Source organism: Varroa jacobsoni, unplaced genomic scaffold, assembly GCF_002532875.2.
Source record: "Varroa jacobsoni isolate VJ856 unplaced genomic scaffold, vjacob_1.0 contig00491, whole genome shotgun sequence".
Lineage (NCBI taxonomy): Eukaryota > Metazoa > Arthropoda > Arachnida > Mesostigmata > Varroidae > Varroa > Varroa jacobsoni.
In genome coordinates this window covers 1-72,089 of record NW_019214475.1, presented here as the reverse complement: position 1 = coordinate 72,089, position 72,089 = coordinate 1, and the positions used below count along the sequence as shown (strand labels likewise).

Here is a 72,089-nt window from a genome sequence, read left to right as displayed (position 1 = left end):
AAATAAACAGAAGAACTGAATTTGTCACAAGACAGAGGTGTATTAAACATAGGCCTATAATCTTGATATATAAATTACAACTTTCCACATATTTAAAACAGAAAAAGGCACTAAAACCCAAAACGGTGAGAACTGCATAAACCTTGCCCTGCTCACACGTGCTATGGACAAAATAGTGTATGTTTAAAAGATTACGTAGGCTCTAAAATACGAACAGGCAGAATCCGTTAATAGAAATTCTCTCAAATATAGGAAAGAAGACTGCATCGTTGCAAATGCTAGATCAACATATGTCTGTGGTGAAAATAATAAATATACTTGAAGCTTTTACATTCAATGTATGTAACTTTGTGCTAGAGTCGCAGTAAAGACATAAACCTGTAAGTTTCCTCTGCAAATGCAGGTTATATATACAGCACTGAAATATACTGTTATACACAGTAAAATACAACCCCTAAATGTACAGCAAACTATTTCGAAATCTACGCCTACTTTCGCTCTCGCAATCGTTAACGATTGAGCTTAAATCACTGAGCCGAATTTTTTTTTTCGAGCAAATACTTAATCGCCTAAACTATTGCGCTGAAAGTATTCAATTTTTGTATTTGTTCATTCAGTATGAAACCTGACATAGTGTATTTTAACTTTTCCACAGTTGTAGTTCTTTTATATTCGATTAGAGCATGGACCTTTATTACTCATAACTTTCTGCCATTTGGGTGGCAACCTATTTGTTCGACAACTGTACGAGGGCCTGTGAAGTCGTGACATCATGTTCAGATTTGAATAGCCTTTGACCCAGTTGGTTTAGAACAATACAGAAAAAAAAAACACGAGATATTGTACCCATATAGATAGCGCCAGATGACATCAATGTTTGTCACGTCCTGTACTAAAACATTGAGTAAGTTCCTTTAGGAATGATTCAGCTATACGCATGTTGCAGTATTTGGATGTATTTCATAGTCTAGCAAATGTTGGCAACGCTAGAGCTTTGGACAAGGATCTTTTGAAAAGCACGACACCGAATGGCCGACATTAGGATTGTCCGTTATATTTTACTCCGACCTTTCCTCGGCACCCTCCATCCCCCGCGATCTATTACATTTACTACCGAAAGGCCTTATGTTGAAAAAGCTTACCACTTTATATGTGAGCCTGTAGAGCTATTTTCTGGTATACATATTGGAGTACGTCCAGTACCATATAGACCACGAGGTTTCTTGTGGAAGTCGACTGTTAAAAATAGGACTCGATATGAATGAACATCACTTGAGACATCGTTGGTCTAAATAGATTAGTCTATTCAACGAAGGGTAGGTCCTTGTAAATATTCTTCTGTTAGCGATACTCAAAGCTGAAATTCCACTTTATTGATTTTTTTTTATTATTCTCAACAAAATGCTTTTTTTCCGTGGATTTAATCTTTATTCGATAAAGCTCTACATATTCAGATGTGTCATGCTTTCGTTACCTATTGGCCAGGTGTCATTGAAAATGTGTAATTAACTTACGTATTTTAAGATGTATTCGGATAACTGATGACCATTTTCTCATGTTTGAAACTGTGCAATCATGTAGAAATTAGCTAATTTTTCGTATGCTTGATATCAGCGTCGTTTCTTTGAGCTAGCTTCAATCATGGACGTACTGCTCCCCTTCTCTGTCACTGTTTACCATCGTAGGCCATGTAAGTTGTGTGTGTGCGTGTTTGCTAATTCTTGACAAACTAGATTGACTCCATTAATGTTCTGTAGCCATCTAAGTGATGGATCATCCCATGGCCACTATCAGCGGATGCCAACAGAAAAAAACGATCAGAAAGCTACGTATCAACAACATTACCAATTACAGCTCGCTTAATGGGTCCCAGGGAAAAGATGACGAGAAAGCTGTTACTTTTCTGTGAGCAACAGCAAAGGCCAGTACACAAATGACTACCGCGCGTCTTTAGCGCTCGTCGAATCGCCGTAACAGAGAATACGCCGCCGTCGAGAATGATGCATAGTACAAAGGCGCCTTACAGTCGTACACCATCCTTTGACGTTGTCGTTGGCCGTAATAGACCGATAATATATTTAGGCTTTTCTTTCTATTCTTTGTCGCTGTCAAAGGTCAAAGATATATTAATTGATCTCCGACGTTAGACGAAAGCAAATCTCGGGCAGACTGGAAGTTGTCTTTTTGCAGTTCTTTCACTAACAATTTTTAACAGTCTAAATGGCTCAAAACCGGAAAATTTTATCTATCATTTTCAGCTATTTTTTTTAGATAGAAAGAGACAGGTAGAAAGGGACAAACTTTTGTGCTATTGATTTATTTTATTTGAACGAGCTCTACATCAGTCGTATAGATTATGCGATGTTTACGAAATTCAAGTCTATTCCTAGAGGAAATTCCAAGTGCACAAAAAGGTCTACATTCTGAAATCAAGAAATTACTAAACGTTTAGTACAAGTGTAAATAATTATTACACTTAGTAATGTAGAAGCAAAAAATGATTCTAATCGGTCATAACGTTTACAATTTGCCTGCGGTACGTATACTTGTAGTTCTCTAAGCTATTTTCAACATCATCAGTTACTTACTGGAACAAAAATTCTCAGAGTGACGAATATCCGGCAATAATTCCGTATTTTGAACGTAATTAGTGTTCAAATCGTCTTCGAATAATGATCATCACTGTAGGTACTGTTTCAATCACGCTCAACATGATGATATGCATAAAAAAATCTATTTTAAATAAACTTACTGAAACTTGAACTTCTCGATGGTAGAGATGCGCCTCAACTGTAAGTTAATTGTCTATTGTTTAAGTGTCAACCAACGTGAACTAAAGTTATATAAGCAAATTGAACTCATACGCGGTCATTTTCACAAAAAGTTCTGTTTGTCATATTCTATCGACGTTGTGCACTTCGCAATGGTTTTAGAAATAATAACATGTTCTAAAATGACGTTTGATGACATTACAGAAGGAAGTAACAACGCGTCCGCCACCTCCCCCCATTGGGCCCTTCGCTCCAGATGGGGATCCTTTGGCCTTCACAGCAAAACCACTTGAAGTGATCCAGCAGACATTTAGTCCTATTACTCCGAGTATACCTCAACAATTTCTGCAAAGCAAAGCCTCCAGCCAACAAAGCGCAACTACCCGTAGTTTCAGTTTTCTCGATACTAAAGGTACCGTCAAAAGTAATTTGTCCACATTGACAGGGAAAAGAAACACTAATTGATCGTTGAATTTCCTGCCAAAGCAGTTTCAATTCTCTAACGAAAACCAGTCATCACGAACCCAACCAATCAGCAGCTTCTTCACATCTTTATATTTGCGCATTTTTCAGGCAATGGCGCTAATTTTAAGTTAACAGTTCAACATCCTTCTCAAACTTCGACTCCAAGACCGGACCATGTAGGCCGAATCACAAACGATAACGCCCAAACACCTAAACCAAGTGCTAAACCGGGCTTGCCTACAGAGCAGCCAATAAACGAGCGGGTTCATGTTAACGGCATTTCAGGCGAAATCGCTCTGGTCGGCAACAGACCAGTCATTATCTCGAACCAGCACCAGCGCCTACCACGTAAGGAACTTGAACGAGAAGACGTTCCTGCGGTGCACCCACTAAACGACTTACGGCCTAGCTCACGCGTATCTAAACAGCAACAGGGCATTTTCTTTATCCCTCCCGTGAGCAGAAACGCCGCTACGAAGCTAAGCAGCTCCGAGATTGATTTTATTAATGCAATTCGACCCACAAATTCTGTAAGTGAGCGAAAAATCACAGAACCCGTTGGCCGCTCAGATGGGAACGTTCATGCGCGATCGGCAGTAAGAAATGCGATTCCGAGTAACAGACCGGAGACCCCACAATCTGGTCGTAACGGTCGAACTACGGCCCTGTTTCAGGATGTCAACACTGGAGAAGTAAGACAGCAACAGAACTCTATGTTTATTCCTGGTGTAACGGGGGCCGATGCTACTCGAGCCGGAAAAACCCCCGACCCTGATGAAACAATGTCCCGTATCGAGGGTGACTTCCACGCCGGTAAAATAACAACACTCTCTCAAGGTGTTCGAGACCCATCGTTCCTCAGACAAAATCCTAGCTCACCGACCCACATTCCCAACGAAAACTTTGACACACTGTTTAAAAAGCAGAAAGAAGAACTCGAACGGAAGTTTTCTGCTAAGGAGTTCGACCCGTCATCTCTATCGGTTACAGAATTTCCTAGCTTGCAGACTACTGCTCCGACCCAGTCACAGGTCTCAGCTCAGAGGACTCCTGCACGTCGACAAAGTCAAATTATTATGAAAAATCAAAATTTCCAAGAGGGGTTAACAGACACCGGTAAGACACGAACCATTGATTTCACCATAGAACGAACTCACCATACCGGTGGAGTGACCACTCAAACATTCAAGCAAATAGTTCCTATTCGTTCCGAGGTAGAAGAACCTGTTTTGCAGCAAGCAGCACAACCACCGACCAATGGGGTGAGACTACCGGCTCGCCCCGAAGACTCCCACCGAAATGAAGTACCTGAACCCGTTCAAATGCGATTGCTTTCACCACAGCCTCCAATTGACCGTGAGATAATCCTTCCTAGCCCTAAGGCTCCCGCACCCGTTGTACAGGTGTTTGATCGTAACGCCCTTGAAGAAGAAAGACGATACCGCGAGGAACAAAGAATTTTCCGCGAAGATCAGCGTCGTTACCGGGAGCAGCAAAGGAAGTTTGCAGAAGACCGGCGTAGATTTGAGGAAAGCCGCCGGAGATTCGAGGAGGATCAACGACGATTTGAGGAACAGCGTCGAAAGTATGAACAAGATAAAAAACGTTTCGAAACCGAACAGCAAAATTTGCAACAACAACGGGTCCTTGACGAGCGGATAGGCCAACAATTTACTCGGGTCCAACAGCAGCAGGAACAACAACGGCAGTTACCAGGGCAGTCATCCTTAGACTCAGCAAAATCCCAGCAGCCTGACATCAAAAAACAACCCAATTCTGAGATACCTAACGAGCAAGTGTTTCACATAGACCACACCCAAATAACGCAACAGTTATCTAAGTCCACTGAGCCTTTCACCGAACGAGATGTTGGGTTCCAGTCCCCACTTAGTCAACGACGTCAGGACCAACCTGAGCAGCGCGTTCGACAAATAGAACGACATCCTGAACAGCAGCAACAGCTGTCGCCGCTAGCAAAAACTCATGTTCCATCGGAAACCCTGCACTTCACAATCGATCATACTACTAGCACACACAGCCAAACAACTACTCCAGCGAAGAAAGATGTGCAAATGGTTGATGTACAGGTAGATATACCTCTAACGCCGAGAGACCAAGCACGCGAACAAGAGGGCCCTCAATTCGATCAAGTGGTCACAGAAGTACGTGACCCATTCTTCCCTGTCGCGCTGCCAAGCTTAACGCAAGCTCCAAGTACAATGCCCCTATCGCCCTCAACCCCTCAAAGCCAATCCCAAAGTCCCATCGGCCGACGTGATCCCTCAAAAAAAGGATTTAATTTCTCGCCTGGCACGATTTACTCCGAAGATGATCAGACTCAGGTTATCGAACAAAGGTAAAGTGTATGTTATTTATTTTATTGATATATAAAAGTTAATTGGTTAATTCAACTTCGCACTAACATAACCTAGATTGAATAAACCGCTTTTATTATCAGTAAATTCGCAGACACCTTTTATATTTCCAGTCATTACTTTACGTAGCTGCTTGCCGTTCGTGGAATAGCGCGCTGCGGTTTGAAAATAGAATGCCAGTTCCGTTCTACATTAATTCGAAGGTATTAACCCTGTAGTGTGACTGCTATCTCAAGCTTAAGGTGGCACTACGTTGACATTCGAGATCAACGAGTGTTCTTAAAAAAAAGAACTCATCTATGTACCACTTAAGGCACGTGCGACTATTGTGTCCTGACTTTACTTTTAATTCCACTGTCATCTGTCACTGTAACAGTAGCTTGTGACTCGTGTGCACCCTTTCTTTTCGCTGAGCGGAGCATGCTCTAAACAGAGAGAAACGACCGTGGCTATACGCTCTGCTACTGCCGTCGCTAATGCTCCCTTTACAGTTCGATGAAGAAGCTACTCAGGATTAATCCAATCGAGAATGCAATATTCTATACGCAATATTGAATTACTGACGTGTATAATGAACAATACGAAAGGGTGTTACCGACTTATTTTCGATGTGTCCTTCAGTGTTATATATAGCGCCCAAGAAGGTCATAATAATTATAATCGTATCGACGATATAACTGGTGAAACTCTAGAAGTTGTAGGCACGAACAGGATCTTTCTTCGTTTATTCTATTTGATTGTCATTTCTGTCTTAGCGGTTGCCTTTAGTGGCAAAGTTCGCTGCATCTTGTGTTCCCCCCTCTTTTCGATCCGACCCGGTACCGATGTTCTAGCAAACATGGCTCCTCTCCCTAATATCTGTTGTTTTTTCGGCGTTGTTTTTCTTTCCGCTCTTTTTGTTCTGGTTTATATTGTCTCTCATGCGTTGCCATTTGGCCACTAGCAACGGTGCTGCTATAATGGCCGTAAAGCAGTCGTTATAGTGCCTGCTGCAGGAGATCAGAAGGGCCCTTTGCTGTCGCTCGTTGTCTTGGCTCTTCTTGTCAGTGTCTGAAAGCTTCCTAGACACGATTGAAATACTTATATATTGGCCTGATTAGAGAGGAGTCAGTTCCCTGTCGCGCTCTATTTTCGACTGTTCGGAACGAACTAAGGAAAGAGACGGACTTTCGACTTTTTGTCCGACCGCCAGCTACGGCTGTGGCCGCGTTACTGAACTTGGAAGAAAAATCACGTTTGATCGTCAGACGCGAAAAACGTTTACTCTATCCATCTAATCATTCGACGAACAGTACAAATCATTCGACATAGCTGAAGAACATCGGTTAGTAAGAAAGTACTTAAAAAAGAGACTACCAGCACCAGATGCTAGTCAGGTGTTATCGGTCCTCTATATACCCGATAAAGCCAACAGGATTAATTGACTCCTGATTTTACTAATGAGCGCAAATGAACAAAAATTTAATAGGCTTGAATGGAGGACCAGAGAAACGTATGGCTTAGCATGACGGACAGGGGACGAAGGGGCCAAAGTCACTGAAAGCTCACAGCGAAGTAAAGAAGCAGACAACAAACAATCGAATATTTGTGCCGTATCAGCATAAAATTCAAGGACAACAACAACCACCAAAATCCATCCTCATACCGTTGAAGGTCAGGCTAGATATGCTCTTTTGAGGTTTGTCATGCGTGGCAAGTGTGTACAAGCAAGAATTTACCCCTGCTCTTATCTCTTCTTTTTAGTAACAAGCTAATCTATGTAAGAGTAGTCTGCTTGAATTTAGTTGAGCTGCATTCGTCGAAAATTAACTATGACGTCAGTTCGAGTCTAGTTTGTTGTATCTGATCGAACAGCGATATCGCAACGGACGTACGTGAGAACCTTCGGCTGCCAGATCTTAGTGGGATAATAACAATTTTCTGTGAAGACTAAAAGTCTACTGCAAAATACGCTGCAAAAAAACATTCTAAGAATATTTGTTTCCGCAGCCATCGCTAAAATGCAATCGGTTCACCATAAACCTTCTATTTTTGCCTAAAACAACCTGTTCCGCCTAGTTAACGAACCATTTGTGAATATAATGATGACTTCTAAATTGTCTAAACGTTTCAATTTTTGTGCGCAAGCCTCAATATTGAGTTTCTTCTGTGTGCTAACAGGCAAAACCTTTTACAGCGAGACGTCTTACTTATAAGAAAAAGAAACTAACAGCATTATCCAGTTGTGCTATCTATTTGCTGAGTCATTCGCAAACCCATTTCGATGGCGGCTTAGTTCCGAAATCAGCCTTCATCTTACGGCTCTATTGCAACTTAATTTCCTGTATCATATATACTCCTCTCGGCAACGATGAAATCTAAAAAAGACTTCAGCCGTATTATCGGCTTCTTTGCGACAGTACGATACCCGCACATAAATAAAAGTTCATCTGCGGTACATAGATCTACCAGCAACCAACTGAGATGGCAGTGCTACAGAGTTTCTAATTGAGAGAAAGTTCGATAAAGAAAGAAAAAGTAACTTCTATTAAATATAACTATCACCCCCTGAGCGTTCTATTACCACCGTCCGCGTTGCCGGATTATTGTCAAGTTCATTATCATGCTAAGTTAATTGCGTATCGCTCCAAAGCATCGCACTCTCACATACGGTTTGCTTTAAATAAAATGTACAGGAAAACAGCTGTGGCGAGAACTGTAATATGGTCTGTTGTTTCCATGTTCATGAATCATTGCTACATCGATTCGCGTTCATCGAAGTTCTCATTGTTTCCTATGAGTCGGTGGTTCTCCGTTTTCATCCACTTTTCCCATCGATAAACCGCCAGGCATGTAGCAATAGCAGATGACTAGAATACTCCGCAGCTCCCAGCGGTATTGGGATAAGCATGGCAGGAGTCTTCGATTATATGTATATGTATCATGAAGTCTAGTTATTTCACTTCGATGACCATCGACATATATATGTATACTCTTAATTCTCATAAGGTTGTTAGCATTGTGTCGCATACATTAGTCGTGCGTCAATTATACGAACGCTTATTCCATTCATGTAGTTAGTAAAATGTAAATGCTTGAATAAACCAAATGACAACACTTAATTCCAGTCCCCGATGTATCCATTTCACTACTAAACAATTATCCATACACTTCAATGATACTAAACGTACGTATAGACAGTTTTATGCATATGCCTACTAGGAAACTTCTTTAAAAGAAATTAGATTTCCTTTTTAACCCACAAGACGCCACTCAAGATCCTAATGCTACGTAATTTTACGAATCTTAAGATCTCCGGCGCGAACCCGAAACGCCACAGTTTCAAAGATTCCACAGAATGAACAGGTGTTTGTTCTGGGCAATTTTGGAAATACGGCTCGCAAAACCCAGCAACAGGGCGAACAAGCGTCAATTAGCAAGGCAAATCGTAACGTAAACGATGGTAGTGGGGATCTCCCTGGTACCCCCGGGGTGGATTACCCCAACTATGCTCAAGTGCCCGAAACGTCGTTCGACTGTAAAGTACAGGAGAGTGCGGGAATGTACGCTGATATTGAAACGCGTTGTCAGGTGAGATTCACTACTTACAGTAGAAAGCTAAATAGACACGGATGCTCCTAAAAATTCCCGGGGCTTAGGCGTGTAGAACGGGGTAAATCCAAAGCTCTGATTATTTTAATAATCTCCTCGTATAATTTATTAGCTTTCTTTATTATAAAGTGCTCCCGTATTTATTATCATGTCGTAACAGTTATAATGACTTTTGTAAATTATCCTGTAATGGCGACTTCTTATGTCATAATTGCTGAAGCTCACGTACGAATTGTAGAATATTACTTGAAATGTTACAACAAATCTGAAGCCGAGAAACACTGTTAAATGTTTAGGTCTGTAAAAAAATATTGCCAATCACATAATTTGGACATTAGACTTGTGTTTATATATACATAAATATAAACAGAATGTGACGTTTGTGACATTTGTGTTTCTATTAAACCCAGTCTACGTCTACAGGCAAGACTAGATAGGTAGAGAAGGTAGTTAAATATATTAACACACTGATAGTCTAATACTGCATAGCCAATGGTCGGTCCCCGTGATAGCTTATTGGCAAACGTATTTGCATGCAAATCTCTGAGGCACGTTGTAATCTGGGCTTGAATCCGGGCCCTCATTTTGCTCTGTGCTGAATACCAGCCGTCTGATGGAGTGTCTAACGGCGATGCCGGACGCAAAACGTAAAGGTCTTTGTGAGGGCGCCCATTATGTATTACAGATCTATTATTTTAACTGTTATTTAATCTTCAACTAAACCCGGTACGCAAATTATTACAGTGGATATATTTGCCAGGAAATACGCTACTTAATTGGACAAAGTCTGCAATGGGATAACTGTAATTCTAATTTGTGGGATTCGCAAAGACGATCTTTCGATTGTCATGGCACAAATCTGCTTTTCTCAAAATACATACACGTGCAGAATTTTTGAAAAAATGTCACATTATGTAGATCGTAATTGGATTAGTACATTGAACAATATCTTCATTATATTCATTTAAAGTAGCAGCTACCAAATTTTATATTACAAAGCTATAAAAATTTCTAAAGAATCCATTGATACTTGAAAATAGGTTGTTTTTTAAATAAAATTGGTTAATCTCAGGCCGCGGAATTTCTTCAAAGACGCAGCGTGCTTCCAGTCAGTTTGGTACGAAACTATTACATTGCCTCGACAGTTGATTGAACAAGATATTACTTATTTTCCTTTTTAGAAAGACACTCATGCTACTAGTAAATATAACACGCGTATCTTCATGTAGCTCCATAAATCTGTTAAAATACAAATCGAGCGAGAGCACAATGCCAATAGCCCGATACTGTGATCTATTTAGAAAACAAAACACTATACACTATATGTACATATCTATATATGTACATATAGTGTAACGAACGCACAGCTTTCCATGGTCACTTTAGTGTCAGGAGCAGCGATTGTCCGCTAGCCACACAGTTTTTATCGCTAGTAGCTAGTGCTATATGACCCTAATTATACGATTGCCATTGTTTCCAGCATCAGAGCCTGGGCTCTATCATATAGAAAAGATAAAAGTCCCCAGCAATAAACTAGGCACTCTTTGTGCCGTCCGCATGTATTCGGTAACTTGGATGAACCAATAAAGATATACACTGACTATTCTCTATAACGAAACGAAAAATCGCTTCGGTGGACTCGAAATTCACTATAGACAATGTCTATTTCTAACTTACTGTCGGTCTGATAATAGCTAAATAACCCAATTCGATTCCTGTGAGACTATTTAAGAACGCTATCCTGTGTTATTATATTGTTCTAAAGTGCATAGCACCATAGTGTTCTTTGTATAGTCGAGTGAATAACAGCTACCCGTCACGATTAAACGGCGTAAGTTAAACTGTAAATGCAGTATATCAGGAGAGCCGATTAAATGTATGGATTCTTAACATGTTTTTCCCCTTGCATTGAAATTAGCTTCACTGTACGACAAGAAAGTCTTGGTTTTTCGAATTGGAGAAGTTCGCGCACGCTGGACGCGTAGATTAAGCATCGTATGGTGCGTGTGTCGACACAAGGCTTACTGCTATATTTCCAATAACTCTTATCTTATTTTTGGCTTTTTCGACCTCAGGCATTCCACAACTGCGATCCACTCGGTCACAAGATGAGCTTCCTTTGCCCGAATGGAACAGTGTTTAAACAGGAGCTATTCATCTGCGACTGGTGGTACAATGTTCAATGCACGGACTCCAACAGATTCTTCCATCTCAACACGAATAAGTACACCACTGCTCGTCCGAGACGTCGACGAAGACGCGGCGAAAAGAAACGTAAGGCGTCTGCTGCAGCAGCCGCCGCCGCCGCAGCTTAAGTAGCTCTCGACGTGGGGTACATTAAGCCCCCAGTAGCGGATTTTTGCCAAGTACAAATTCAGTGGATAATTCTATTAGGCGGTAGAGTAGTTTGGTCAGCGAACGACCAGCGCGTAGAAACTTGATAACGATGCGAAGACTGAGACCGCGAGAGGCACACGAAATTTTCAAAGGCTGCCGATACAAAGAACTTGTGTCTACTCGATTCTAGCCTCTGGAACATTCGCGACTAAACATGTTGAGGGGCTGTGTTAGTTATCAAATTTACAAGCTGTAATAGAGCTAGAAGCGGAGTAGATATTTTTTTATCAGCGGTCTTTTCTTGTCGGACGGTACCTATTGGATGTGCAGTTTTTGAAGATGTCGATTTTAATCTACAGAGAGAGGATCGTTGCGGCATCGGCCAGCTTGAGCGAGAAGTCGTGGCAATATAACAACCAACGCCAAATCATTTGAGTAACTCTGCCGAAGAAAGGAAAGACTCTCTATGCATGTACGGGCATCCAGAGTTGCCATTGGCAAAAATACAATAACGTATATAGTGGCGTAGAACGTGAAAGCACTTGGAAGAAAAGACGAGTCGAATCGCAATACCAGGTGATGGATCGTAAGCTGACGCCGTAGAAAACAACGATTACGTATAGGCAAGTCGTGTACAAAGTAATTCAACGCTGGTTACGGATCTGCAACGATCGCTTTAGAACGACAGTATAATTATTAGCCAAAAACGTTACGACAGTGCACGTACATTGTTGTCTACAATTTTGCTAGGTATTGTTTTTTGCGTTTAATTGATCTTCGTTCAGCTGAAACAAGTGTTCCGTATCTCTGGTTTTTGAATACGATACCGCAACAAATTAAAAAGAACTCGGAAATACTGGTCCAACTTATTATTACTAATGCGCTTTGAATATCACTCGTTTGCCCTCTCCAACACTGGCGGGAGGGCAACACACATATATTGCTGATTTTTTTATAGACAATCAAGTAAACAGTGGATGAAACACAACCCATTGCATAATCCAAATGGTGAGTTATTTATCTTGTATATATATTGCCATGTTCTCCCATGCTATTATCGTGAGCAGGCGCGCTAACGGCAACAGAGTCGGAGATAGAGGTAATGATCCAAAAGTTGTTGTTGTTGACAAGAAAGCAATAAACAGAGCTATTCAGCAAGAGGCCGTACACCGTGAACATCATTTATGTTCCTCTGAATGATTCTATTCGATAATAGTCCCAGAAAAAATGTGAAACTCGGGTGCGTATAAAGGCGGAAGAGGACCCCGCCCGTAAAACTAGGTGTTTATAGGGGCGGCTGTAGCAAATGCTACATACATGCATGAAATTAAACAGCAGCCACATTAGTCATCGTTCATGATCCAGACCTCCGCTGTCCTCGAGTAACTAGGTCGGAGCAGACTGAAGGTAATTAGATAAAGTCGGAAGTGCTTTTTAGGGATGTGTTAATTATTCTTAGCGAAGAGCCAAGTGCCCTCAGAGGCATACATTCAACCGCGCGACAGACAAATACAATATCGTGTTGGCTAATACTGTCGGGCATGCAAAGATATTCGCGATACGTCTATCAAATTCGCATCTCTAGCATAAACTTGGAGGATGTACGTGCACTTAAACAAGTTCTTAATTCTTCACGGCCTTCACATGATGTACACGCAATGTTATTTTTTTAATTATATTAATATATTTCATTAATAATTAATTAAAAATCAAAAATTGCTTACGGTCCGATTTGGGATCGGAATTTTGGAAACCAATGGAAGCCCTGTCACTGGAAAAGCTCTATTATGGTTTTTGCCTGTGCAAATGCATAGACAAATCTATATTAGCTTTATGTGGAATTCATATGCCTGCCTGTGTGGAGTCAATTAGACCATGTGATACATTCTACTTCATGTCAAACTTATTCATTCCTAATTGTTTTTTTTTTTTTGTTTTTCATTGACGAGCATCTTTGCGTACAGATAGGTATTGAATCCATTAAATGCTTGTCTAACGGATTAGACGGATAACGGATTAGATACCAGCTCGAATTCTCTGCAGAATCATTGGTTATCATCTCACATATGAAGTCTTATTAAACAAAATGATCTGCACAGAGCGATTTCTCAATATCCTTCGTTATTAAGAACTCATTAGCCACAAATATTATAGAAACTCCGTTAAATGATTGGGTACACACCAAAAATAGTTGTACACATTATTTGTTCGTTTGCCTGCAAGGCCTTTTTTAAATGATACATAGGTTATAAAGTTATGGGTATTTTATTTAACACAATATGGGCATGGTAATTCGTAACGAGCCCGCGATCGGATGCTCGAGCTTTTTGTGTTTGAGGTGCTCTGCATTCGGAGTTAAATTCAACTTCAGTGTCTCTTACCTTTCGATTCGCTCTAGCTTTTAACCTCGGGGGGGGGGGGGGGTCACAGCAGATTTACAGTGCGTCTCTTAGGTTAGGCTTACGTAGATCAATTCTAAATTCCAGCTTTGAGTGATTGAAAAAAAGTAAAGCCTGGAAAAAACACTTTTGAGCATACTGCGATGCGGAGTATATACATAACTCCCTTCATTGCCAACTAGGATGTAAAGGGACCGAAGAAATGGAAATTTATACGAGTACATGAACTTGCTATCTCCTCTGTTCGTGGAGTGAGAATTTCACGTAAGGGATACTTTGAAATATTCATGTAGGTCGCCGTGTTACTTACCGTGGTCATGTCTGACAAACTGTCGAAATCACATTATAAACAGAAGTCGAAATTCGAGCAGTAAAAGTTCATTATTGGCTAACCGGCGCCTGCGCAATGAAATCTAGAGCAATCGCTCGCATATTGAGCTGCGGGAAATAGCTTACGTAAGAGCGTGCAATGTCTATGTAGGACATAGGCATCTTTGGCCTGCTAGGGTGATACTGCCTGCCAGTGAGTATGCCAGTGTCGGTTACAGTAAGTATGATGAATCTATGGTTGACAGTACCGTTTTTCCGAGAATAAATTAGCTTCTTGTATCGGAGGTATATCAACTAATACCAATTGCTATAGAGACAGGTACCATAAAAGCCTAAGTCGACTGCGGAAACCGTAACTCCTTCCCGCAAAATGTTTGGTATCAAGACGGTAGTTGATCGTTAGCCATGACCCTTTGGAGAGTAGGAAGAGAGATCATCAAACTTTCTATGATGGAGCACCGACGACTTTGAAATTTAAGTTATTCTTTTCTAATGATACAGGGGTCTTATTTAATCGTAAAAATTTTACTAAGTCTCTGTCAGTATGAGCCTTAGCTTTTTTAATTTTTTTTAGCAAGCACCTTACGTTAATGTAGTTTATTGACTTTTGAAGTAAATACGACGCTCCTTAGAGGAAGTGATTACTTACACACCAATTTGTAATAATTCACTTTAATTGAATACTTTATGTACTTCTAGTCGTCGTCCTATCAACATCATTTGAAGATCATTCCACTCCCATTTTATTGAACACGGGTCTCGATAGAAAACCTATGGACACTTGAGAATTTATGGCATTCTCACACTGTGTTTTTCTTATCTGCGCTTATACGATACTTTCTCTTATGAAACTTCGTTCGAATTTAAATAAAGTCAACATTCGAAATCTAAACTTTCTAGTTAACTTTATAATGGTTAGTTTCCTGTTTCGAGATAGACGAACTAAACAGCTTTGTACAGTGGTAGATAACAAAGTGCTTAAAATGAGGAAATCATGATTGGTTGCATTGTATTATTATTATTATGATAACTTGCTTTAGATTTAACAATTTCTTATTGAAATTACCATGAAAAAATATGGACCAGTTAGTGCTAAAAATTGTTTTATTCTACGTATGAATTACGCTGAGCCAATCACAAAGGTTAAAGTAGCTTATTTCATTTTTTCTATACTATTTGAAACACATTACTCATGATTCTGATAGATTTATACGTTATACTACCGTCTCTTAAGAGCGATCTATTTATGTAACATATACGTTGATATATCATATGTAAGTTTTGCGGAAGCTAAACCTAACCTAAACAAGTTAGTGGTAGTAGACCGTTGTTTTTCGATCGTATAATAAACCCTAACAAGTAGAATTGTGTTTGTCTTGAGCTATCTGGTGCTTCGCTTGGCCAGTATTCGATTCCCTTCTACACTTAATTTGCCACATTCGCTATACTTATTCTGCAAGGGCAAACTGGCAAAAGGAACAACTGTAACTAAGGTAACTAACTTCGACCGGCAGAGGATTAATACAATTGTCTCTGAGCCGTACACGAATAGGTAACTTAATATAACGTAAACAGTTTTCGAGTTTCTTTTCGGAGACGTAAAACACTGTTGAATATGCTAACTGCACAGGTGCCAAAAAGCAAGAAAAAATTCGTGAGCTAACATGAATACAGAATTCGTCAATAAGTACGGATTCATGGATCCTAAAACTCATCGAGTTGACACGAAGTGTTACGTACACGGCAATTTGAGAGGTCCTTAAACTGCGCTATACTGCGGAGAGGCCCCGTGAAATTAAAAAATCAACAAATTTAGCATTTACTCGACATCTAGTAGGATAAAGCTCAACAAAAGAATCGGCCGAAAGTTGACCAAGCCAAGTTACGGGTATAGCTGGCCTACAACATCAACGAACGAGAACGCCAGGACACTTACAATTGATCGATTTAAACTCGCGCGCTGTTTACGGAGTAAACGTTTAATGGTGGGCCGATGGCAATATCGTGTATATGAGAGCCCACTATTGGATAGAACATGCAGCTTAGAAAAGCTTCAAATTAAATAGATACGTTGTTGCATCCTGAGCAGTAAAGCGAGCAACAATGAAATTATCTCAAAAAAAACTAGCGTAAAATATTTAAATTAATTGTTTATTTAACTGAAGTAGATTTGTGCCAGTAAAAGGCTTGCATTCATCATGGAAAGAAATCATTCGCCTAGTACCATCACATCCAATAATAATTATACATAAAATATTTTACAGTATCTAACATCTAGTTTTATATACAAAACAATAAATATACTTCGTTAGTAACAGTGCTGATCCTGTCATGCCTGATGCCAATATACATTGATTATTTGGCGCTCATTGCTTTCAGTTAAACTGTACCATAAAACCACGTTGGGCGTGCTTCCCCGAATTACCAAAGGCAACAAAGACATTGTCTGTGTTGTTATCATTTTATTGAGTCTAGAAAATGCGAGCTTTTTGCTAAACTAGATAAATTCAGAAAATTTCGGCAGCACTTGTCGAGCTAGCTTCACCAATTTCAGTGGGAACTTTAAAGTTACTAAGCAGGTATTATTGCTCAATTACTGGCAGGTCTTGCAGTTCGAAGAAAATACACAATAATATATTACTAATTCGCTAGTTCAAAGCAAAGGTCCTTTTTAATTAACCTATTACAAATCAATAGTTCAGACCTCTGTGTACTAATTTGATTTCGTCCCTATTTTTTTTTTTACCTTTACGATACGTAGTACAATGTGTCTTATGATATCCATTACTTTTTTCATTCACGCAGATTGTGGATTCAAAATATACATAAACGACGCTGTTACGAAACACAGAGTTTGTGTTTGTAAAATTATTAAATCTATCAGGCTGCTAAACACTGTAATTCTTAGTCTGTTATCCCGTTATACGTTCGTAGTAGGAACAGGACTCACAAAGGAATTAAAAGATTAACTGATATTAGAAACTGATAACACGAACGGATCAGCTTTTGAGTAGTGTTTACGAAGCTGAGCAGGCTCAAATATTACAGATTCAGAGTACCATACGCAATAAGGAAACGTTGTCGTTTCGGCATAGAAGCTGCTGATAACGCTTGAGCTGCAAACGATATCTACGATTTTGACAACAGAATTATGCTTAAAAATTAGTTATTTCGTTACGAAACTGTCCTCATTATAAATAAGTCTAAGCCGGGCGATTTGTCGACGGCCAGATTAGTTGTGCGATACACCCCGCAAGATTACGCTCGACCAAACTGAGCGCTTTATTTGGATTTGTGGCCTTACGAAGACTGAATAGAAGGAAAAGCGGCACTAGCACTTAAGCGTCTTAGTAAGGTATTAGGGACCTAAGAATTTTTAATTTCACTAGATCCAAAAATTGCCAGCAAACCTCATCATTTATCCAGTTGACCGTACGTTTACTATGTAGTAAAACAGGTTCCTGTACGATATCACAGAAATAATATTCATTACTATAGATAATGACAGTCTATTAAATGACGTTTACGTGGGCCGGGGAAGTATTTATATTCAGTCTGTACGGAAACGTCAGCACCATTGAAGTTTTATGCAGCTGGGCAAGTTTCGCTGACCCCAAACTAGAACTCCAGGATTCTACCTTTTTTGTAATAATTAAAAAAAAAAACAATAGAAACTGCTTCTAGCCACGTTAGTTGCTTTGTCTTAACAGTTATGTTTCATTCCTAGTGATGATGTTTGAGTCTGTTGGTAGGCCAACGGAGCTTATTGCTGTCACCTTTATTGTATGTCATATAAGCTACCCTCTTAACTTTTCAATGTAATGTCATCAAATCAAGGGCTAAACTGCTTGGATATATGCTGTCTTCTCGAAGTTCACCTGCCATCAGTGAGTCAACTCTTTTTCTCTTCGAATTAGACTGCACCTAAGCACGAGCATTTGACAGTTGTCTCGCCTCAACATAGCTTGCAAGTAGCTCAAGAAATTACGCGGAAACCTTTTCTCCAGCAAATGGAAACTAGCCATAAAAAAAATAAGAAACACTATCTCTCTCATCACCTATGCGGAACTAACTCTATTAGAACAACTAATGTGTTTGTATACATTAAGGTTGTTGTTTTTACATATGAACCAACAGATCGTTAAATTGTTCATATAACAACGTAGTTGAAAAAAAACCGTACTATAAAAACATGAAAAAATAGAAGCAGGGGCGATTTTTTTTTAATACACTCATAGTAGTTTGAAACAGTCGTATAGCAACAAGTGCATTTCCCTTTGCGAACGTTTCTTGGAAGTTGCCTATTAACTGCAGCCTGCAGTCGTTTAGCTTCCAATAAGCTAATGTTATCCGCATAGCCATTTGCTGTGCGAAGAGCTTGATTTTCAAATACGGTTTTTGATTACAGTTATGTAACTTATTAACGACCGATAGACATTTTTTCTATCGAGCCATCAACACACTTCATTGAAACAAATGTGTTTCTACTCGGTACTATGCTAGTGCACAGAAGCCGTCCGGCAGATGGCATGCTACGTAATTAATATGCAAAAAAACCAATGAAAATATACAACTTGTACGTGCTATTAGCTATAGCTAGATTGGCACCTTAGTTTAAAGCGCATATATTAGACTCAAAGCGCTCTCTTCAGTGGCCGCTTCTGATCCGATAGTTGTTGTTCGACGGACCCTTTATTTGCACGTTTTCCTTTTGTCGCATCCGTTTTCATGTCTTGTGTGCGTGTGATTCACGCTGATCAGTATTATAGTAGATCAAACGACCGGTATCCGTTTCGTTATTAGTTCTGACAGTAATTCATGGACGTAGGCCAACAGCGATTCAAACGGTATACTTACGAACAGTAGCTCGTGGCCATGTTTAATGCGTGAATCGACAAAACGCGCCGTGAATCGATCGACAAAGTTAAGCTTAGATTTACAAAGCCGATAAGTTACTGGTTTGACCTTTGGTGGAGTTAGTGTGATCATCGTACTACTGCAACGACCACTTACCTATCTAAATTGCTTTACGTTCATTTTCTATTCGGCCATTGTGTCGTTTCCTAGTAGCCATCGTCAGTTTAGGACACAAGGATCGCAGGGACAGATTTCGCACATGCGCGTTCCGTTCTGATTGTTCTTGATTTTAGGGTTTCGCATGAACTTCGAAGACTCATATTAAGAAACGCCATTTAACCTACGAGTTCTAGAGAAAAAGAAACATCATCGCATAGCCCAATTGAGACGTGATCCTATCAAAACGGTGGACATTAGTCAGATGTCACAATGAAACATGGTGCCAATTCCATACAATGGGTGTTGATAACTGTGTAGACAGTGGCCTCTAAGGCGAAGACATGGAAGGTTTGTTGTGCAGGCCGCTTCTATCTCGTCAAACGAGGTCATCATCATGTGGATTTCCGTTTATGTTGAAATTTACTGTTGGATATTTGGTGACCGTTAGATTACGTGCTAATTGCTCTATCCGTTGATACGTATGGTACGGACGAATTTGGGTGGGAAATAAGTGGGGCATCCCAGCAGGACGTCTAGTCTCAGTTTGATCTCTTTGAGCTCTATAATATGATACGGGCCAAATAGATCATTGGATAACGAATTAACCTACCTATGGTTGCGAGCTGTAGGATCAGTAACGGAGGTAGTGTATACATCTTGACTGATATTAAGCATCACTCATCACAATCAGACAAATTACGTTAGTAGCATCGATCACTAGGTTCAAAAAGAGATCTTTGAGTAAAAGGAGCATGTAATTTTGCGTGCGCTATACGTAAGTATTACAGCATATGATTTAGGGTTAATATCTCACAAAAAGCTGGGAGAACAAATGTGGACGACACACAAATAGCTGGAAAAAAAAAAGGTCAATATTTATTTTATTGAATCAAAGCTATAGTCGCCTGCGTAGGACTTCGTTCGTACCAACTTGTAAAACCGTCTTAGAAGGCGAAAGTACGATTTTTAAGTAAGTATTTAGGATTTCAAGTTGATTGTCGCTACAGTCATCGGTCTCAAGAGTAGCCTGCTCATTGAGGAGGCGTGTTTTTGTGTCTGTTGCCAAATAGACGTGCCGTAATATTGGTACGCAGGTAGTAACCTCCAAAATGACTTAATTTGCGAAGCACCCTAGGCCAAAAAGTGAGCTTTATTACTTTTAACCAAGTTGCGCAACACCTTTGTGGTGGGTCGACCGCATAAGCTCTGTTAAGCCTGGTACGCGCCGTTAATACCCAATATCATTTATTCGCTCGGCGAACGCTACCTAGACGGAATGCCCTTACTTGATGGCTGCCCTCTTCACACGTCTTGCACGGCTGTCGTACTGCATTATTGTCTGATTCCGGAAGCGATTTGTCCAGGCAGTTCAGGTTTGATGCCAAATTCTACTCATCATAAAACCCAATTGGTAAACAGTTTGAAAGGCCATGAGGTGACTTCAAAGGGTGAGCCTCACTCGTTTGGCCTACAAGAGCTGTTCAGGCGGCCTGAGCTTCTCTGCTCGAATACGGCCCGCAAGCTTGTCCTTTTATTACATCCACGTGTTAATTTCTGTTATCCCCTTGAGATCGTACCACACAGAGGCGGCCTTCCGAAACGGTTTCGTCTTTCCGCCATAGTTTCTCGACTGGCCGACGCTGGGCCGTATCGATCTAAATTCTCGAACTGCTAGAAGTCGAGTATGATGTCATCTATCCCCTTAGCACCGTCATCAAGTTTCCTTTCATCACCCATAGTCGAGCCATATCGAACCTTGTACTATGCTTCAAATACATGAGACTTACTCCGTTTTACTAGCTTTATCAATCCATAAAGATAATCAAAATGAGTTGCACTTTATCGGTGTAAAAAACGATCGCAGGCTGTGTAATTACCGGTCATAAAACTTACAGGCTGGCTCAACTTCGTATTTAAATGTTTTACGGTGATTGACCATGTACTTTACATAAACTAAAAGAATGTTACTTAATGGTCTCTCGATCGATCTTACAAGCTCACTGTTGGACGTGAGTGTTTAGGAAATCTGGCTAAATGTGCAATCGCTTTCATTGTATCATTTTGGATGTTGCTGATCATCGATTTCACAACAAAGTGTCTCCTGTTCTTAGTTGTGTTTTACTTCGATTCTATGTTAGACGCTTGAATAAAAGCTCGTCTTAGCGCCGCCGACACTCACGTATGCAGCTTAAATCACTGGGCTTTTGCGACAAATGAAAAAAAAAGTACTTTATATAACAAGGAGCTTTTATCATTTGACGCATATAATAATATCACACACTGTTCAAATGCGCCTACAACAAGTCATCTTCTAACCTAGCGTTTTTTTTCTCAAAACAGGTTTTTGGTTTTCTAGATAAACATATTTTGGACGTACCTCAGAGTGAGCAGGTCTCGATATTGCAGTTATATTGTTTAATCACTTTTTCTTTACTATACAACTTCTGAATTCTATCCGGCTGGACTGACGAACGTGTAAACCTGTTCTAGACATAACCACACTGTACCCACACCTGTTTTATGCCATCCATTTAATTTAACGTTACCGCTACCGATTTCAGGTTACGCCGTGTCGTTGTTGTGCGATACGCATGAATGGCTTAGGTGTTTAATCCTGGAATCTTAGAAAATTATGAAAGATAAGGCCCAGCAACTCGAAGCCTAGGGATAATAGGATCCTAAGTGATGCGTTGCACCAATGGTCTGGCTTTTTCTCAGTACTTTGCATTATATAGGATCCGGTGTTACTGAAAGTTAAGTATGAACCACTTAGTTGTATCACAGACATTTGGGACGCACGAATAAAATAAACGTTCAAAAACATCTGCTTCAAGCCGACCTAAGGCTGGCGTTTTCCTTTTGTGCAGAATACTTTTCAAATTCTTGATATTTGCTATGACTGATATTATTTCTGCTTACACTTGCGTAACACTATCCTATTTATAATTAAAAACGAACTTCAACCCAGTGTTCCCGCTATGTAATGTGGACATATGGAAATCTCTTCGTGTCTGTCATGTGCAAACAGCTTAGTTTGTTAGCTTACTTGTCCCGCAAGTGCGGTGAGGCGCAAGCCTTCCTGCTGGCCCCATCACCCTGCTTTGCATAGAAGCTTGACGTAGCATAAATTCTACAGATAGCTTTGCCAATGACTCTTGAACGTTGCAGAACCCTGGTTGAGTTCTGGTCTAAAACTCTACGATAAATTCAAGCTAACAGTAGTAACAGGGGGAATGGATAGCGAGCAATAACAAGTTATGGGTAATGTCATCATCATATACATCGTGTTAAGCTCGTCAAACTTTAATATCGTCCGTCTGTTGCTTCGTTCGTTGATCTTCAGTCAGGCTGTCATATTCAATCGATTCAGAAGTATTCCAGATCGATTTACTTTCAGCTGTTGGTACCATCGAAAAATTCAACGTCTCAATAATTAGTTTTCGTCATTTTTTCACCATGATCTTATGTGGATCTATTCTTCTAAAAAAATAGATAGATCTTAGAGCAAAATTTGTCCGAAAAGCAGCAGACAATAGGGGCAAACGTACATACATTCGCGAATGATGTAACGAGTTCAGCTTCAAATACACTAATACCTATTTCTCATGCGTTATTCTGGCTCGTTATATTTTTACCAAATTTCGAAGACAGCTTTCTGTTTCGAAGACAGCTTAATTTGACCAGTGGATATTTGATCAAATTTGACGAAATCACGGGTCTAAGACAGCGCCCGTCGGAGCAACAGGAACTGACGCGTATGATCTCGAGATAACAGGCCGAAGTCCTTGAACTTAGGGACTTGGGCTATGGACGTACAATGGCTAGCTCATTGTGTTGGCTAGCCGTATATACGACGATTTCTTAACGTAAATTTAGTCTATTCAATGACGTACATTTGCATGATTGTTATTTGCGCCGTAGTATCTTGCGCAAAACTAAGTATTAGCTATTGAAACATAGTCACGCAAATGGCAGCGCTGACGTAAGGTAATAGCAGACGTCGAATACCAATATATAAAAATATTTTGAAATTATATCATCACTGCCCTCGAAACCGAACGACGAGAACTTCCCAACAGATGAAACAAAATGAAAAATTTCTTAATTTTATATTAGGAAATATTGGGTTGGATTCTTATAACAAAGAAAAAGATGAAACTGATTTCGTGTACGAAGTGCATCTTTCAGATATACCTATATTTATGTGGAAAGGCCCTCATCTGCTTTATACCCGCACACGCCACAGGGTGAAAAGCCCGGGAAATCATTTATACATCGGATCTCTACATACAGTATGTCTGGGGTACATCGTTACAAGCAAATAACGAGAAAGAACACAAATTATGGAGGTCACGGCTCCTACATAAGACTTCATTTGGTGTCTACTTGGATTTTGTTGCGAATTCCTATATGTAACATGAATTAGTAAAACGCTGTTTTTTTATTAGTATAGTTCATGATTAAATTGCATCAGCTTTTAAAATGCATCGTCCAACAAAATAGACAAATAAACACACCCATTTTTTGTGATGAACCCACACAATCGGACGTTGAGGTGGAATCCCGTCACAAAAGGTCCGCGTTCTCTGCTCACGGCATATCATATATCGTGGTGTAAAATAAAGAAATGTTATACCATAAGTAGACGAGCACTGCCTCATCAATAGACATACAGACTACTAATTAGAAACCGCATATCTAAGCAGAGTGCCAACTACGGACTGGTTAAATAACAGTGGGCTTATAGTTTCAAGCCAGGTGGCCAGTAGGGACGCAACAATCGCCACTGCAAATACACCCCCACCATAACAAATTCTGCTCATGTGGCTAAAAATACCTTTGTTTAAATTTATTGGCAGAATTACCTGACGAATACGAAAGCAGTGACGAGACCAATAGTAAACGTGACCGGTCTCGTCGTAGAGCAAATCGGAGAGAATACCACTTTTAGATCGGCACGAGCGACGGATAGCGTCAAAAATCGTACCCGTACTAATAAGCCCGGGAGCAGTCACTGGGTTAACAGGAATACACGCTGAAGGCCCGAACCAGTTATTTTGTAACGTAAACATGTCTCAACAGGCCATATAAGCATCTTTCCTACCGAAGAGCTTTCTGCTGAGGGAAATTCTACGTTTGCGCCTACCCTTATAGCTCCAATCATTTTTTCAGATATTTTTGGTGTCTTGGAAGGCGAAAAGCCTAACGGCAGAACCATACGATGAAAACAGCGGATGAGACCCAGATTGAGATTTTTGATTAAAGCTATTTTTTCAAATAATTCCATGCTGAAACGTAGTTTATTCGCACCCTCGGATCATTGATACAGAAGTTGTTGTACGTACATATAGTAATACAGAGCAGAAAATATAAATGTCTGAGGTGTTTTCATATACATATATGGTTTGTTTTGTGTTACTGAATCAAAGGTCGAATGCGAAATAAGTTTAACACACATATCCTAGGCGTTTTATGGTTGTGGGCAATAATATTACGTGCGAACTGTGTCGTGTATTATTTACTTCTACTGCCCTAATTCGAAATAACTGTAGATGTAGGCGAACTTTTCCCATGAGAAAGTAAAACATGAGGCTTGTGCCCGACTGCAGTGTCTAATGAATTGCATCGGTGCGATTTCAAATGGCTGCAGGCCGCTATATATATATATATATATATATATATATACGTATATATATAACAGAAGCTGCACACATATAAATGCAAGTTTCTCACATTCGTTACAATTTAATCATAAGTAACGGCAGAAATACTGATAAGCGTGCTTAATGGTAACAATGATTTTACTTAATTTAAAATCTAGTATATTTAGGTTCGGGCAATGATAGCGTCGTGCACTCATGCTCACACACTTATATTTAGGAGTATATATAGGAGATGGAATAGCCGGCAACAGTAACTTGGAGCAACAGAACATGTTCTAAATAGTTTTAAAGTTAACGACTCTTCTCACTCATTTGATTCGTTCATCTGACTCGTGAAAGTATCGTTTATAAACTGTTATTAGTTTTTGAGCATATTCGAAGAGAGTTAGAGAAAGAGAAAAAAGGAACGGGACAACAGTTTCCAGTACAGCCTTAAGTTGCCATCGCAGAACGTGTACATACTGTCGACCCACGGTGAACTATACGTTTATTCCTATGCATATAAATCTTTGTGTACTTATATGGATAGGTACAGCTGGGATAGAAGTAAAGCTATTTATAGTAAACAGTTGAAAAAGGGTCCCTTTTTCATTAGGGTAAAACAGCTCTAATAAGTGCCTTCTCGCTAAAGGCTTATCATCTGCCACTTAGTCCCAATCATCAGCTACGCCTTGTCGGTCCCAAGCTATTAGAAGCTGAACGCGTGACGAGTAAACGCTAATGCGGTACACGATGTGAACATGCGTTACGCGTTGTAAATAGACTATACCTCAACGTCCTCATGCCTCCCAAAACGAAATATAGAATATCATTTTCAGTGGTTTCGGCAATCCTCTAACTAAAATATTAAACTGTGTTTCTGCAGCTTTTTTTTTACAATCCGTTACTATGACCCGCTTAATCGTCCAGGAAATTGTCTCACCAGCCAACAGCGTACGTACAATGTATGATACCTTAACTCTTCCTAGTGGGCCAAAATAAGAATTTTACATTCTCATTGGCTCGATAATTGAAATCTATTTTTCTGAGGTGAAATCCATGAAGTGCTCATTTGAATAACACCCGCCTCCAATTTACATCACAAATAACAGTACACTATTTTCCTCAAGTTCCAAACGTCTACACCGTTTGCGCGATTAAATTGTCACCAAGCTATTGTTCGTAAGTCTGTCGTACAATGTGGACGTTTCAGTGGTTTCTGCTCTGGAATCGCTCTAGTCTTCTGCTTTACCCCAAAATCTCCTGTTTGTCCTTTCGGTACTTCTGTCGTCGTTTTGTAGGCGGCAGGGTTTTTCCTTCGGAAAAGAGGACGCCAATGCAGGTAATGGTCTTCGTTCAAGTTGTAACGCTGTTCTTTGATCGGCGACAGCGGCAGTCGCCAACTCTGTTGACCGGCTGCACTTGTGTTGCCAGGCAAACGCGCTCTCGTCCATTGTGTTTCGCCTCGTGCTATTACTGTTTCTGTTACTTCTACCCACAGTAGCTGAGATGGATGCGTTGAATAACTCGTTCCGTAGAAGCAGCGGTAGTAGCTGTGGCTGCGACCGCAGCCTTGTTCTTGTCCTTTTCTGCCTTCGGAGTCGACACTGACGAGGTCGGCAGTATCTTGTAATACCCATTCAGTCTCCGTACTTCTTTCTGTCAGTCCAATACGTAACCTTATGATTGTGTTACTTCACGATCGAGCGGGACAAGAACACCCTATAGCCATTCCGTTGTGCTGCTTTGCTACCGTCTGGTCATGCCCCTGGGTCCCCATAATCTCTTTCGTCTAGCGAGACACCGTCTTGTATGCTGCCTGCTACGAGCAAGCTTAGAATAAACCCGCACGCAGTTGAGTCGACAGCCGTTTTCGAATGCGAAAAAAAGCCAGGGGCAGAGCGGGATTCTTTTCTAGCTATTCCTGTTTGCACGCGCCTCGCCATATGAGTGCCCAGCACTTGCTTCCGGTCGGCCTTTGGGTTTATAGCTATCACTGCTGCCGACAGTTGAGTGGTGACTGCCACCGCACCGAAAATAAAACAAGCCAAGGCAACTTGCCTTGGCCTAGCTGAGAAGACAGGGAGGCCCTACCGACCAGAAGATGGGGAATAGAAGAAAAAAGGTGGGAGCACTCTTTTTCTCGGCTTCTTTCAATTGCTAGACTGCTAAGGCGCATGCGAGGGCCATCAGAGTCATCATTTGTTTTAGCGGTGCGCAAACGTCGAACTAAGCGCTCTCGCGGAAATTCTTCTCTTGCTGCCTGTTGTAAGCCCCGTATCCGACCAGGACTGTCCCAAAGCGCGCTTCGAGAATGATTATGGCGAACATCCGTGAGACCGGTTTGAGCCGGCACTCGGCCTGCACCTTCACCAAACTGAACAGCTGACAGTCGTCAAACGGCCAGCAGCACTAATGCCCGGAATGCTGGCACTACAAAGAGCGAAAAGGGAAGACGCTTTCTGCGAGAAAAGTAAAAGGGACTGGGTGAATAGTATCGGTTGTGAGATGAGAAAATCGAGACTAGCGTAAAGGAGTTAAGGCAGGCGCATTTTGCTTCCTGCGCTGATTAAGCAGATCCCGAGACCGCTTCGATAGAAGAGGGTATGGAAAAGAACAGATTGCATTGCTTGTACAGAAGAAGTATTGTTTGGACTGACTATGAAGATCGTGTGCTGCTACGATGCATTGAATGGCCAGTGGCCGCTACGTACAGCGACGAGAATCAAGCGAATAGAAGGGGCGATATTTGCGCGTTCTGACAATAGACCGCACTCCCGAATCAGACAGGAACACGATTCGCTTGTAAGCAGCGGTCGGTCGACGAAAATCGAGATGAGAAAAAGGGAAGGGCTCAGGCAGGGATTTGGAACCTCCAAATGTAAAGGTGTGTTGACTAGAGGAACGGAGTTACATGGTTTAGTATTGCTTATTGTTCCCATGAGGACGTGTTTGTTTCACCGCTACAACGTGAGAGTCTGGTTAAACCAGCGTTCCAAGGGACGAAAAAAACGGAAGTGATTGGTACAGTGAAGAGGAAGCATTTGCATCGAAACAAAATCGCTTTGCTCTGAATGAGATGGTAACGGAATAAATGCCTCAGGCAATGACTGCTGGACAATTAAATTGGTTGCTCTGCCAGATCGTACATTTTACTGAGTCATGTATTTTCTAATAATGCAGAATTAACATGGTTTGATAGGGTTAGATCCATCTGAAAGTTCTCCATCTATTTCTTAAGCGGTAAGCCGTAACACGGTTTCAGTCACGTTGTCACAGTATTTTACAGATTGCGACCCGTATTTATGTGCATTCTAATTAGACTACACATTTCTATATGGCCTGAAGTAAACGAAGAAGGGGAATGACATTTATCTATGTTTGCATATACATTTATATATATTTGTCTAGGGGAAAAATTGTTTTCAATTAAGATAAGTTTGAATCCTTTAATTTTCTACATCACGCCCATATCCGCAACAGAAGTCCGCCATCGCACAGCAATGTAATTTCAAAACGAATTTCCAGCTAAGCTTCGTATTTCTAAATATAAAAAAAAATAAATCTCCTGAGATTAATAGGAGAAGTCAAAGGCATCTCTTCAACGTGTGATACATACCGCGCTACAGCTTAGAAAGGATAACGATAGAAAGAAAGAATGTCTATATTCTGAATTTTCCCCGGTCTATAAACTTCCGCATTTTGCACACCTACTTACTTCCATTGTTACACTTCACAAATGATCCTGATAATTGTCCGCTCTATCAGCTTTCTCAGCAAAAAGCAGATATTGTCGATGCTTCGTATACACTGTAGGAAATAAACTCTAACATAAATTCTATGTGACCTCTTGTCTGCCATATTTCTAATCATGAATGGCTGCAAGAGGTGGCAAAACAAACTGCGGTTCTCTGGCCTTTCTGCCGTTTGATTCGAGTTGTCATGTTATCTTTGAGCGCAGCTTGGAGGCACCCGTATCAAACGTAGGATGTCGGCATCTTTGTAGTAAGGTAGTCAGCTCGTAATCGTTTACTTATGCGGCCGACTTACCCCTATAGTCAACCTCAGAATACCCCTTTGCCTTACTGTGTTTATTGTGCGCCTGCCAACATGTGCCCAGAGTTAAAGAGAAGACAACTCTGGACTTTGATCACAAGGCTTAACTTATTTGTATTAGTTGCATTGCTCGAAACATTGCCAATTACTTGGGACACGGCTGGAGAGTGTTCCCGTTCCATAATTAGGGGTCAAGCAGCGGGCTACCAGCAGCAGCCTGGCAACCACCTCTTTGGTCCTAGGAAAGAAGCGACTTGACGGATAAGCATGCGAGGACGGCATTAAGTCGGCGCGAAAAGCCACACTAGTCGACCTATATTGCGGATCTTGCAGGCTCGAAGCCAGAACTGTATGCACGGCCGCTGTAAGCCCTACTACTGTACCATCTGACACCCCACAAGCTAGACCTACCAGAAAGGGAGCAGTCCTAGCAGCATTGCAGTAGTCTAAGGAGTTCGCTTTGATACGAGCTACGTATACATGCGATAACGAGTGAGCTTGCGAGAGCGGAAGGAGGAGACCCACCTTCCAAAGGGGTACCACCCCCTACAAGATCTTCCTTCCTTGTCAATTCTTGCCGTCGCCTAGTTATTACTGCCTACTGGTTCATACAACATCCACCGGTGTAATGTATTTGCACGTACGAAATGCTAGAGCGGATCGAAAGGCTTGCACACCTCGTTTAGTTGGTCATGTTGGGAAAGCAAGGACCAGCAAGTCAAAGCTTGCTGCCAATACCCTGTGAACAAGAACATTATATTCTTGCTGAAGGTTGAAGAAGTTGCCCGCCGCTGTTAGGCAGTAGTTGCTGTCGGGGCGTCTATGCTGCCGTCAAAAAGGTAGGCGGCGGGGCCATACATCTAGATGGCCCCTTTTGATGATATGGCATAAGATGGGGCCGAGAAAGCAGAGTAGTCTGCGGTATGTAACTAGACGGAGAAATCGACGAAAATTGTAGAGGAAATCAACAAACTTTCACTTTGGTTAAGAGTCGATAGATAGATAGATAGAGTAGAAGAGTCGATAGATGCAATTACCAACCTGGAAAGGGGACCGTACCTAGACCTATGTAGAGATCGGATTGACGAGATTTACCTTATATCTCGTTGCAGACCGGTAGCGGATAGTTGCTTGCAAACAATTAGCGAATATGTGTAATGATGAAGCAGTACCGCTGTAGCGACTCATACAGAACTTCGAGGCTTTCAATATTGTGTTAGATGGTAGTTTTTTGGAAACGATGACGGAGCAAAGAGCTCTTGGAAGAAAGTGGCCCGGGTTTCTTTGATCCAACATACTACTACTAATTGGATCTCGAATCTAAAGTAGAAATATCGAAATTTCCCGAATTACACAATTCACAATAGAGAGTTGCCTTTAACACTAGCAGGTGCTACGCAGGCATAGACTTTTCCAATTGAAGTGGTTTTTAGACCTCGACAGTGAGTCCAATGCCAGTATGGTTGGCCACTCATTTGTTTTCTGTTAATCAACCATGATGTCAAACGTTTATGTACCGCCTCGCATTTTTGTCATTATATTACTGTTGCTATTTCCATCGGCATATGAGATAATTATGTACATTGAAGCTACAATATCAAATAAGGTAGAATAAAAACATATGAGATATAAACGATTTATCTACTTTAGTTACTCTTCGCTCGTTTTTTAATATCGTCTGATTGAACCAGTATCTTTTATTTTATATAGCCTACAATCATACATTTGTACGATTTTTTTTTTATTTTTTCACAAATGTCGTTTAAAGATAAACACTCCAAAAGATAACCACGTGCAAAACTCGTCTCGTCATATATATTTGCAGATAGTACTTGGCATCAATAGGACCCCTTGCTCGATGCTCACTGAACCTGCAAACATAACCGAACATACATTGTCTTCTTTTTTTTTTTACGTACTGAATGCATACTCACTCACTCACTCAAGCTATGTAAACATTGGTGATATAAACGTCCATTCGAAGATGTGACTCAGATGCAAGGCATGATACAACTCCAGGCCGCTATAATGGTACCAAAAAAGTTTCATGTCCAATAGCATTGCTTCGAATCGGTGGCTTATGACATGAGATTAAGTGTATTTTTTTAACCTAGATTGCTTTACGTGACCCTAGGTTTAATAGCTAGCATTTAGCAGTGCACAGTCATAGAGACCCTGCCTAGGAAAATTTTGATTTGGTTCCATATTAGGCCCATACTGTGAGACAAATAGTGTCAATTAAATCCCACCTGAAGGTTAACGCGTAGTGCCGTATACATGAGTCTGTGAGTTTAGCTCATATCAGCCTATTAAGCGCGCTCCAGCCGCAGACTTCTATTTGCCGTTTCAATCCAATAAATAAGCTTAACTACTAAATCGATGGACGTTAATTTTTCGGACGACATTTCATGTTCAGTGCAAATCCTTTCGCGCAATAAATTTCCACCCTTACTAAGAGTTGGAACTACGTTTTTCTAAGTTATGGATTGCAAGGTTTTCTAAGTTATGCAATTGAAAAACGTTTTCTAGCTCGAATGTTCCGGGAAAGCTTTTGACTGTGACGCCATTTTCTTTCACACGTTTTCGGGGGCTAGTGATGCAAATAATCCACATTCGAGGTGACTCACCGCTTTTAGAAGGATCCTTACTGGGTACGTGCTAGTAGGTGGCGCTTTCGACTTCAGTTTTGATCGAGAGCACTGTCATCTATCTGCCAATCTAGCGGTAAATGAAAATAGAGAAAAACAGACATAACCGTCGACCCCTACAAGACATATTAATTCCACATATCTTTGTATACTATATGATAGTAAACTGTCCAGATTCATGAAAAATTTGGTAAATTACTATTGTATGTAATTATCCACTGAGAAGCATATAAGTTTCCTAGGATAAACCAATTGCCACCAATAGAGTAATTGGTGTAAGAGAAAACATAGTTTATGTGTAAGTCGCTATTGCTGTGTGATACCAAGATTGAACCTTAAATCAGAAAAAAGTTCGCTAAAATCATAATTCTAATGATAATTGTTATTATTATTATCGTTAGAATTATGACGACGCGTTTATCTTATTTCCTTACACTTTGGAGGATCAAATAAATAAACGGATGTATAAACAAACACATAATAATATACAAAAATAATACAATTAATATAATAGCTAGAATATATTTATACAACAGCTTGGATAAGGGTAAGCAGCAATAACTAGCCGTTTTTTTCCTACACCATTGACGGTGCCTGCATATTATGTCTTATCTTAATATTTTAGTGGTTGTCCTTGTGCACGTTTGCGCTTGGCGTGACGTCCTTTTTTTCAACCTAAACCATGACAATCTTATATAGTGTTTACGTAGGCGACCGTGTCTTCCTCTTTAATTCTGTGCTTCCACCCTCGTTTTTAGTTTTGGTACTCCAGTACAAAATCATTCCCTGGTGCTTTCTTATTTTAAATTTTGCTATTAGTTTCTTCTTATACCATCCCTTTTAGTCACTCACTTTCTAGTCTTGTCCTATCCGATGCCTTTGTTGTCCTTTCGGTCACCGAGAGCGCGACCGCCGATGTCTCTTTTGGTGGGAGAGTACCTGGACATTCATCCGAACGACCTTTGAGTTTCCAACGTGCCCAGCTGGTATCATCGTTGCGCAAGCGCTGACATGAGTCGTGACATAGCCACCGGCCGCGGCTGCAGCCGTCAACGGTGATGTGCTCCAGCCAGCTCCATTTTCGGTCGTGTTACTGCACAGCGTTCTAACTCCCAATCTTCGCGCGTCCTCCATGTAGCAACTCCCATAGCCATTGTTACCGCCACGGTTTCTTAATCACCTCTGCAGACGCTCGGCAACGGAAGATGACTACTTGCTTCACTTCTCTTCTTTCATCCTTAGCGGTGCATTGTTGCTCTCATACAGCCTGCGCTTCTCGAAATGCTATACAATGGTACTACTACAGACATCGGTATAATAGGGTATCTATGTATCGAAATATGTCCTTATCGTTTTTTCGCTTTCTGCGCGGTCCCACGATGAAACTCTATTTCTTTCCGTGAGCCTGGTATAAGACGCTACACAGCGACATGGCACGATGCTATGTGGCGGCGATATCTGCTGGACACATAGCCATCTAATCGGGCATCGGCCGGATATCCTCTGCTAATGTGCTTAAATAACGTCGTGACCCACTCGGCCCGCTAGCTTTCTTTATCCCTCTTCAGCCCATTCGAGACGTAGAACCGTTACCGTCTACTATTTCGTTATGGCTCATTAAGGAGAAAAAGTTCGGGGAAAAACCGAACGCAGAGAGGAACTCTAATATTCTATACAATTGGCGCTGCGGCTTAAGCAACGCAGTGTCCAAGACATGACAAAGTCTTCTCTTAGATTTAAATGTCGACGATAAATGATACCGTGAACTAAGGGAAATCGAGTAGATTTTTACTAAATAATACCATTATGCCCTGTACAGCTTAAAGCTTTATTACGGCATTATACTTGTTAGCAGTGTCTGAATTACCTTATTTAGCTCATGTATATCAAGCCTGCGTTATAGACGTTGATTACTATAGTCAAAGAACGGACCAAAAGATCAACCGACGCTACATTGTTAAACCTGCTAGCTAACCTTTTCCTAGTAAGGGTAACCTTTTCCTACTACTGGTTTTCCTTGAGATCTCTAGCAGTTTTTTACTCGCACGTTCATCAGACTATTTAGATGAGTGCTATATTTGCACAGTGTTTAACCTTTTCAAGAGACTGACCGACATTCGTTTGAAGCAAATCGCCAATAGAAACATCTCAAATAATCACATGAATATTAGGATACGTACGTACATTCTACGAGTTTAGCAGAAACCATTAATTTGAGATAGGCTACATCTAAAGCCGGTTTGAGGCAAGCACTCTACTGGGAGACATTGATACATTACTAAAGTTACAACTTTGATTGCTATTCAGCCGGATGCACAAAGTTTGGACTCGTTACGAACACGAAATAATTAATTAAATAGGGTACACTGTAGACTAAAATAAAAAGTATTTTCGAGAAGTTTTGGTGATCAATCTCGTCTAATTACGTTAGCGTCCACATTGTGGTTGTGAAAGATTTTTTTCATGTTTTTATATAATTTTTTTTTTAGGAGAAAATCGCATTACATATAAGTTACTTGCTCTCGTTATTTGATTACATATGTCCGTTTACGCTGTATATAGGAACTTGATCAAAATGAAGAAAAATACGGCAGAGGATTGGCATTTATTTTATTTATAGTTGTGGACAGAAAGATTGACTTTAACATTTTTCGGCATATAATTCATTTACTTGGAATTACCGAAGGACAACCTATGATAGCCCAGTAATAATTTAACCAAATTTAGTTTTTTCTAAGTACGGATGGAGGGTCGCATTAATTGCCCCAGTCGTTTGCAAGTTTTGTCCATGAACTTTATAAAAGGGCTTTCAACTAAAACTAGTTAGCCTAAAATGCGATCGCTCTTTGTCACTTTTTTTTTAATTTAAATAAAATATTTCGATGAAGTAACGGTACATCCTTTATGTAAATATTACGAACGATACGTTTTTTAAGTGATGCTATGTCTGGGACAAGTATATCATACAGTGTCTATGAATCTTAGATCGGAACGGCACGCTGATCACGGAAAAATCTTAGCCTAATTTTTTCATTGTCAATCCAATAGGTACAAATTAATATATAGATATATACCTTAAATTAAGTTTTTTCTTAATTAATTAAATTCAAACCTTCTTGTATGTTTTAAAAACCGCACCACATTCGATTGCAATAGGATAAGCAATCAAATATGGCACGCTTTTTGCGAACACAGCACTTTCCCATATACAAGTTGCTGAAAGCTTTCAAGTTAAGCCTTTGTTTCTCCGCGGTGCGCAAATATCTAGTTTTCGAGAACGACACAAAGTGTGCCTATGCCTAGATTCGAACCGCACAGATACGTTATCCACTAAGTTATCACGGGGACCCTTTGGAAATTTGAAAGCAATTAATTCAGCAATCGATACTTCTGCATTTCATAAATTACGTTAAAATCACACAGCTTACTTCAACACCTATAAATAAGAATGACATCTTATGAACAAAACCTTGTACTAAAATGTCTAAGCTTTCGACATATACTCGACAGCAATCCAATTTAACATTGGCACATGCCTAAATTCCGTAACATTATCCGTATTAGAAATTAATTAAACCATATTGGTTATAGAAATAGCATAGCTTAATCTTGACGATGATCTTACTGTTTTCAGCGAATTCCGCCCTGAAAATAGTGTTTTATTGGAATTAAAGGTGATAAATTGTATTTACTCATAAACGTGACTTTGAAAAAACTGAAATACGTTTTTCGCATTTTATATCGGGTACTTCGTCATCACGTCAAGCGAGCTGTGCTTACGCCCGGGTTCGAACCTGCGCCACCACTTATCTTTTCCCTTAGAAGATAACACGGGCAGTGCAAGGTGATAAGCAGTGCTCATGATCGGTAAAGAAACAGAAGTGCCTACTTAGCGTCTATGGGTAGTGCGAAATGGGTCCGCGCAGTATTGTTGCAGGAACTCTAACGTAAAGTTAATTCCTGTTACAAAATTTCGCTGTTTTTTTTTTTAAAATAAACATCAGACATTTCCACATATCGCCTAATTATTATAATCTGGTTTTATAACATTCAGATGTTTTTGCGAGCGATACTACTGAGCGATTATTAACAGTACAAAACTGCTCTGAGTAAGCCGCTCACACACGTGTACGTATATTCGATTGATCGATTTACGTCGTAGCCCGACAGTTAGTTGATGGCCCATAAGCAATTTTTGTTACAGGTGAAAAAGCACCTGAAGTCTAGCATCGCGTCGAAGAGGTAGTTGTCTCAATCAGGGGCTCTTTCCGTATGTGTATGTAGATCTATTTGCTTTGTACGGCCAACATGCAATGAACCTTGCCGGTATGATGGCTAGGCATTCAAGCATTCTAAACCTTCTTCATATTCGTAAACTGTCTAGACTCATATAGTTGTTTCTTATTTTCCAAACCTGACCAAGTGGAAACCGGTGTCGACCACACCGTCTAGGTCTATTTGTGCGCGACTGATAATGTGGGTCATTCATATTCCCCAAACTAGCCGTAAGTTTGGCGCTAATGGTAATCTATCAGCCAGCGCAAAAAAAAGGGGCAAAGGTAGAGAGCAATCGAAGGGCGAAATCCGCTGGTTGGTGCAGTGGTAGGCGAGCAAAAGGCGTAGAAGAGAAAAGGAAACGGGGGGAATCGAGGGTAAGTGGATATATTGTCGAAAGTGTGCGTAGCAAGCCGTTTTGCGGTAAATCAGAAATCGCCAAGTCGAGCCCTTGGCAAGACGTGACTCCTTAGCGGATAAGCGGACACAGGTAAAAGTGCAACGAACCGGTTATGAAGGGAAACCCTAAGAAGCTGAGCATCAGCCAACACCTAGAAAACACCGGTTGCACTCCGTGAACGAATACCTGTAGTGGATTACAGAAAAATCACCTAAACTCGGAAGACTTACAAAGCTGCGTAAAAGAAAACGTGCATTCTGTACTTGGGTCAGGTAACATGAAAGGTGAAAAGCTGCTTGTATAATAAACTGGATTAATTTTCTCACTACGTCGAATTATTTGATATTGTTATCGTTTTATTAGTATCAGGGATATTAAGAATAAGAAATTCCTGTCCTTTGCAAATAAATCTATTTTTCAACTGCATCTCTCGTTGATTTCCTTTTGACGGCAAATCATCAAACGCATAGAGCGCAGCCTTGTAGGACTGCACTAGTTTGACAGGCACCCGGTACAATGAGATTTTTTTAAAAAATAAAAAAAAGAAGTTCTTTAAAATAGAACGCAACGCAACGTTATTCAAATTCGCTAAGCTATTTATACTAGAACCCATAATGAAAACAATGTTAAATGTAAATGATCCTCACTTTGCCGCTTGCCTTATCTGCTTTCTTAGCCATTTTTTTATTTCATTATTAAAACAAACTATCGATCTCACAGTGAAATCGTTTAGCGTTTCGTTTCTAGGTCGAAGATGCTGACCTCATCTTATTTCACAATAGAAGGCCAGCGTCCTACTGGTGCGCACCTCTTCGTTCTCTTGCTTGCTGTTTAGCAGAGGCGGCTGTACCAAACTGTTTTGCAGGCTCAGCTCTCGGCCAGCCTAGGCCAGCCGTCGCATCGTCATCAAAGGCGCTGGTGTGGCAGAAAAACAGAAGTAGGAAAGAACTGAAAAAAGAAGAATTGAGATGAAATTTTCATTGTTAGTTTGAGCGTACCTTCAGCGAGTACTGTATGGTCGGCTTCTTTTTTGGAGACTCTCAATGTCCACTAGTCTCCCCGTTCTCAATCGCACCTCCATCTGTGCTTGAAGCGGTAGACTGTTGGCGGGCCTCCTTTTCGTTTTTTTTACTTCACCTGCGCCCCCCGAAGTAGCCTTTTCATGATTTTGGAAATCACAAAAATAAGTTTCCAAGCGGAGTTTGACCAACGTTAAACAGTCGGTACTATTCACGTCACATACAGTTATTTATAACTACCTACCTTTGGTACGCTTCTTCTATTGAATGAAGACATGTAAACAATATGACCGCTACTTGTTGATACAGCAGAAAATGCTTTATTCACTTGTTAATTGAAAAGTTAAGTAATTAATAAACCGAAAATAAAGATCAATTTCCTCTGTCTTTTTGGTCGAAAAAAGATGACTGAAGGTTCACAGCTGGAACTCTATTGGTATTTAGCTGGCAATCGTCTCCAATCATACTTTAGTTAATCCTACCTGGTGTTTAGGCTATTCGCCATTTAGACTCCAGCTTAAAGGATGCATAGGGTATTATGATGCTTAATAAATCCTTATGCACAGAATGCTTGCACCAGTTGTTCTCTATATCTTCGAATGTTTTTCAGATTACTCTTGTATTGAGCAGTGAATTGTGTGTATTTACACAAGAAATCTCTGGTCAGTGGCTCCCTGCTGATCTGTGAAGTTCAACGCCAGCAAGCAAACGTAGGATGCACGTCCAATCCCGTTTATCCTTTTTGGCCCTGTAAGATCCCGCATTTCTACTTTCTGTTCAAACAAACGTCCTCTGGCTTTACGCCAGCTGTCCCGACGTCGACGCAGCCTATCGAGATTTGCGACACCCATGATCCTGGCCTCGTTCGCTCAGGGGAGTTGCGAAGGCCATGTGCCGTTGTCGCCAACTTTCACTGGTCCAAACATTCGATATATATGAATGTCTATGTGTGTGTTGTGGACGACACCGTCAACGACGCCGAAGTTACTGTACAGGCAAACACATTGTAACACTCGCACTGCTGAAAGACATATTCTGTGGGCGTCCTTTGTACATACACACCAAGTTCGTTTGTATATTTCAGATCACCCTTACAGATCACTGAACGCGTACACGAGACGTCGCATTGTGGGCCACGTTAACTGATGCATGATATGTACTCTAAAAATGCCAATCGAAAGATTCATGTTGCTTGTTTTCATTAAACTATTTTAGAATTAGTGCTACGCGGTCTTCTCATTGTTCATAACGAAGCAATCTATTTGCAACCGTTAACTTGCCACATCACATATAATTGGATATCTTCAAATGATAGGACCGATGAGATGTTCAAACGTCCGCTTTGAATCACTTGGAAACTGCGCTATTATATCAATGTGCCGAAATCATGTATTTGATAGGTAATTTGCTACCAACTGCATGATTTCTTAAGAAGAGTTATAATAGAGACAGTATATGAGGCGAAGACCATGTCAGATACAAGTAATAGTGTACTTAATCTGCGTCCATTTCTTATAACGCTATTTAAATCAAAGTACCCCTCTCACCGTGGCTGCTGTTCTCATTAGCTTACCGTACGTTTTCCGTTATTTGCTTATGTATAGCAAGAACGATTAGCACCAATACCCGCATGCGCAATGGAGCCCGAGCATGCTCTGTACAGTCAACGTAACGCCGAACGTTTTGAGTAGATTTCGCAGTGTTATAAAGTGGGTCGGCTCACAGTTCTATGCAAGTCAAAGGTTTCAACTTTTACGAATAATAGAACCTGCCATTTATCATACTCAGATTTTGGCAGGAAATTTTAAAGTCGTTGCAATTTTTCTATAGCTCTTTACTCTAACGTTTGTTTCTAGTTAATTATTATTCGTACTCAAGTCGCTTGGTAACTAGAGCTGGTGATCGCAGTACGCAATTTAGACGAACGTTTTTTTGCTACGAGAATCCGTGAACTTCGGCAATTACACACAAATGTATGTGTAGCTAGCTCATTTCATCGCGTAATAAGGCGGATGAATAAATTTTCATAAGCAGAGTTTACAGTACGTCTAGTGCAAAATCTATTCGCAATTTCGAAATCGGGCATTGTGTTTTCGACATAGTTGGAGATTTTTTACTACTGCGGACATTCCTCTCAGCAAGTTGTACTCTATTAAATGCCATTCAATAATATTGGAGTTTTTTTTTTTATTATGGCTCTTATAAACACGTGACGATTATAAATTAATGCTACGATAAAGTGTTTTCACGTAAACAAATTGGCCACTGCGTATGAAAAAGATGGCGCGCAGTCGTTAAGCCAGCCTAGTTAGCTCTCTTAGCTTCTCCTACGATGATTTGTCTTTGATGTCCGAAAGCTTCCGATCATCATCGCACCAGTTATGTTGTCAAATAACTTCACAGATTTAAGTATGAATCATCAGGCAGACCTTCGTCATGTCCATGTTGCTCTTAGGTAAATGGGCAGTTGTCACCAATGTTACCAACACCGTCGTAATCAAAAGTCTCCTGTATCTCCTGTCTTCAACTACCGCGCAATTATCTTGACAGCCGATGCCATCATGATCGAAATCCTTACAGCATCGCCACATGCCTCTTTTCATGCAACATTTGACCAGGACTCGTGTTAATATCTGCTGAACTGCTCGTGTTAATAAACTGAAAAAGTGATTTATTAGTGTTATTATTAAGTTGATTTCTCCTCTTAACTAACATTTATAAACTTGGTATTAATGAATATTCATTAATTAGAACAACGATACTTAGTTAACATCAATAATGCTACGATTCAAGTAATCCTCCACTTCTTCCATTCGCTGTAGCATCACTCGATATCAAAGCAACACCACGGAAACTTCTTCCATAGACATAACTAGGATATCACTAAACTGTCACCCAAAGACTTCACCAGGCTAGAAAACCGCAATGAAAAGAGAAAAAATAATCAAACATAAAATTCACATCGAGTTTTTTTTTGCTTTGCCTTTAAAAAACAAAAGAGTTTGTCTAGGATATCCGAAATGTGGATCCATAAACCGAAGTTATAAACGCTACTAGCAAAGAACCCTGCCTTGCCCGCTCGGCTGATAATAATAGACATACCGTGTTCTCGCAACGTTTTTCAATGTTCCAAAATGACAAGGGCGTTAAGTCATTTAAGAAATTCTATAATACCTTCAGTAGAACTCAAATAGAAATAGAAAATAATTATCAGTGTTACTAAATGAAGAGCTGGTGAACGTACATTAAATCAAACGAGATCACCACATACATTCTATCGTAAGTTTGTTTTGTCTGCTACTATGAAGAGCCAATGAATAAGTTTTCTTAAATTTTCTAGGAAGTTCGACGCAGATCCTAAATAATTGTTTAATTAAGAACTCGATCAGATTCAGTGAAGTACGTAATCGTTTGAACGAGATCAGGCGAATGTGTTGAGTCGCCGGCTTTAGAAATTGTAACTAATGGTAACTTTTTTTTGCAAACTTTTGCTGATGAACTTTTTCTTTTATCCCTAGTCATTGGTTGATAGCGAAGTACTCCAGGATTTCTTTCAATTGGCTAATTCTCTTCTTCTGTCGTTGTCATATCATTGGTTCTTATGAATTCGTTAGTTATACCACTAAGCGGAAGCAGTTCTGCATTTGATTAATTATGCGCTTGGCACCGGATAATACTATGGTTATTCGGTATACCTCATTGCTAATACGATCGATCATGTCAAATTTTCTCACCACAATCTAAGATTTTTCTTTGGAAATAATAGTAAGAAAAGATTTCCTTTTGCCGCGTTAGCGGTTGTTCCCCGAAGACTGATGACTGTTCTTGCCACCCTGTACCAAAGGATTTACCATTACGTTGTCAAATGTGATGTTATCCAGCGCAAACATTGTTTTAGACGATCGTCTGAAGTTCCACTGAACATATTAACTAATACCTAGTGCCTAACTAGTACCTAGTTTGACAGGAGCCTTCTTTAAGATATTTCACAATAATTCTTTTGTTTAAGTGCTTTGAATGAGTAGCTCAAGTGGTTTGAATAAAATTTCGCTTTGATGTTGTCCTTTCCCAAACGTATTTTTGTCAGAGAGGCCGTTGTTGGCAGGATCCGCACTCTAAAAATCGTTTTCAACGGGGACAAATAATAGAAAAAGCAGACTTCCTTTAATATCTACACACGAACAATCTGACATATAAACATTTAAATACCAGTCACACTGTAAAGATTATTAGATTAATCAATTCGATGAGGAATTGACGTCTGACATCGTGGAAAACACGTTTCTTGAACAGGTACAAAAGCCAGAATTGCGAATACCCGTCTCACGAATAACGGCTTGTTCAGGACAGTTGGTATCCTGATCCAGACACACATTTCCGGGTCAGGGGGAACATCGGGGGGTTCAAGTACAGGAAAATTCAAATTTTTTAACGCGGGACTTGACCATCCTATAGAATTGGCAGCAATTCAATCTAGTACACAGATTTACGAATAAGCAAATCTGTGAACTCGAACAAATATCTAATTAACGATACCCAAAGCTATATCGAAGACTTTATTAAGAAGGCCAAGAGTATTCTATTAATTTGCCAATCAAGCCAAACGTACTTCTGAAGTTGCAATGGAAATTAAAGATCTCTTTAAGTCTCATCTCAGTTCAAACCACGCACTATGTTTGAGTACAAGCCGAAGACATCAAAAAGGAACATATGAGTCCAGTGCTGTTGAGCTGTTTAGACGCAAAAACTTCACAGCGGGAAGTACTCTCGTTCCCTAGCAAATTCCCTTCTTTCTGTTGTCTTTGTTTGTTTGATAATATTTGGAGCTGTTTGATAGGAATGGAAACTTATGGCAAATCTACATGACGAGTAGTGTGGTACTAGATTTTTACTATTTTTTTCTTCCACAAGCAACGCGTCTAGGATATACTTATGCGCATATACTTGATTACCTCTACTGTGGCACATCTTCCACTTCAGCGAAGACCTGTTTAACCCAAATATAAAAGAATCAACCATACGTGCTTGTTTATTTAATCTAAGACTTCGTTGTCCAAGGAAGCTTATTAATATGCGTATCAAATGGCACGTGCAGCATGCTTCTTCCTTAGCGATAATGTTCTTCTTTGAAGGATCTTTGTTTCCTGCGTCGTTCCTATTTTTTGGCTTCATATTGTTTATGCTTAGAGCCCTTTGGCGATATTTTTGAATTTGTGCCGATAGCTATAGCTTATAGAAAAAAAAAAGCTTCGTTTAGTTTGTGGTTGAATAAGTTAGGAAAATGCCTATTAGGTTTTTTAACGCTTAACATTTTTCTTAAACCTAAGAGAAGTCAACGTGCAAATTCTCTCCCGTTCCAATGTCAAACAGATTACCCCACGGTAGGCTAGGAAATGTGCCACTTCATCAATGAACTATGTGTTACCTTCTAAATAGCTCTTTCCAAAAAAATCATGCCAAATTGGAATCATGAAAACACACAGTATGCCACAATTACACTTGTGTATACTTATGTATTTAGCCATAAAATCAATGTCCTATCCCAGTAGCCCTAGTCTCCATGTTTCGAGTTTTGCACCTGGGATCGCCGTTCCATCAGACAGCTGGCTAGCTTCCAGCATAAAACGAACAGCGTGTCCGGGCTCGAATTTGAACCTAAACCACGTGTTCATTACGAAGTTATTACGGGGACCCACGTACTCACCTAGTTTCGAGCAACTATTGCCAATGTGTGGCAGCACGATGGGCATCACGCCTTATTCCAACGCTGTTATGCTACTGCACTTGAGAGTAAGAAAATTGTTATTGTTGTCGCTTTTCTATTAATACGGCTTACTTCAAGGACAGTGTGCCCAAGAGATCATCTTACCTATTTATCTTCTCTATCGTGTCACAGTAATTTCTTCCAGAGCACGCGCTTAATGACGTTACCAGATGGTGACAGTTTTAGGCAATGATAAGACCCGAATTAAAACACTGCGCTAAATAGCCATTGATGCTACTTAGATCTACACCTTCGTAGGTGACTGTTACAAAACGTGAACACATAGTAGAATGAACAAAATATCGCTTAATTAATCGTCCTTACATTATGATTAATATTATATCATGCCCTCTAAGTCGGTTAGCTGGCGAAGGAGTTTCGATTGACCTTTGTCATCCCTTTCAGGCGTCAGTGCTTCGCTGGTCACAGCTGTCGCGATCGCTGCATAACACGCCAACCTGTATATGTATAGCACCTGTTTGCAACATATGTTCGATATGCGCTGTCTATCATTAGTCTGTCTGGCTCGTACCGCTATTACTGATGGCTAACTACGGCAACGGTAGCTCGCTACTGCTGTAAACAACCTGTTTCAATAACGAGCTACGCCGCCCGCGCTGTCGTCTGCTATCCCCATCCACTAGTCCGTGTGTCGAACGATCAGCTGAGAAAGTTGAATTTTTTTTTTCGATTGGCTGCCTGGTGGATGTTGGTGCAATTGTATTTTCGTGGGCTCCTTTGGCTCCCTGTGGATGCGTGTCAGATGTGTACATTTCTTGCCTTCGTGTACAGCCCGTCGGAGAGACTTATCTCTAAAAAGGACAAAGTTTAGCTGAACTATTCTTTATCGGGCGAAGATACTTGTTGTTCCAACAACCAACAATAGGTGTTCCAACAAGACGATGTACGAAGGACATATTCTGGATGTTGACAGCATGCGGCCTCGTGAGTGTTCGATATCATTCATTTGCTTATTATATAATAATAAGTGGCAGTAGTAATGATGACAACTATGAAAGAAGAACACCATCAGCCCGAAGCTGTAGACAACAGCGCCGATACTCCTTTAACTGGATAAATATCATCAAAAAAAACTCAATGTTATAATAATAGTTAACCTATAATTTGTTGTTCACATGTAAATATGTTGAGCGTTTGTTGATTCATCGGACACCTGACAAAAGAGCTTCATGCATCTATCTGTCAAGCAACCACATCTTCAATAAACCTGGCGGGCTCAAATGAAACGTTCAATATGCACACAGCAAATTGTCATTATTTTTGTAAGATCCCTAATATCTTCTTAAACGTTTACCCGGCTGGCTACCATGAGTTAATTTGAAATACTTTTTCAATTAGTTCCGAATCCAGGCGGAGAAGTGTGTGGGGTTCAGGTTTTGCTGGTCGAGGGTCCGACAAGATTAGTGTTGTAGTCCAGATTTCTTAGCAGCAAAGTGAGCTAGTATTCATAATGCAGCATTAGTCCTTAACCTTCTTAGGAAAGGCGAATCATAACGCGAATGCGGGCGGGCTCGCTCAGTCGCTTCGTTTGGCTTCATGGCAGAGAAGTCGATGCTCTTGCATATTATGCTATGGGTTGGCCTAGGTGTTTTTCACGTTCGATAGTGAAACCAGATAACTGGGTCTCGTAATGAATCTACGCCGGGATTCGAACCTAGACTACCATATGTCTCTAACTTAATAGGTACCGACTGCGCTATCACATGAACACCTGTTCGCAGCCTGTATCGTAGGTAACTTACATCTTCATGTGATCACTGATTAGGCAATCAAATTTAAGTGTGAATCAAACTGACAAGTGATGAATTGAGCAATTTTGTTGAAGTCATTGGTAAGTTCGACAATTCAATAATATATTAAATTGTTAGAGCAGCGGTTTTGCTAGAGACGTGCTAGCTTGTGTGGTAGCTGAAGAAATTTCAACGGACTGTCGATTGGAACAAGCATCAAAAATAGAAATCGATATCAATAGTAGTGTGCGCAACTATCGCACAGTTGTTCAACCACTGAGTTCCTGGCCCTTATCCTGGAAAGCATATACAAATGGTCTTTGAAAAATTTTCTTTCAATTTTCGCGACAAGGCACTGAACATACGAGATGGAACGGTTTATCAACTAATTGCTTATATAGAACCTTTTAGTGTTGATCGTCCTTCCGTTATGCTTGGCTTACTTTACAATATGCCTTGATTTGTAGCGGCGTTTCTGTTAACTCATAATATCTACGGGGAAAGCTGATCCGAGGGGGACGTGCTATGCAAGTTCCTTAAAAGCAATAAATCTGCGCAAAGGATAGCACATTTGTGTGAGGGAAAAATAAACGCATTATAGTATGGACGGGCCGTAGTTCAGTTCATTAATTTTAATTCACTGTCGTGTTTTTAGTAATTCAAAGATCATATCTATTCACAAAATGTACTTCCTTATTGATATGTTATACTTGTTCTTTAATAATTTATTAACACTAGAAAGCGTTGTTTCCATGGGTATATACGTTTTTAGTCAACTACATAGTGCTGGTATATATATATATATATATAAGCTGAATCAAAATTTAAAGTTTACTATTTGCCGCTAAAAATTTTAGACTTTCATCTAGCGACAGCTAAGCTGGTAAGATGACTACATTTTAAAATTAGTTAGAATATAATGTTTCTTGTGTTTGGCAACTGCGTTATCAAAAAACTATCCTAAACGGAGCGTTCCGTTATACACATAAGGTATCCTATTGAATTTATCGACGTAAGATTCTAGTAATTAGTATGCCTCTCTCAATTGAGAAATGCGCTGTATTTCATGTACGACTTTGCCATCCTTTTCAAAATTTTACATTGTACTGAAATGTGGGCTGATCGACTAGCAGTGATGTCTCGGATATTCTTTGTTAAGAATAACCTACGTCAAACTGTTCCAAAGTGGTATATTGATGACGAAAAACCTACGTGTATGCCTACGGTATTGCCTAGCAGTGAGCATACTGAGACTATTTACCGAAGGATCAAATTTGTATTTAGTGAAATGAAACGTAATGAGAGATAGTGCTAACATTTGTTAAAGGATAGAGTTGTAAATAGTTATAAGACACATCGAATCTTTGACTTTTGACAATCAAGTGTGTAATAAAGCTCTGCTGTAAGAATCTCTGCTGGTAAAATAACGTATTGTTTTTAGATATAAGCGTTTTAGTAAGAGTGTATTGTCTATTTTTGTTTACGCCAGCAAAATTTTCGCTCGTCCACATCGACTACTCACAAGTTCGTTCTACGTACCCAAACTAATCGCCTTAAGTCGGGTGTAGTTCCAATATTTTTTTTTAATCTATATTTTCTATTTCGTAAAATATGGCTAGAGCATTTATTATTATTAGCACTTTTTAAGCTGCGGCTTCGTATGTACATACGTTCAGCGACATAAGAACAGGGTTACCGTACATTGTTTTAGCTACTGATGCGCTTTTTAATGGATCTTACTCATCTTGAATATCAACGTTGTATGTAAGTCACAGCTCAATGGCTAATTTCTAGAACCTTAGACTAAACATCCGTACGTAGCACCCTATTTTAAATGTGGCTATGTGTATTAGGTCCCGATGATTGTAGATGTACTCTGTATAGGACAAATTCTTCGAATATATATAAGGAGCACCAGCAAACGACGTTACGTTTTAAAGCACTCATGTTATTGCTTACGTTCACGTTTTTGAAAAGGTAGACGAGATTGAAGACGATCAAGTAGGTTTAAACAGTAGGTGACGCGACTTCTTTATATCTCTCAGAATAATATGCTGCCAATGACTATTGATCTGTTAATGGCAGCAGAAACTAAAACTACTTTAACTGAAAGAACAAAGCCTATTCTTATCGTCGGTAAATTGATCTTTACAATAGATATTGCATATGTGTCACTTACTTAAAAATTAGGCCACCTGTACGATTTTAAATCTCTCCTACCTGCACACGCATCTATTCTCTTTGGATTTAGAATGATAAGCACAATAAAGAAGAATCTTATATATTGAACTGGTCGGAGCTTTATCCGGAAATCGTCATTTTATCGCTTGGAAGATCATTCGCGCAAAAGAGAATATATTGGAAGGGTATTCTGATGAGTTTACCTAATGGGAAATGAAACTAATAGAAGGTCTTCGGTACAGAATGTTATCCGCAGTTATATTGTTCCTTTTGGGAAAGAGTAATTCCCGTAACCGAATGTACGTGCCTACAGCGAAATTGATCTCCGCTATATTTTGTTTTTCCGGAAGTTTTTCCTGCGATCCTTCTGATTTTTTCGTTTCGATCGACCGCCTTGCTTATTTCTGGTTTGATAGCCACTAACAGTTACCGAGTTCTACAGTTGTACGATATATCACTGGGCGCAACCATAACGCTAGTACTATAGTGGTTAGTATTATCATCGGAATTATTATTACCTGTCTATAATTTTCAGGTGGATTGGCCTAACTCGCGGAAAGGTCTACTCACTCTCTAGTTGTTCACGTATGTCTATGCAAATAGCGTGAATATAAATCATTTTAAATCCTTAAATCGTCAGCGATAGCAGTTATCTCCGAGTGTCTGCATACGGAGCTTAGCTCTTTTGATGTATCTAAGCCTGGCCATCTATGTGAGGCCTACCTGCTACCCTGATTGTGTACCCTGTGCTTATGAATAGCAGCCTGACCATAACGCTAGCGGTTTCCTGTTTCAAGACTTGATCGAGCGATATTTTGCTTGTGACTATGAAAAAGGTTATCTTTGTCAGTATGCTTCCCATCTAATGGCCCAGCAACAACAACAACGGCCCCAGGTATGATCAAATAGCAGCTGAAACCCCAAAAACAAAAGTATCGGGAATATATCGATAGATACCGCTGATGGGTCTGCTAGTTAGGGGAAAACCAGTGTGTATTCGTGTGCTGATCGTGGAGTTTCAACTGGAGTTGCAGCTGCTAGTAGTTCTGAGAGCTGAAATGTTGTCCGGAAGCGGAGGACAAAACGTGAACCCTATTGTTGTTACTATTATGTAAACGCTAATGTTAAAGTGCTGGTGATCGTTATAAAATTTATTATATGCACGGTGACGTAAATGTCTGATACAAGAAGGCAGGCGCACATAGTGAACTTAGTGAATAAGACAAGAATACCCTTTTTTTTATTCGTCCAAGGATTGATAAGGGACCATTGAAACATAATTGAGCTCAAGCAGGGCCCCACCAGGAGGTGGAGAAGCGTTCCATCTAGACTGACTATAGATTTTCGTAGACTTTACCTCCATATCCATCGTGAATCGTGCAACGTTCAAAGCTTGAATGTAAAAACCTCAGTTGATTTCTAGTTCGCCCTATTTAAATTCTGAGTAGTTAACTTTGAAGCTCGCGGGCGACAAGATGCCGGCATTTCCCCGCTACATTCCTCCAGGTATGCAGTTTGTTAAGCATTTTAATAACACAGCAAGAACAGGCAATAAATATTGGACTACTTTATCCATTGCTATTTCATCCATGTTTTTTTCGTTATTCGGCTTTGTCTGTAACTAACACGGCGCGTTTGGGGCTAATGCACTGAAGAAAAAAAACTAACGTTTAATTATTTTCATTACGTCTTCCTCCGATTGGTAGCCTCTTTACGTTGGACGGGACAAAAGTAAATCTGCTTTAAAGCAGCGTGCTAAGGCTTAAATAATGTAACCTAACAGGAAAAACTATTGCACATCGTTAAATGTGAAGTTAAACTGTGAGCCCTGATCTTGCATTCTCTGACCGATGCGTACGGATGAGTTTGGTCAACTTCAATAACGATGTAATGTAGTTTTTTGTGGGAACCCATGTTTAATATAATCAATCATTTGGCACTAAGTTTGCTCGCCCTGGTAAGTGTTCTTCGTGAAGACTTAATTGCGCACTTGCCACATTCAGCCATACTATGAAAGCATACGAGGATGGTGCTAATTATCTATTAGGATAATGTGGCCGAAAACGACTAATTCAAATAGATACATGCGTGAGTTACGAAACTTAACTACAAAAACGGGTGACATGAACAGTTGGCAATTCTGCAAACGCTTATTAAACCATTTGTTTGCATTGTACACCTAATTTTTGTTCGTTCATAAATCTGAATAATTTCAACTCAACAAAAGATGTGTTGTTTGTACATCTTGTATTAGGTGAATGCTGTTCGTCCTTTGGAAGATAAAAAGCGAGGCTAAATAATACAATATACCCGGTAGGCTTCCACTCAGACGCACGGTTTCTATGGGAAATTGCGATTAGTTTGGTCGGACTACCCTCTCCCCAAGCCTTTCTTCGATGCCTACAGTTGACAGCAGTTACGTATCGGCCATTGCCGTTCGATTCTAGTCTGGTCGAGATAACACCATGAAAGCTGTAAGGGAACAGCTGTCTATTTTCGCCTAGTGCTCTCTTTGTCCATTCCAGCAGCCACTGCAGGCAGCTACAAATAGGCTTATCGATATAGAGACGGCTCCCGACATTACGCGCTGACTCATATATGTCAGTCTCTAGCCGAAACACACAAGGACATACATTCAGGACCTACAATTCATCTAGGCGAATAGTTTAATTGTCAGTTCTACGACAGAAATCCCAATAGCTGTATTCAGTCAAATCTTCAGCTGATGAAGTACTGGTCGAGGCTTTTTAACCATTCGGCCCTGCTCAACTGAAGCTGCCTGGAACGGACACAGTCGTTAATCAACTGTAGGCGAAACGAACGAAGGCCTTAATCTATGTATACAAAAGTGCACGATCAAGCTATGTGGCGCGGTGAGCGGACCTTGTGACTGTTAAATGGTAGTCGTCATTTGATAATAAAGGAGATACGAGAGTAGCATAGTGCATAGTTAAAATAAATCCACATCAAGGCAGAATTAACTAAGAAATTAAATGAGGACCAATTCTCCTTATAGTAAAGGAAACGACTTCATGATGCTTGAAAGTAAGTTGATTTTGGAATAGATGCTTTGCAGTAGTGTTTTTAATTATAGAGCCAACTGCAAATCGTGACAAAGCGCGCTCGTAGCAATAATATCTGAGGGAAGCAGCTCGTGATGTTTCACATAATTGTCTCAGATAAAATACAAGAAGTTGTTTGTTGGGTACTGCTTTCCGGCACAGGTATCATCGAATATAAACTCTTTCGGGCGCTATCATTTAAAAATCTAGTTCGAAAGTAAAAAATAAAGAAACTATGAAACTCGTAAACAGGTCGAAGATTATCTAAGACGACGGAAAAAAGTGCAGGATAAATAATGGCTATGGGACATATGTATTATTGCGTGCATTACTCTACCCCATTTTGCCCCATAAACTGTCCTGCATATAAACGAACCCCTGATATTGGCAAAGATCCATCAACTAACTCGTCCTTCGGGTTGGTTCAAGAAAAAGGAGTAAGCTTTCCAGATCGCTATTATATTATTTACGAAACACAAATAGGAATCTATAAGTTTATTTGTTAGGATTATTTACCCATAAATACGTAAGGCCAGACTGTTAGCAAACGTATGGTATGTTAGACGATTCTGACTATCTTTTTCGACGTCGTCCAACGTTGAAAGCTACTGAAGAAACCATCCAGACGAGGCAGTGATTTGGAAGTTTCCGACGGAAGCCTTTCAATCGTTTAACTATCTAATATACCTATCTCAGAACTAGAATTGTTGAATTGGATTCATCTCCTTTGAAGACAACTATATCGACGATTCCCGTTTAATTCATCAACGGTATAATGTTTTTAAAGTATTGTCCCAGACGTTCCGAGCAGACTTTTGGCTCTAAAGTAAAGCAGGTCATCTTTCTATTCTGCTTACTCCCGCAGAAGAATATAGATTGGCTTTGTCTCAAAGCCAGAGTTATTTTAGTCATCTAAGTACACCGAATATACTGTACTGATGTATTTGTTTATATATACATATATAGGAAGGCGCTAAATTGAACATTTTTCTTATGCTTTGTTTTTAGACCGGCATCTAAAAAAGACAAAAACAGATTTCTTAAAGAAATGGTCAGCATGTACTAGAACTGTCATTCTTAATAGCTACGTTTATTCAATATAATTAGTATTTAGTAACCAAAAAATTCAGAAAGGGCAAAATAGCTCAAAAAGCTTAATCATTGGAGCCCGTCTAAAGAACCCAATCTGTAATTAATATCATCCTTTCAAAAACGGCGAATATTTTTTGTATCAAAAGGTTAGATGTATGAAAGGTAGGTTTTCAAACAGTTTTGATTAATTTTCAAGGTATTCAAGCCCCATGGAAAATTTTCAGCTTACTTCGTAGAAATCTCCTTCAGATTTTAAAGAAGCCTCATGCGAACCGGCAATATAGTATAACATCGATTTCGGGCAAAGTTTTTAGTCCTCGTTGAGAGTAATAGCCGATCTTCGCTCAGATTTCGAGAATGACGCATGATAACTTTGTTATTTTTTTTAGATAAGACGTTCGTCCAATACGAGATATAGCGGAAAAATGCATGCCTGTTAAGATGCCCGGCCTGATAAAGTTCTCGAAAACTTTAACGTTCTACTACTACTAAACTAATACATAGTGAGCAGTTATTTGGGCAATTTGCGCATATCTATTTCTGTTAGCTAATGTGAGCTTATCGTTCGAAACGAACCATTTCTAATGGAGATGAGCAGATCGGAATCTCATGAAAATTGTACGCGTCCTAGTGATTTTATGTAACTGGAATACTGATGGCGACTAAAAAACAGTAGTCTCAGAGTAACAAAGCTCCTAATGACACAAATGTCTCGAATGGTTCTCGCATATAATCGTTGTTTTGTCCGGCTGATTTACATACTTCTACTATTTTTAAGGGAGCGTAAAATTGAGGTTCATCATACAATTAAGGTAATTAGTTACCAAAGAATAAAAGCAACCGAGCAGTTTCAGCGAAACTGGCGTTTGTTTTTTAACATTACGTTCAATAGGTCCTCGATGTGCGAGGTACACGGTCTCGCCTACTATACTTCTTTAGTCTCTGACGAGGACGCTTTGATTTTTTACGACCTCGTCGTGCTTTGTCCAGTCTTTTTTGAAGATCTAAACGTAAGATAAGATTTTCAAGATTAAAAAATATCGTTGTGATCGATGCGCTTAACTTTCTGAAATCTACCACGCATCAGCTATCACCGCGGCTATAATATTGGGTACTTGCAGGTATGAATGAGCCCAATCACTCTACCGTATTGAGTCAGATCAGTCTCTGAATGTATGTGTCATTCTAGATACGATCTTTGATCTCAATTGAAAAAGGTTAGGAACAGAAGATGCTTTCATTTTCCTGTGTTTTTTTTATGCTTCCCCATGCCTGTCCATCTCCCTCTTACGGAAATATTGACAGGATTACTGCCTACTCAGTAAAAAGTAACAACGTTCAAAAGAGTACGTTGGCGAAAGGAAGACAAGTAAGAGTCGTGTGGGTGCTTATTGTTGTTAGAGTTATTTAGTCTGCCGTCAGCTTAATTTATACACATTGAGTGTTTTTACTTACTCCAGTATTGTAGTTGAAAACAATTGCGTTATTCTAGAATTTTTCATAGAGAAAAGCCTTGACATTTATTAGGACATATCCTTAGCGATTTCTAAACTTTACTACTCAAAGGAACACCGTAGAGCTGGAAAGAACCGGTTCCTTTTTATTGATGTAAATGGTAACCGTTGTCAGCAAATTATCAGCGGTAAACAACGCCATAAGTGATGTCAAGGTTTTGCGTATAATCCTTCGGTGTGTTGTCAGTGTGGTAAGCTAAAAACGAAGAAGAGTTTAATGCGTTTGTAAATTAAGCATACAACATTGATAACAGTAATGACTACGTAAAGGATTTCTGTGTCAGAAAGGCTAGGTCAAGTTCTTTCATGTAAAGTTTATATTTCTTCGGTTACATATTTCTGTTCTTGATGGTCTCGATAATCTAATTAATCGAAAGGGGCAATATGATTCGATGTATATATATATATATATATTGTCGTACTTTTCCCGTTGGCAATTGGCAAAATTTATGGGGAAATTCACGTTACTACAAGGATTGGCTAGAAGGCAAACGTGGACACGTTTCTAACTTCCGTACAGACAAATCTACTTCAGTTTACGTACATGCTGCTACCGCAGAGAATACATTAACACGATGTGCCAATTCAAAGGTGCAATTAAGTCCGTTAATAGTTTTAGTATTATGAAAATTGACGAAACGCTTTATTTTATTCGTTATATAATGTGAACTACGAGATTAAAAACGTAAATAGCAGTACTGACGTTGTGGCCACCGAGCTTTTATTGAAATCAGGTTTTCAATTGAAACCATATAAAATCATCACCCGTCAGTAGAAAACTGCTCCGTCAAATTTACTCTGCCAAATGAAGTTTATTGTCTGAGTAGTGGACAGTTATGGCTTTACTGAACTTTTGACCATCATGTCCAGCCCTGCCCTGTTTTTGGTAAACGCGTTTTAGTTTACGTAGCAAAAGGCTAGACGATTCAGCTTCGGCGACGAACACTCACAGTACCATACACTATGCGATGAGAAGGCTAAGCCTTTCGTTGAAATATAGCGAATGTCGCTGATTCTAAATCATTTGCCTAATAAACTAAATTAGATTATCGACCCAAATTAGGTCAAACCTAAAGGCCACATCAACCTTTCTAGCTTATACCTAAGAAAATATCTTGCAATAGCATAGCTTGTTGCGGTCAGTCCACCGTTTCCGATTGTGGCTAGGAGAAAAATTATCTGTGATTCAAGTGTACGATCACTAACAGTTAGCGATCACATTGAGTCAAGTCTTCTTTATTTCGAATGAAGTGGAAGTTCCTAGAAACCAACAGTTTGCCTTCGAACTTTTTTACGGAAGCTTGAAAAGAGTCGAAATTGAAAAAAATGGCAGTATGAGAATGACTTCTAAGAAATAGAAAAAGTACTTCGTGACTGGGCATCTTTTTTGATGTTCAGTGATTGTAAACTCTACTGCAGGCCTCTTTCAGTTCCTGGCTGTAACAGACACGAGCAACAGTGGTTAAATTTCCGTAGAAATAAATGTTTGCCTAGTGATAAATTCATTGAAATATGAATTTGTTCAGAGTTGTTGTTGGTTTTCGCTATTCATTTATTTAGTGCCGGAGGATAGGTTCACCTCAAGCCTTATAGGTTATGAGAGAAGCAAAAAACGGAAGAAATTGGCTTGATAAGTTTAGCATCGCATGCGGGGCAGTCACAGTTAGCGTAGTTGAATAGCTCTTTGTTTTCCCGCGTAGTTTCTTTCTCTTCAAAGGACGATAATAGAAGGTAAAGGGAAAAGCCAACAACGCAGGGTATGCACGTAGAGTTTTGGACATGGCCACCCGGTCACGTTTGACATGTCCGTCTAATCTGGGTACTCCAATTTGTTTGTTGCGCCGAGTAGCATCCAGGCCGTTGACTTCATACAGATACATATAACAGAAATGAAAAAATGATTCATCTAACAAGAAACAAATAGAATATTATTTGTACTATAGCAGAAAAAAGTTTCTATATTACGTTTCTACAGTATGTAGGAAATGTAAGACTTTACAGGATTGTAGAATGTAATGCATACATAAAGGAAATGAGTCATAACACAACTGAAACAATTATAGCAGATACTGAGAGCATGGAAATATTGATCATTATTGAATTAGTTATGGTATAAAATGTTTTTTCCTAACCGTTTCAGGTTAATTGCTCTTTAAAATCGATATGAGTTATTTAAAGTAGCTATGCAAGGTTGAAGGCTATTAAAAATATACTTGTAATCTATTTTGACCCAGATGACCATAATGAAGCCGAGAATGACGCTTGTACAAGGATCAAAAATGTACTTCATGAAGAAACAACAAAACATTCGATTATAGAATGAACGTTGCAGTTTATTTATTTGGCAAGGCAAACAACAACGGGGCCGTGCGATAAGAGCTAAATTGGTCAGCAAATATCGCGTCGCTTTTTTCACCTTGGTCGTGTCTCATAGCGTCGGTTACGAGCTCGTCGTCGTGGCGACTTCAAGGCGACACAAGCGCTAGAGTAATCGTACGCAGTCCCATCTGATGTCTAACATTAGAAACGGTCGCATCACTGGCAAGAGCTTCACATAGACGACCAGCGCTGAATTATACTGGCGTTCGTTAGACCATTTTATCCCACTTAAATCGATGAGGATTAAAGAGACATTAGTGGCCCAAATAATATGCTAGATATACTTCTTATAAACTGGGGGTTTCGTAGTCGCCCATATTGTTTACGGTCTGCTCAAGCGATCAGAATATCAATTGGAGGAAGAAATTGACTTTTGTAATCTAGTGAAATCATAAAAAACACTCAATTTATTCTTTATGGCTTTACTAGATTGCTATTATTATTATTAATTATAAATATTTAGTAAGAAAGTTAGTAGAAAGATAAAGTAATGTAATTTATTTACTTTACTTATTGATAACCTGGATACAGACAGGTCAGGACAGTTCCGATTGCACCTGGTTTTGTCTGAAAACTAATGGTACTTTGTTCCAACCGAAAAAAAGTCACTTGGCGAATCCATTGTATCCCTTTCGTTGCCGCGATTGCAATATACCAAGCTCTTATTTTACACCTGCGACAGTCTTTTCTGTATTTTCCGTTTAATATCAACATCTTTTCTCTAAACGAGTATCGTTTTGGCAAATCGCGTTTTGTTTGAGGTCCACCAGCTGTTTTATTTACGTGAATCGTGTTTCTTTTTCTAACTCACTGCATCTAATAGCGATCCACACTATCGTTGCCCGTAAATCTAATCTTTGCAAAATCTGTTAACTAGTCATCTACTCCCTTTCAGATGTACTTTTTCTTCTGTATCTTGCCGAACCCTTTCCAACACCTCCGTTACTCTCAGCAGAGTAAGTCGACAGGGGAACATGATGAAGCTACTATCTCAATATTTTGGGGTGCTAACAAACCTCGCCGACGATGTGGCGCCTTTGATTGTACGCGGGCGACATTTTCCAGAATGGACATGGGTACGATAGGATTTGCTGACATGTCTAGACAGGTTTTTCTTGTCGATAAATGCAGGTACTATGCTAACCAGTCTAAGTGCGCAGCTCTTACAATTGACTAGCTCACAATAAAAGCAGGAAGTCTTACTAATTAGTTGCAAAATTATAGTTGAAAAAGCGATAGAAATTGCAGGCGCCCATGGTACGACTGTTTAGCCAAACCAACAGAAACTACTAGTTTCGAGAGTGCTTTGCCTCTACTTCTATAGATTTTCATAAGGAGGAACAGAAAGACAATCTTTTACTATTTTCTTCGAATTAGATTTTACTTCCAGAAACTGCCGTCTGTTCATTATGACAAGACAACGCGTTCAGCCGTATGCTTTGTCTGATCATACATACAAACTTGCACATTTGCCGTTAGTCTAGTTGGTGATACCAGCATACACGGGGACTATGGTATTAGTAGACAAATGAACATCGGCTTTTCTGGAAGGTAATCCATAGCAAAGTGAGTACGTAGGCATGTGCTCTTAAGGGTTTTCTCTTTCCGACTTATTTCCTGTTCAGTCCTGGTAGCGCGAGCACGCACGCATAACTTTAATGTGCAGCCATTTGACCTACCACGTCTAAACATATCAACGAGATTCGTTTGTTACAGGTAGATAGACAAGGCAAAGGAAGCGTGAGAGAACTTACTGTCGATTCGATAGAAGGAAGCCAGCTGCTCGTTAAAGTTTGCGAGGGCAATACGAGCCGTACGGTATCCCCCAGCTCTTGACAGGTCGAACCTGATGACGATACAGCGGCTACTGTTAAAACGTTCATACACTTCGAACTACTGGGCAGACGGTTGGTCCACTTGAAACTGTTGTAAGCAGAGGGCGCGACGTACCCGTCGCTTGAGGTTGCCTCCTAGTGTATTATAGAAATGTATTTATCTAGTTCATAAAATACTATTTGGCCTTTTCAAGACACAAGGCGAAACATGGCATAGAATTTGTTACTTCACGATGACACTGGGTGCTGGCTTCGGAGTTAACAAAGCAAAAGAGAGGTGATGTGATAACATACCCTACAAAAAAACCATGTGCGGTTTTTTCGTTTAAAAGAACAGCAGCCACCTCATCACTCCCATCGGCCGGATGGTTACTACAAAGAAATTCGCGTCAGGGGGCAAATTATCGAATGGGGCAAAGTTTTTTTTATTTTCCATTAAGTGATGCTGCAAAGACACTCGAGTTGTTGCAGTATTGTGTTCCGCTAAAGCAAGCACAAGCTTCAAGATTTCACCTAAAACGCATTCTCAGAGAATCGGCAGCATGTCGTTCTACATTATTGTTATGGCTTGTAAAACAATGTAACAAAAGTAAACAAAGTAAAATCGGACTAAACTCTATTGTTCACTATGCCGACTGACCATAAATGATGGCGGATGGTGACGCTTTAGGTCTGGCAACATTGAAAAGGAACAGTGACAATTGAAGACATCTACTACATCACCCGTGGAATTTTGTGGTCTTGTCATGAATTTTTTTGTACATTAACAGCTGATGCTTTAAGGATGTCTTTTACCTATGAGAACTGAATTCGCTGCGTGGTCCGTCACGCAAAAGGTCGATATGCGTTACAGTTTTTCGGTAAGTTCCAATCTGTCGCGAATGTAGCACTGACGATATAGCATTACTGGCGTTTCGCAGTGTTCTATATAGGGGAGACGGACATTTCTAGTGTCGGACAAAATGATTCTGAGCCTGCCTGTAGCCGTAGGATGTGTACGCCAGCAACGGGGTTATTTTGCCTTCAAACCGCTGTCGGCGGATGTGATTGGCTTGTAAAACAAATTATCATAGATGTATACTTCAAGTGAACACAATTGACTTATATGAACATATTGAAATACTATTATTATTTGATATAAGTCACTTAGATATGGCACATGCGTTTTACTATCTAACTCTGCTATCTGTAACGTTCATGTCGTCTCGGCACGTACACCAACTGATAATGTTAACCGCTACTCTATTGTACATCTGTCTAAACCTTTTTTGGATGAGTATGTAAATAAGAGATGTGTCGTGATAGATTGTCTCTGAGCTCTGTTCGAACCCATCTACGACTGTAAATGTTATAGCTGTTATTGTTCTGTCGGCTGCAAAAGCAGTCGAATTTTTTTGTAGAATTCCCTATATTTCAATTGGCCGGCCAATAACAGTCAGCAAGCGGCAAACGGCGAAGAGCCGAACGTCGAATTCGAGACATCCGTTGCCGGCTAGCGTCAAGATGGCACGATGTCGACATCAGCGTTCGCATGGGTGCCCTCGATGTCTACTAGCACAGCGGCCTCGTCAGTTCCGCCCATGTTCGCTTGCTTGTGCGTAGCCTTGCAGCCGTTAGCATAAACGCTAGTCCGAATACATTAAGGTGTCATTGTCATTACTGCCCGCCTTGTATATTTCGTATTATGGCTATACAGTATTAGCGCAACAAAATGGCGTCCATCATGCGTCTGACACTGCTCATGACGCTGCTGCTGCTGCTGCTACTATGTAAACCGTGTTTCCGCTGTTTACGGCCCTCAACTAGACAAGATTGCTGCAGCCAATCAAAGGCCCATCAATTGCCAACCATACGAGAGTGAGGCCTATGGTAACCCTAGCCAATGGAAAGGACAGAAAAATGACACATGAACGTTATGTCGAACCCTTGATATGCTTCTCACATGTATCCATGTATAAACAATGCGCAGATTCAGTGCTGCGGGCTAGGTGAGTCTATACCGCGGGCTCGTAATGGCCAGCTAGCGCACATTGTTGTATAGTAGTATATATGTTGTATATATAGTATCTGTTTAGAGCACACGATGCGTTTGAAGATAAGGAAATCGCTTGATCAAGCATAGCCATTTTTCCGAAGACTTCATAGTTTAACAGTGATAGAAGCGTAGATTGCTGTGTATCGGGTCCGCGGTTTCGTTGAAGTGTTGCGGAATAGGAAATAAATAATTCAACATACTAGTGTTTGAGGTTCGCCATACGGCAGCCTTTCATGCGTCGACTGACTGCGTTTGGCTAGTTGTGCAAAAATCCGGACGGTGGCAGCACAGTATTTTCACGTGACACAGATGATTATAGTGTGAAGAAGATATTGAGATAGCGCAAGAGATGGCGCTGTCTGTGATTGTTGGAATAACATTTCGCTGGAATCGCTGCAAATGGCGGTCGGCTTGATTTATCAACTTGGCGCACGATACCGCTATTAGAACAGTAGTCGGCTTTGAATCGGCTATAGGGCGTTACACGTTTCGTCAATCGACAAAATTAATCAGGTTATGTAACCTGCTTTCATCACAAAGGACTTTCGTAAGCTAATGCGCATGATAAACGTGCAAGTAAAAAAAGAATAGGCGCTATGGCACGGATTATCGAGAGGCCTTTCGGGTATATGGGGTGAAAGACTCTGTGCTGAAACTGGATGTATTGTACGAAAATTACACTGCGCCTAACTATAGAAATATCGTTATATTGCAGACTTGTTTGAAACTCTATTTATTCCTCTCTCAAGAAAATACCATGTTAGCAATGAAAAAATTATATCAAAATCCGCAATAGTAAATAAATTGAGATAAAGTGAATGCCTAAATGCGTTAGATATGTTACTAATTGACAAAACCAGTCTCCAACTGGTGCTATCCTGAAGTTTGCTGTAGTGTAGCAAGTGAGTGCGTAGAGTACGCTTGCGGAGAGCCGCGATCCCTGACATATGAACGTTTCAGGAAGCAGCAGGCAGTGCGGTCCAACTGTTCCAGGAGAGGGAAGTATGATCCAAATAATCCAAAGCTCGTTACTCGTTGCAACGGCTCCTCCGTGATGAGTACACCTGGTGCCTTCTGTCATCGTTCTTTGCTGCCTCCGGTGGTCCTGCCCGAAGGCTTGAGCTACATAGTCCATCAGCTCGTGGCCACGATGGCAGTGTTGATGAATGATGTCATCGCAGAGCTAGGCCAGTCAGTCCACCGCGACAACGCTTCCTGTTGTCTACGGATGGTGCTCATGGCGTCAGCGTAGCAGTTTCTCAACGCGATGTTCCGTGCGCGCCCTTTTGAGTGCGTCCAGCCGGCACGAAGGCCAAGGCGACAAGCCAAGCGTGTATTTGTCGCTTGTTGTCTGCATTTGTTAAACATATTTACGCACTTACGCCTACGTTTGGCTAAATGATTAATTATCTGTAACTGTCTTCGTTAGAAGGGAATTTGCCTGTGTCTAGATCCTACGGTGTTCGGCGACTGGAAATGGAAAATCTGCCTTGAGATCTCATTAAGTAAATAAATGGAACACGTTAGTTGGTTATAATCACTCTACTTAACGCAGTGAGCTATTGACGGGTGTTCACAGGAGAGGCTATAGACCATAGCTTACATAAATAGAACGTCTTGAGAAACTAAATAATAATCTTAACATTCATTCAACCACTCTAATACAACGCTAGAACATGATTATGTACCTACCAAACTCAGAATATTCTATTGAAATTTCTACGCTATCTGAACTGAGGATATGCGAAACTCGAGCAAAGCTCAACAACTCTTTAGGGATGACTGTGTTTGTCTATAAAGTGGCCATATTACACAACGTTTCCCTGCGATAGATGTCTAGCCCTAGTGCGGACTTGGGGTTTTCAGAGAATACTGGGCTGGAAACGTTGCCGTGTTCTTATTGAACGCCTGTCTATATAAATCTAATTCAACTCTACTGCCGAAGATTGCAGTTGCAATAAAAACAAATAAAGCCAGATACCTTTCTGGCTGTCGAGACTCTCGAAACTTATTCGCCTATATACTTAATCCCGTCTCTTCCTGCCCCCCTTCATCGTTACCGTTTGCCCTGGTTATGTACGCAATCCTACGGTTTGCCTTTTCAACCCAATATCTCTCTTGTCTCAAATGCGAGACTCATTTTCGTTCCTGCTTACTAGTTCAGTTTTTGAGAACTGAATCTGTTTCTATGGGCGCCAGTACATGATCCGTCAATCTATTGCTGTCGCATGTATCGCATCGCAAGTAGCGGTAGCAATAACGGTAGAACTGGTGATGCCGGAAGAAACCGGTTTACTTTGCGACCCCCGACCGACCAGTGTCTTCGCGGCTAGACGACCTCTCGAACCTTTTCAACCGGCTGTCATCGTACCCGTTCGTAGTGCGCGCGATGCCGGTACGATACAAGGCGACGAATACAGCCAGACAAACGGGCAAAAGCAGAGCACCGCTATGGGCGCCTTCTTGACGCCGTCCGTTCGTCCGTCCGTCCGTCCGTCCGTTTGTGGGCTTGTCTTGCCATTGATGATGGACTAGAAACCAAAGAATGAACCCCTCAACGTAGACGGGGGAGAGAACACGCGTCTGGAGAAAGCGAGGAACATCGCTTCAAGATGAAAAGGACATAGGCGTAGAAAAGCAGGTAGGAAGGGAGGGACAAGAGCATGATACGCATATATAAAATAATACCCACAATCGTGACCCAACTCAGAGTGAATCGAGACCTCGTTGTGAGACGGCGGCTTTTGGTGGGACTCGGCGGCGTCGCAAGACGCGCGCGTCAGAGGAACAACGGCAATCCCACCATCGTCAACAGGAGGGCCATCTTGATCTTTTAAATGACTTGTGGCTACTGTTGTTTTGAAATGTCAAAATTGTCCACAATTCTAATAGTTGCTTTTACCGCCGCTACTGTTCGTTGTACCGGTTCGTTGATCGTTGTAGCCAGTCGAATTTCTCACTGGTTGATCAACTGAGCATTGTTGCTTTCAAATAAATCACTGTAAAGCGGCATAATTGAGCAGTATGGGTCGCTTGAGCTTTTGTGAGAGTTTTTGTTGTGCTGCCTAGTGTTAATGTATCGTACAAAAGGGGTGCTACCGTTCTGAAGCCGTTAAAGTACCCTATGAAGTTTATCAATTTGTGCAGCATCAAAAGCGAACCAAAACAGCTATATGAACATAGTTGGACACGACTGTGCGTGACTGTGTGCCATTGACGTAATACGTGACGGCGAATCGCGTCGTTTTCAGACGCATCGTGCATGTTCTTAAACCGCTCAAAGAGTAGATGTAAGCAAGTTTGGTCAATTGCCTCTTTAAGTAGAATTACTAGATGTAGGTATAATGCGTCTGTTTTGCTATAGATAGCACAACAGCTAATCGAGGTTTAGTTAGTTACGCAGGCCCTGCGTCTGTGTATGATCGAAGAGAAAAAAATGTTGACTATCTTTTTGTTAACAGTTAGGTAGCTATACGTTAGCAGATGATAGGATTAAGTTATCTATCAGATTCGATGTATCCTTCTAAGGGGCTAACTCGGTATATTATAGTGTAGCGTGGTCAGTACCGCAGAAGAGGAGATTGGATCTGGGGTGTACAAGAGCTTCACTGATTAATTATATTTATTGTGGTGAAGTTGGTGTGATCGAGAGAGAGAGATCGCCGTGGTAACGCTCTTTTAATGAGTCTTTTCACAACAAAGATATTCTGTCATAGGTTATCAAAGGAATAAGCTGGTAATTTCAATTGTGTTGCCTTGATAAAAGCCCATTTTTAGAAAAGGCGGTACGGCACATGTTTTCGTAAAGCTTTGGGCTTATGAGCTTTTGAAAAAAAATACATACTTGATTTAGCTAATGCCCAGATTAAGTATGTGTGCTCTGCGTTGTAATTTGAAGTCTTTGCATACTATCCAGGCCCTCACAATGGGACTAAATCTTTGAGTCAAATTAAATAGCCAGTGGTGTTTACCAGTACTCATAATGAAGGCAGATCTTGCATGTTTTGAGCTTGCACCATGTATTTTTTTTTGGAAAATTATTGTACTCGAACAACGGGGTACCAGCCGTTCTAGTTGTCGCGCGATAAATACCTACTAGATAAAGTATCAGTTACCTATATCTATTGGTATAGCGAAGCAGGTCGAAAAAATTGACTAATCCGCCCTTAAAGGCTTCCGCATCTTTACAATGTCAATAGATGAGGACCCTAAGTTGATACTGACAGTTTAAAGCAGAATAAGTTATTTGGCTTTTATTTCGAATTATGATATTTCACGTGAACGAAATGTTCAACTTAGTGGGTTACGCAAGCACTCCATGTGGTGTAACTTCAAGTGTCTATCAAATTAGACCTATCCGTTAAAAGTATAGCTAATATCATTTGTATGCAAAGGTTCTTAGTGCCACTATTTTATTTGGCGAATAAGTTACATGATATCATACAGCCTTCGGTACTTACTTGCTGTCCTTTTTTTTTTTTTGCTTTCCTTAAGGAACCGGTGACTGTCCTTCTCTCTTTGGAAGGGCAGATTGAATCTATGCTTCACCGGATTTATCCTATCTAAATGAATGGTCCCGAAGTCGTCATCGCTTCACTAAGCAACTAACAGAAACGAAAGACCACTATCAACAAAGGTCTTCTTATCTTGATACTTCAATGACCTCGTATCTTTTCCGCTATTAAAATTTGGGTCGGGTGCGTCAGAGTTAGCAACTTAACAATTTTGCCGTGTTTCCCATGTAGATAGAATCCGAAAGTTAGAGACGCCGTAGCGAACTCTTCAAATGCAGGTTTGTTTTTATTTTCTGCTTCATAATGCCCTCGAAATAAACAAGGTAGATACGAATGGTAAAAGGAAAATATACGTCCCATAGGTTTTAAATCCGTAGCCTACGTGATATGCTCTACGAGTGCTTGGCATTATCTACACATGACTGTAACCTTGGGTTGATCTCTTGTCATGAGACTAGGACATTTTATTTAATCACATATGTCTAGACGATTTGTGGGGAGACGTTGACGCAAAAAAAATCCTTTGGGGGCGCGCTGCTCGTACCATAGATGAATAAGGCCTGTCTAACCTTAGAGGCAATTACTTGACGAAAGAACAATTTGCAAAAACTAATTTTTAAGTTAGTCAGCATTATTGCTACTATCGCTACCTGTGTGGTCCGCTCAACTACACAGGAGTCATATTTAACTTAGAGCTGACTGAGTTACCACGTTGTACAGCAGTTTACTTCTAGGAGACATGAACCGGTTACGCAGCGTCCCGAACACGGCGACATTTATTCTTTTCACGTGTTGAACCTTTTACCTATAAACGTTCACTGACCCAAACACAAAGGTAACGGCGAGACTGGCAATGCTTCCCTATATGCGGTTTGCAAGTTTTCTAGCAAACGGGGTTTGATATATCGACGCTTGTCTCGTCTGCGAGTGAACCGCGAGATCTCGAACGGTCGATGCGACTGACTATTCAATAGTCGCGGCGCGCAGCTCGTTCGCACTATCAAGGCTACGGAGGGAATTAAGGCGAGAAGGTGCTTAAAGCGATTACGACAAATGTTCTTAATCCAGGTTAACCATTATGGATTCACACAGTGATGGCCTAGCGAACATAGGTCAACGGACCGATAGCTATACGTTGTCTTGTGCTATAAATGGCGTTGCATTGCCCGCCTAGGTAAGCCAACTACTAAAGTTGACTGGCCGATTTGTCATGATAATCATAGTGTATAGAATGGACTGTTACTAATGCACACAGGTTGCCATTAGCTTATAGATTAACGGAGCCGTCTATGGTAAATCACACCGACTTTCGAGTGTAGTGTTCGCTAGCTATACGCGTGCGTGAGACAACGCAATTTAGAAAAAGGAGGAGATCCGTCTGTTTGTCTGTTAGTTAAACCTGTTAGTTTTCAGCCAGGCAGGCAGGCAGGCAGGCAGGCGAGCAGCTTTCTGTCGGCTAGTGTTCAGCACTAGGCACTATTCTCATAGGATTTGGTTCCACAACCACCAACATAGTATTCGGTGCTTTCGAACAGCGCCTCTCATAGTAAACAACATAGTGGCTTTCGCTTCAGCCAAAGTATATATCGTGACTTCACTGTTTTTTTTTTTTCGCCCCATACTATATTATAACAGGCCACTGACGTCGATATCGTCCTTGTAAATTGCACAGCGTCACCTTGTCGACTGACAGCTTAGAGCTGACAGAACTGACGGAAGGGGATAGGTAGACGGCTCCGCCGACATATTTCGGAAAGTGGAACTCGAAAAGAGGAAGCTGTTGTGTGTGTGTGTGTGTGTGTGTGTGTGTGTGTGGTTCTGTGGTTCCACCGTTCCTCGATATTGTTTGCGGTGACGTTTCGTTGCCGCTTGTTGACACCGTAGCCTCTGACTACTAATGGCCGTCATCTGCCAGACGTGTTACCATAACGTCGATTTATAGTCACTGTGGAAAGCAGTCAGAGGGGCAACATTTAGACAAATTAATGTAGAGCTGTAAAAAGAGATAGCGCTTTTCTGAGACACTTAAATATCTTCAATTCTATTCGTTATTCGTATGTGCCCATCTTCATCATTGTCAGCTCTCCTTCGACTGGTCGAGAAGAGTATTGCCGTTGTAGCCTGACCCCTCTACGTTGTCACGTCTCAAATACGAGGGAGGAGATCCCTTGCCGGATAAACTCACATTGAGAGCAGCGTCGTCTCCCACAGTCTACAATATCGAATCCCAAATGCTTTAGACGGCTCCCGTTTCATTCGATGATGGTGGTTGTGGCAAGGCGTCTAGAAAGATGAAACCTTTCAAAACTAAGAACAAAAGAGAATCACGTTTTCTGCTGTTTTTCCCTCGAAAATAGGAGAGATTCGTATTGTATCGCAATGCAAGATTTCCAGCAGCCATTAGTGTATCCGGTAACTTCCTTGCAGCGACAGTATAAAGTGGGCGCCGTCGCTGGGCATAGGGCATAATTGTTGTCTCTACTCTTTATCGAAACGGCCCGCTGCACCACGCAGAGCAAAGCCTGGTGCTCTGTCAAAACAAAATACCCTTGCTGTTCGGATAGAACTAATTAACCAATTTATAAATGATTGTTTATATCGTGTATGTTGAAATACGTGACTAGTACAGGTGGGCTAATTTTCCTAATACGTGAAGTGTCTCCGTTTGTACATACGCAGCGTGTGAATCCGTCAACATGGTGCAGCTGCACAGAAAAATGATTGAGCTATCAACTACATGAGTCTGTAGTGACGAGTCATGACAAGTGATATTGTTTGTGGATAGCTGATGACATTCTACAAGGATCGTTTCTTCAGCTAGCGGTCACTAGAAAATTTTTAATTTTCTTAAATAATTAAACCAAACGAACTAAATTGATTCGCGTACGTATCGGGACGCAAGATGAATTGCAAGATCATAGATCGCTGCACCAGTGCCGCAGAGTTGCAAACATCGACACGGCGCGCTCGTGCCCAGCACCATCATACAAAATGTAATGGTTTTCTTTACTGTATATATGTGATGCTTATAGGCTTGAAACAGACTTATTTCTGATATATTGGTGCATATATCAAGCAGTCCATGTTACTCTATATAATAGCTTTAACAGCCAATAGCAGTAGGAGTCGTATAGACGGTTATGCGACGATAGACATTATCGATGTGCTCATTTAGTACGCAGCTGGATTTTTCAAATTACAAAGGGCGCATAAGGACCGCTTGTAACAGTGTCTCTAATACGTTTTCATTCTATTGCTGCTTCGCTAGGTCGGGAGCGCCGACTCAGAATGCGATCAGAGACCACTGGTCTCTCAATGGCGAGGGAGTGCCAACGCTTCGCAAAAAATTCTCGTCAGCTGAGGCGACTGTACAAAGACACCAAAATCGCCATTGAGGAGGTCATCAAAGGCGGATACTTCAGCAAAGGTATTTCTAGCTTTGATTTTTACGCCTATCGTTTCTCTTTTTTATTTTACAGTTACACTTACGGGTCATAGTAGTATAAATAAATCGTCAGCTATACATGTTTCCATGCATACGCGAGCTTTTGCATACGCCAATATATGATCGATAAATCCTGACTGCCGCAAGATAGAGTAGGCGGTCGGGTCGGAGGGTCTCCGATTCGAATCTAATCGGGCACATGCGGTTCTGTACACGTATAAGGTAAATTACATATTAAAAAAGTTAATACATATATATATATATATATATATTATATAAACTTCATTAAGATTAACAGATAAAATCTAATATTCGATTAAAGCGATAACAATCAACAACGCGATATCGTATCAGCTGGGACGACCTTGTGCTTTTTGTCGAGTGTAACTCATTTCGTGTGCGTATGTCTGACCTTAATATGCACTGACTTAACAGCGATTACTGGATCGACCTTTTTCTTTATGAAACCTTCGATCGAATCCTGAAAGGCACGTTCTTCTTCTTCTTCTTCTTTTAGACTATAGCCTTCGCTGTAATCTCTACGCTTCATAACGTATACGTACCCACGCATAACAGTTTTAGCTGAACACTCAGTCGACAGTCTGCTAGCGAAAGAAATAGGCGACAGTAGAAATGTAACCCGTAGAAGCCGGTGCTAGCTGTGCTTTTTTCACGTAACATAGGCCTGCATGAATTTTTGAGTTTGATAAATACTTACTTTGACTAAATGGCAAACGTTCTTGAACACGATGAAACTTGTCTATTTTTTTTGTGCAGAACAAGTAAATCACCTCCGTCCCTCAGAAGAACAGGAATCAACGATAGCTCGAGCGGTGGCGGGCCGAGTAGCCATTGTGGTGCTAGGACGCAGTTGTACAGCTAAGGCAGCTGTTATCAATGAGCTTTTCGGCAGTCCAGTTCTTCCCGGTGGTGTAGCTCACGGACCCGAAGAACTATGGAGAATGGTGCGCTTCACCTACGGGCAACAAACAGAAATTAGCTTAACGGTACCAGATTCTGCCTATGACCTCATGGAAGACCTTGCAGCGTATGATCAAACATGGCAGACTATCCCCAGGGCTGATCTGACCATCGACGGTAAGCTCATTGAAGGTGGCAATATGTGAAATAACTGAAATTTGAAAGGCTTTCGTATTTTGCTTTTCGTAGAGTAGTTATGTATCGCAGGGCACATATACATTAAAACTATAATAGTATAGAACTCGAATTAACGCGTTTCTTATGGCTGTACTGTACCTTCCTAGGGGGAAAACAAATTGAATACGGTTACTTGTTGTTATGTAATTGATCTGATGCATGGCTTCTTTAAACGTAGGATGTGATGATCGAACAAAACGGACAGCTATTCTTGAGGTGAAAATGAAAAACCCTCTACTTCGCGAGGACGTCACCCTTGTAGCGTCTCCATCCGAAGATTCGATCACTCAGGCACTGTCGCGAGCAACGAACGGGCAATCCACGCCAACAATTGTTATTTACGCTGTTCAAGACGAGTCCCTTTCCTCGAAGGTCCGTATAAATACAGCATAGGTATACCTGTCAATATAAATTACTTTTAATTCCTTCCTTTGTAATGACCCAGAGCGCTAGTAACCCTGTCAGCACGAAATATCCTTTAGCATTTGATATTTTAACGTTGTTTTACAGCACGACAAGTACAGAAGAAGATGTATTCGTACAGAGTGTTCTCTGATTTTATCTTTGTTCTTCTTTACAGGAAGAGCAAGAGCTACGCGAACTCAAATTGACGCTAGGCAGTGCCGATCATGTGCTTTTCGTCAAGTCATCGACTGGCCACTCGGCTTGCATGTGCGATCTCACTGAGTCTGAACAGCATGCTCGACGACAGCATTCAGCGCATACGTTGTCTGAGCTATTTCGACAGTTACAGGCCCTTGGCTTCGTCCTTGACCGGGTTAACTCCGAAGGGCCGTGTTCGATGCTCGTGGACTCCGTGGACGCAATACGCCAGAGCTGCGCCAACCAGCATCAACAAACGAGTACTGGACGTAAAGGCCGCAATCAAACCAACAAGTAGGTCATAAAAAAGGAGAAAAAAATGTTATTCTATTGGCCTTATGTTTATGGCCTTATGATTTACAATTATGTAACGTGTTTTAAAAAAAAGACACATACAAATCATCGGGACATTAAAAAAATCTAGTTGAATCGGACATACGCGGCAGCCGCTAATGCTTTTTGACGTCAAAAGTAAATTACTCTTCCTTATCACAACGGACAACCTTACCAACTATATATCTGGTAGAAAATAAAAAAAAAAATTGTTCATTTCAAGCAGTTAATCAGTGAAGTGACAAAGAAAATCTGCGACGAAACATTTTTTTCACAACAACAAGTTCTTATAGAAATAACTACGGGGGAAGTAAAACTTACTTTTTGAACTGTCTCTGTTCTATTCGTTTCAGCAATAACACTAGCAGTGTCGTCCTATTCATGAGGCGGGTTCTACAATGGCTCATTGTTGATGGAGCCAACGCGTTAAATGAAATACAGTCAACTGTTCTTAATATGTTCATGTTGAGCGTATTTGAATTTATTCGAGACCGAAGCATTACCCCGATAAGGATAGAGTACGCTCGTGATAAAGAGGCCGAACTATTCAAAAAATTGCTTGAAGTTGCCCTCAATAAACAAGAAGAAATTCGTTTACTGATAGCGACTACAATCGAAGATCTCCGTGACGAGATTCTGAACAAGTGCGCTACCTTCGAATTTTCAATGGTACCCAGAGACGAGCTTGACGGAGCGACGACGACCACGCGACAGAAGTGCGCGGCACAAATTCAGGTTAGTTTATAACTCAATTTTATAGGAACACTTTTATAGTGTGTATATATTATTGTTGTTTGTGTAAAACGAGTTGTTCTATTTGTAGCTTTCAGATCAGACAAGAAACCCATATTCTTCAATTATGGAACTTGTATGATGCTTTAAGATTCAAGTTGTACCTCAGTGTGACTCTGCGGAAAAAAGAAGTGGTCTAGTACTCTTTCGGTTTTATTTTTCATAGGACCTCGTGTTGAGCATCCTAAGTTCGGCAGTTGCGGATAAATTGGTCGGGTCAGTGACACTGCTTAAGGAGAGCTTTGTCGGTACTCTCGAAAGGTGCCTAGCAACCTTAGAGGGGACAAATTTCCAAGGCGGAAGCCAACTTAACGAAGACACAACCCACTCCCTACAGGCGAGTCATGCATTGCGTCAGATACTCAACGCTGCCTATCAGGTACGACTACTCATTTATATACAACACAGTTAACCGATAGTTATAGAGTTAACAGATTCAGTATAGTCGTTTACTTAGAATGGCGAACGAGGAACAGGTAATGTGGAGCCCGTACTTCACCAATCCTTACACTGTATATCCTGTGAGGCATTGCAGTTAGAAATGACAGTACGGACGTCGAGTTCTATCTTGTGGGTGTTTCTTGAGAAAATGCGCCAGTTCATCCAGGTTTTTCCGGGTCGAGGTTCACCTTGCATTGACGCTGAATGGAAGCGACGTGTTGCAGCCGGTCTGCTCGAATCACTCTCTGAGTCACGATTGGCTAGATGTATCTGCGCTCAGTTCCGCGACAAGTAAGCGATAATCCAGAAGATTCCAAGTGCTTACTTGTTTACTCACATGATGAAATAAAAGATCACTTGTGTCTTTATCATTCAGCTGTTTCTCAAGTGTACTCTTAATTTGTAGCCTAACTGAAATAGTGTTCCGGTTAACGGGGACTAAGTAAATAACCCATGTCAGACTGTGGATAGCCTATGGTCAGCATCATGTCGTTAGCTAAAATAGTGTTTTGGTTTCCAGGCTGAGGAATAGCCATGAAAGATTCGTGGCTGCTATGACAAAGTTAAAGGCTGACCATGATGGACGCATTGATATGATTAAAAATGACAAGGACAAAATTCGCAAGGTACTGGCACCACGTATAGCCAGGTAAGTTCACTATCTGCGCCGACTGTGCTAGTCATAGGGAACCATGAAATATCTAACCATTTTCACATTTAAACCTTTTACGATGATTATCTTTAGGCTTATTTACTACTAGTTGCAACTCAGTTAAGTGCAGCTATTTTCTCTGGTGGCTGATGGCCCTAAGGTGGCCTATATAGATCCTGTAATAATTGCGACAGGTGATTACATAGTTGTATGTATGTAAAGTAGATCGTTTATCATTTCTTTTATTGGACTAGATGGCGTTGGATATTTGTTATTTTTGAGATTAGCGCGTCAGCCATATTGGCTATGTGGAACTTGCAGATACTACGCAGCCCTTATTTGTTCGCATTAATGAAACCAGCTCGTGGGATTCAAGTACGTGTCTGAGAGGTAACTGCGCATTTTTCTTCTTGCTATGCACGTAATCATAAAGATGCATACAATTTATTTGCAGATATTCCCTCGAAGCGGTGTCTCTCCGTGACTCAATTCTCTACGGAATGCCGTGGCTTGGCCGTGAACTCGGTCGGGGCCAATATGGAGTGGTATTCTCGTGCGATACGTGGGGCATAAAGGGACCGGCTGCTGTTAAAAGTGTTGTCCCTCCAGACGATAAACATTGGAACGATCTCGCCATGGAGTTTTTCTACACACGCTCCCTGCCGCCTCACGAAAGGTAAATCATATGGGCATTACGATACAATTTATTTGTAAATCAATGCCTACTTCCCTAAACAGCAAAAAAAAAATATATATAATGATGTAGAAAAAACAATTATAGACTTCGGACAATTCATAACGTGTTCTGCTTCTACAGTCGTTTGTGTTTGATATGATTTACGATTTTTTTTTATCTAATGGAAATAACTTTGTTTCATTTTTGCTGTTTTCACGCAAAAAACATAGACTGGTTCCGCTGCGCGGCTCTGTAATTGACTACAATTACGCGCCGAACACTCCCGCTGTACTACTCGTCATGGACAGGCTTACTCAAGATCTCCATACGGCACTTCACAATGAGCTACCGTTCTTAACCCGAATGCAGATCGCTCAAGACGTCGTACAGGGCATTCGATTCCTGCATTCCCAGGTATGATGGCAATATAATTATTTCTAATAACCTATTTGAGCCTTATCATTGAGATGCTTGCACATAGCGCATTCAATTCTATTAGATTCTAACGTAAAAATTGTTATTTGCTACAGGGACTCAT

At 40.5% G+C, this 72,089-nt stretch overlaps 2 protein-coding genes and 4 long non-coding RNA genes across 11 annotated transcripts in view; 5 read left to right on the top strand and 1 right to left on the bottom strand.

The window, feature by feature from the left end:
- The window catches only part of LOC111271291 (uncharacterized), a 3,667-nt gene extending 3,330 nt beyond the window's left edge, over positions 1-337 (top strand). The window contains exon 2 of the long non-coding RNA XR_002686789.2: positions 1-337. This exon is cut by the window's left edge and continues 2,008 nt beyond it. This is a non-coding gene — a long non-coding RNA (uncharacterized LOC111271291).
- LOC111271288 (uncharacterized) overlaps positions 1-12,706 on the top strand; it is a 24,833-nt gene extending 12,127 nt beyond the window's left edge. For all 4 annotated transcript variants that reach the window (XM_022852015.2, XM_022852011.2, XM_086972854.1 and 1 more), the window contains 4 exons: positions 2,976-3,183; positions 3,345-5,592; positions 8,902-9,181; positions 11,278-12,706. In XM_022852015.2, coding sequence (XP_022707750.1) covers positions 2,976-3,183; positions 3,345-5,592; positions 8,902-9,181; positions 11,278-11,517 — 2,976 coding nt within the window. In that variant the 3' untranslated portion in view covers positions 11,518-12,706. The remainder of the gene's footprint in view (positions 1-2,975; positions 3,184-3,344; positions 5,593-8,901; positions 9,182-11,277) is intronic.
- Positions 12,707-18,729: 6,023 nt separating this feature from the next.
- Positions 18,730-22,113, top strand: LOC147752014 (uncharacterized). Its single transcript, XR_015315260.1, has 2 exons — positions 18,730-19,927; positions 21,846-22,113. It is a non-coding gene; the product is annotated as an uncharacterized LOC147752014 (long non-coding RNA).
- A 13,606-nt stretch (positions 22,114-35,719) lies between these two features.
- LOC147752013 (uncharacterized) lies at positions 35,720-37,801 on the top strand. The gene is made up of 2 exons (XR_015315261.1): positions 35,720-36,589; positions 37,053-37,801. It is a non-coding gene; the product is annotated as an uncharacterized LOC147752013 (long non-coding RNA).
- On the bottom strand, positions 36,937-44,370 carry LOC111271286 (uncharacterized). The gene is made up of 3 exons (XR_002686787.1): positions 43,194-44,370; positions 37,807-39,982; positions 36,937-37,253 (listed from the first exon to the last, which is right to left on the bottom strand). It is a non-coding gene; the product is annotated as an uncharacterized LOC111271286 (long non-coding RNA).
- On the top strand, positions 43,952-71,965 carry LOC111271287 (dual serine/threonine and tyrosine protein kinase; the record flags this gene model as incomplete). 3 transcript variants are annotated; one of them, XM_086972855.1, is given in 11 exon segments in its annotated part: positions 43,952-44,033; positions 66,720-66,878; positions 67,674-67,994; positions 68,233-68,426; positions 68,635-68,951; positions 69,344-69,725; positions 69,949-70,161; positions 70,318-70,514; positions 70,744-70,872; positions 71,330-71,551; positions 71,782-71,965. In XM_086972855.1, coding segments are annotated over 11 exon segments (2,361 nt in total), but the record flags the coding sequence as incomplete, so codon positions are not given.
- Positions 71,966-72,089: the final 124 nt, after the last annotated feature.